The 71,799-nt window shown below is 43.6% G+C and overlaps 2 protein-coding genes across 4 annotated transcripts; both read right to left on the minus strand.

The window, feature by feature from the left end:
• Positions 1–12,158: 12,158 nt before the first annotated feature.
• LOC118627037 (leukocyte elastase inhibitor-like) lies at positions 12,159–54,456 on the minus strand. Of its 3 annotated transcripts, none has more exons than XM_036257177.1 (7): positions 54,389–54,456; positions 19,234–19,409; positions 17,150–17,287; positions 16,513–16,630; positions 15,456–15,598; positions 15,205–15,372; positions 12,159–13,455 (listed from the first exon to the last, which is right to left on the minus strand). In XM_036257177.1, exons 2-7 carry the CDS (start codon positions 19,399–19,401, stop codon positions 13,054–13,056), a joined length of 1,137 nt encoding a protein of 378 aa, XP_036113070.1. In that variant the 5' UTR covers positions 19,402–19,409; positions 54,389–54,456; the 3' UTR covers positions 12,159–13,053. The 3 variants fall into 3 exon arrangements, with proteins under 3 accessions (XP_036113070.1, XP_036113068.1, XP_036113069.1); XM_036257175.1 differs by lacking the exon at positions 54,389–54,456 and adding an exon at positions 20,526–20,598; XM_036257176.1 differs by lacking the exon at positions 54,389–54,456 and adding an exon at positions 19,897–19,970.
• On the minus strand, positions 51,814–60,105 carry LOC118627038 (leukocyte elastase inhibitor-like). The gene is made up of 7 exons (XM_036257178.1): positions 60,003–60,105; positions 58,718–58,893; positions 56,851–56,988; positions 55,944–56,061; positions 54,637–54,779; positions 54,389–54,553; positions 51,814–52,669 (listed from the first exon to the last, which is right to left on the minus strand). The coding sequence occupies exons 2-7, from the start codon at positions 58,883–58,885 to the stop codon at positions 52,268–52,270; spliced, it is 1,134 nt and encodes a 377-aa protein (XP_036113071.1). The 5' UTR covers positions 58,886–58,893; positions 60,003–60,105; the 3' UTR covers positions 51,814–52,267.
• Between the last annotated feature and the right edge of the window lie 11,694 nt (positions 60,106–71,799).

Genomic DNA, 71,799 nt, shown 5'->3' on the forward strand with positions numbered 1-71,799 from the left:
ACCAGGCTCCGTGGGATCCAAGTGAACACTGCAGGTGACCAGGCTCCTTGGGATCCATGTGAGCACTGCAGGGGGACCAGGCTCCTTGGGATCCATGTGAGCACTGCAGGGGACCAGGCTCCTTGGGATCCAAGTGAACACTGCAGGGGACCAGGCTCCTTGGGATCCATTTGAGCACTGCAGGGGGACCAGGCTCCTTGGGATCCATGTCAGCACTGCAGGGGACCAGGCTCCTTGGGATCCAAGTGAACACTGCAGGGGACCAGGCTCCTTGGGATCCATGTGAGCACTGCAGGGGGACCAGGCTCCGTGGGATCCAAGTGAACACTGCAGGTGACCAGGCTCCTTGGGATCCATGTGAGCACTGCAGGGGGACCAGGCTCCTTGGTATCCATGTGAGCACTGCAGGGGACCAGGCTCCTTGGGATCCAAGTGAACACTGCAGGGGACCAGGCTCCTTGGGATCCATGTGAGCACTGCAGTGGACCAGGCTCCTTGTGATCCATGTGAGCACTTCAGGGGGACCAGGCTCCATGGGATCCAAGTGAACAGTGCAGGGGACCAGGCTCCTTGGGATCCCAGTGAACACTGCAGGGGACCAGGCTCCTTGGGATCCATGTGAGCACTGCAGGGGACGAGGCTCCTCGGGATCCATGTGAGCACTGCAGGGGACCAGGCTCCTTGTGATCCATGTGAGCACTGCAGGGGGACCAGGCTCCGTGGGATCCAAGTGAACACTGCAGGGGACCAGGCTCCTTGTGATCCATGTGAGCACTGCAGGGGGACCAGGCTCCGTAGGATCTAAGTGAACACTGCAGTGGACCAGGCTCCTTGGGATCCATGTGAGCACTGCAGGGGGACCAGGCTCCGTGGGATCCAAGTGAACACTGCAGGGGACCAGGCTCCTTGTGATCCATGTGAGCACTGCAGGGGGACCAGGCTCCGTAGGATCTAAGTGAACACTGCAGTGGACCAGGCTCCTTGGGATCCATGTGAGCACTGCAGGGGACCAGGCTCCTTGTGATCCATGTGAGCACTGCAGGGGGACCAGGCTCCATGGGATCCAAGTGAACAGTGCAGTGGACCAGGCTCCTCGGGATCCATGTGAGCACTGCAGGGGGACCAGGCTCCATGGGATCCAAGTGAACAGTGCAGTGGACCAGGCTCCTCGGGATCCAAGTGAACACTGCAGGGGGACCAGGCTCCTCGGAATCCATGTGAGCACTGCAGGGGGACCAGGCTCCTCGGGATCCACGTGAGCACTGCAGGGGGACCAGGCTCCTCGGAATCCACGTGAGCACAGCAGGGGCACCAGGCTCCTCAGGATCCATGTGAGCACTGCAGGGGATCAGGCTCATTGGGATCCAAGTGAACACTGCAGGGGGACCAGGCTCCTGGGATCCATGTGAGCACTGCAGGGCACCAGGCTCCTCGGAATCCACGTGAGCACAGCAGGGGCACCAGGCTCCTCAGGATCCATGTGAGCACTGCAGGGGACCAGGCTCCTCGGGATCCATGTGAGCACTGCAGGGGGCCAGGCTCCTCGGGATCCATGTGAGCACTGCAGGGGCACCAGGCTCCTCGGGATCCATGTGAGCACTGCAGGGTACCAGGCTCCTCGGGATCCATGTGAGCCATCACAGGAGTCATGACATGAAGAGAGGTGCTCCCAGGCCCATTCAGACCGACACATGGAGCAAAGCTCCGAGCCAGGCCACACACAGTGCCCACGTCAGCCATGCCCAGAGTGTCCCAAGTAGAGATCCCACACAGGTCTTGACAGGTAAACAGCAAAGTGATCTGGGTCTAAGTCCTCAGGGGTGTTGAGTCCTTGATGCCAGGCACAGAAGCTATACAGGGTCTGGGTGACACTGGGTCCCACCTGGGGCCCTTCCTCTCCTGGCCCTGGAACGATGAGCTGAGTCATCACCAATCTGACAGAGCTGCGGATGCTCGCTGCTTGAAGGCCTTGGGTGCGGCCACCATGACTGTGAGCAGGTAGTGCTTCGGCCCTGCTCCGTGAAATGCTGCCATCTTGTCATCTGCCAACACCAGGGTCTCCACAAATCTACGCAGGGAAGCAACGTGCTTGGCTCTTCAGGGACTGGGCCTGGGGATCCCAGGAGGAGTCCTGATACTGCACATGGGGCCCTGGTTGCTGGTGGGACTCTTCCGGCATAAAATGTGAGCCCGGGGCCCCCTGCAGAGTTCGGGTGTCTCGCTCCAGGGGGTGAATGTGGAGTTTGGTTCCTAATACTGCAGCACCCCTAACAGGCCTCCCTCGTCCCAGTGCAGAGATGCCACCGACTCTGTATCTCCGGTGATGGTGCCAGTGAGGTGGGTGGCCAGCTCCGCCTCTCCCAGCAGCTCAGGCACCTCGCCCAGTTACTGCATTGTTAGCCGCTCGACCCGCACGCCCAGGTCTTGCTCCAGCTCTAGCAGCAGTGTCTCCCCAAAGGCAGACAAATGGAACCACAGCCTAGCAGGGATGTAAAAGGAACTTTGTGGGCCAGAAGGGAGTGGCAAGAAATATTAAGCCAAACCAGGCAGGATGCTGCCCTTGAGTGTCTGGGGAAACATGATCCCACCCCGGGCGAGGGGGTCGGCCAGCCTGCCACAACCAGGTCAGTTTGCTTTGAAAGGTAAGCTACTGCTCTCTGCCAAGGCCCAAGGCCCAAATTCCTGGTTAGGACTCCCAGGGCTATCCCGTTGTTTTCGTGCATGAGCCCGTTGACGTCCAGTGATATGTCCGGGAGTCCTAAGGCTGGTGCCTCCATGAGCTTCATAAATGCTTTCTCAATCAGCACCCCAGACAAGGGGCGCCTATTCTTCTTCTTTCAGGGCCTCATATCATGTTTTTGCCAGTTCTGAAGATTTGTGTACCCATATTCAACAGAACCCTGCTGCTCCCAGGAATTCTCGCATCTGTCGACAGGAAGTGGGGAAGAGAATGACGCAGACTGCCTGTTGCCTTTTGGCCCCTGGCGTTCATTTGCCTTGGCTGATCTTGAAACCTAAGTCTGGCCGGCAGTGCCTGGATGGAGGAGAAGTTCCCGGTTTTCCTCACTGGTGGCTGAGGCATTCATTTTTCCACCTCCTGCTTGCCCTCCACTAAGAATTGAGCCAACAGCTTGGGTATGTGCCCTGACTGGAAATCGAACTTCTTGATGCATGGGTCGATGCTCTTCCACTGAACCACACCAGCCAGGCTGAGGACAGGAGGGAGGTCAGCAGTAACAGGAGCAGACACACCAGCCCAGGAAAGGTCACAATGGGGAGAGCAGATGGGGTTGAGCTCCCCAAAGCCAGTTGTCCATCCAGCCCCTCTTGGGACGTGGGTCTGGCTGGGACATAGCAGGCTGTTGAAGCTGGAAGGGTCTGAGGCCATCTGGGTACCGTGTCCTTCACACCCTGGCTTTGTGGAAAGCTCCTCTCTGCAGCCTGGGACTCAGACTAGAGCCAGGGTCAGAGGGGCTGGGGACCTTCAAATGAGATATCAAAAATTTGCTTCTTGGCTTGGAAGAGGTGTCTAGTGGCCTGGCTCCTGCAAACCTCCTCTGCTGCGTCTTTGTCTCTCCCTGCCTCTGTCTCCTGCAGCTTCTCTGGCTCTCCCAGTTCGCCCCAAACTCTGGCTTCACCTTTGTGCCTTGGTCTGTCTCTCTCCTGACCTCTCCTGTGTCTCTGTGTTTGCGGGTCTCTCTGAGGGCTCCTCTTCCGGTAGGACCTCTCATGCCCAGGCTTCTGTGTCTAGATACCCATGGGAGCACTGCTACCTGGGCTTCCTAATCCTACAGTGATTCCCGAAAAATAACCTGTAATTGTTATAGATCTTCAAGATCATTTTTTCACAGTCCCTTAGTCCTTACAGATGGAGAGAAATTCACTTTCTCTGTTGCCTCTACTAACAATAGTGAACCAATGCAACAGTTTCAATGAAAGCTACTACCCAAGGAATGATGTCCACCAGTCTATCAATACTATGTCCATCATGCTATTGAGCCAGTAAGGATACAATTTCCTACCATTTATCTATACCATTATATGGATGATATTTTGTTAGCTGCCTCTACCTTAAAAGAATTGCATCAGGCCTATGTTATGCCTCAGAAGACTTTGAAAGAGGCAGGATTACAAATTGCTCCAGACAAGGTACAGCAATTAGAACCTTGGCAATACTTGGGGTGGATACTTGGGGCAAGAACTATTTGCCCCCAGAAACTTACCATTCCAGTACAGGTAACAACTTTAAATGAATTACAAATATTATTGGAGGCCATCATTTGCCTTTGACCTATGCTTGGTATCACTCTTCAGCAGTTAACTAATTTATTTAACACTCTCAGGGGGTGATCCAGCAGTAGATTCACCTAGAATTCACGAGAGGTGCAGCAGAAACTTAGAGAAGTAACCACTCAAATACAAACCCAACAAGCTCATCATCAGTTATAAAAGACCCTATTCAGCTATTTGTATATCCAACTGCACCATACCCTACAGCATTAATAGGACAACTAGCTCCTGAAGTGAAATATCTTTTTTTTTTTTTGGTATGTGCCCCTAGCCGGAACCAAACCCGGGACTCTGGTCTGCAGGCCGTCGCTCCAACCGCTGACCAAACTGGCCAGGGCTGAAGTAAAATGTCTTGAATGAATCTTTCTCCCAGCTACCCCATCTAAAACAATAACGTTATTTATCAAAAAATTGGCAAATCTAATAGCCAAAGGAAGAAAAAGAACACAAGAATTGGCAGGGTATGACCCTCATATTTTGCGTTTACCTCTTACTCAGGAACAAGTTATTATTTTGATTTCCCAGGCAATAGATTTTCAAGTAGCTCTAGCAGATTTCATTTGGGATATTTATTATTCTCTTCCAGCAAATAAATTCTTATATAATATTTTTTAATTACCCCTTAACATGGTGTGAAAGATCAGTAATACCCCATTACCTGGGGCTAGAACTGTATTCATTGATGAATCAGATAAGTCCCACAAAGCAGGTGTAGCCTGGAAAGAAAATGAGGAATGGAGCAATATTAACAGCCTTGAACCTGGGTCAAATAAGCGTGCTCAATTATGGGCTGCAATATTAGCTCTTCAACAATCTACAGAAGAGCCCTTAAATATAGTTAGTGATTCACAATATGTAATTAAAGTGTTACAAAGAATAGAGCAAGCCTTTATTAAGCCTTTAGCTGATCAGCATTTATTAACTTTATTCTTATATCTCCAAACTTTGGTAGACCAACAGAATCATCCTATTTTATAACCCATATTCGATCTCATTCCACATTCCCCGGACCTTTATCATGCGCAAATCAGCAGCAAATGTCATCATAGCAGCAACTCTTGCATTTCAGCAAACAGCTCACATGCCTTTTTCACCAGAATATTCGAGGACTCATGAAAACTTTTCATTTCACCCTTTCGTAAGCTCAAGATGTCATTAAAGCTTGCCCAGATTGCCAACTTTCAGGAGGGACTCCAACATCAGCAGGAGTCAGTCCTTGGGGTTTAACTCCTAATGCCTTATGGCACACAGATGTCACACATATTTCATCTTTCGGTCGTTTTCAGTGGGGACATGTTACCCAATGATCTGCATGCAACTGCTGCTACTGGGGGAAGAAGCCAAAGCCATTAAGTGTCACTGGCTGTCCTGTTTTGCACATATAAGGGTGCCACTAGAAATGAAAACAGATAATGGGCCAGCCTATGTATATCAAAGCATTAAAGTATTTCTCCGACAGTGGATCATTGGGCATAAAACTGACATTTCCTATAACCCTACCGGACAAGCTCACTGTTGAACACTCATGCTACTTTAAAATCACTAATTAAAAAACAAAAAAGGGGGGAATATGGGTGAACCCCCCATGAATCAACTTTCTCTGGCAATCAATAACCTTCATTTCTTGAATCAATATCGCTTTGGCACTACGGCTGTGGACCGACATTTTTAACATAAAGCATCTGCCACAGGGCCCAAGCCTTTGGTCCAGTACTGAGATCCACAGCCCACAGCAGGGGCCTGAATGGCAAAGTCCTGCAGGGTTGTTGGCATGGGGGTGAGGGTATGCTTGTGTTTTGTCTCCTACAGGTCCCCGTGGTTGGCAGCTTGGTGGATAAAACCTTACCATGCGTTGGAAGGACCGGTCCTCAACCCTGTGTCTCAGATGATGCAGCTGACCTTGGATGCCAACCGTAACACTCATGCTGTTCTCGGGGCCCCTCCCAAACCTTTCCTGGGGTTACCTGGGGAAGCCTTAAGGAGCTGCAGCAATGTTCTGAGGAAGTATTACCTAGAGTGGGGGCTCCTCCTACCCTAGAGAGTACTCTTTTGGCTTACTTGTCTGTAGTCTCTACACAGTCTGGGGTATTTTGTGCTGCTTGTTTATATTATTGAGCCCTATAGTAGCAGAACACTTATATTGGGCTCATACTATGGACCCCCCTTTATTCTGCCCTGTCACTTGGTAGGATTCAGAAGCCCCATTACCTAGCAATGGCACGCGCTGGACAGGAGAAACTTGGCTTCCCCCACATGGGCCCCTACAAGAGAATGAGGATTGGGTCCAGGCCAATGCCAGTGTTTCATTTTGATCAGAGCAGCCCTCCCATGTGTTTGTCCATCCATGAAACCCCTAGCTGTGTTCCCATACAATCACAGTGGCAATTGTACTATAAGCTGGCCGCATCAAGCCCGGCTGCCAACTTGACCTTTATCATGGACATTGGGTTATAGCACAGACTGTCTCTCATAATTCCAAACCCCTGTGTCTATCCTCACCTGCACTACTTCTCGAGGAACCAACCTTGAGTCCGTGGCTCCATATTCGAAGCCTTGCATCTTGAGAGAAGGACAGGCCACAGCTAGCCCTAATTTGAGCCTTATTATTGAGGACTGAGGTCCTCAAGGACATTTATCTAGCAATCATCATGAGTTAAACTTTTTTGCACCCTCCAGTACTTCTATTTCATGGACAAATGGAGGTCTCTTGGGACCTGTTTTCAAAGCTATCTATAAAAATTATTCTGTCCCCTGGCACACAGGAATATAAAACTGGGTTTGGTTTTATGAGGTATATATCTCATGTAAATTATACCCATGGTGGCAATTTTGCTATGACACTGACTACTAATTATACTGATTCTGTAATGATTTGCACCTCTCTCCCATATATGGCTTTAGCTGCCTCTTCTATAACTGGCTCTGAAAGTAATAATTGATTTAACATTTCTGTTAATCAACCTTATTATCCAAGCTGCATTACTAATGAAAGTATTACAACACTTAATATTGCTAGCATTATTTCTATGTGCCAAAGAGTGGAGGTATGGATACCAGTAAACCTTACTCGACAAAGGAAAGGTGAATGTGACTTAACACAATTAGTAAATCATTAGGACATTCTTCTAAAAAGAGGTTCATTGGGTGGCTCATGGAATTTATCATTTCAGCCATAGTCATTGCTGCTACTGCAACTATTTCAGTCACACCCTTGGCAGAATCAGTCCAAACGGCACATACAGTGGCTGAAGTGATGACTAATGTTACTAAAGATATGGTTTTCCAGACGGAGGTTGATCAAGGGATTCTAGCTTGATTAGACACCTTAGAAGCAGCTGTATTTTGCCTGGGAGAGCATGAGGAGGCTTGGCCACTCACTCTACATTACACTGTGATTGGGAGTTTAGTCATAGTATGTGTATAACTGTATTACCTTGGAATGCCACCTTCCACTATTAAACAATGGTGAAGCAATACCTGCAAGTAGCATTTGCTGGAAACCTTGGAGGGCAATTAACCAATCTAAAAAGGGCTCAGGAAACAGTTAGTAGATATACAACAGCTTGCTCAACAGAATGCTTTGAAGGCTATCTCAGCTAATGTCTAATGGCTCAACCCAAAGCATCAATTTGAGGGTTTCAATGTTAGAATTTGAATTTTTTCCACAATTGCTTGTTTTCTTGTTTGTGTTGGCCTCATGGTACTCTGAGGGCTCCCGTGAATGGTGTCCTCTATGCAGAAGACTGAAAAGTGAGTAATGACACTCTTGTCCACTGTAGCTGTGGCGTTTCCTTAGTGTCAAGAAATGAAAAATCGGGGAAATGTAGGGTTGAAGGTTTGGTGGTTGAACAAGATGTAATCGTGAGATATGTGTTCTCGAAGCCTGGCCGGCCAAAGACAAAAGTATGTGTGAGAAACACCAGGTTGGAAAACCGCCCACCAAGGGAGTAAATGTGTAGCCAGAAAAGTAAGAAAGCTGTGTCAGCAGAGATGCTATCTCAAGGACATGATTACCTAAAGCACAGTGTAACCAAGCGAACTGCTTTGCAAATAAACCAGGCTGCATCAGAGTTCAGGAGCATGTGCTCCCTTTCAGTGCTCCCCCTCACTCCAAGAGCATGTGCTTGTAGCTCAGTGCTTTGTGAGGACCCCAGGCATGCCGAGAGTAGGCAGGTAGCATACATTCTTATCTTCTCAAATTGCCAACTACTTTCTCCTGTAACTCTTTTCTGTGTTTGTTGTTTCATTTTAAGGGCTTAATATTGGGTACATACAAATTTAGAATTGTTATTATTATCCTAGTGAGCTAAATCTTTTTATTATTATGAAGTGTGTGCCCTTATCACTAGACAAGAAAAACCTACTTTGCATAATACTTATAGCTACATCTATTTTGATGATTACTGTTTGCATCATATATCTTTCCCATTCTTTTTCTTGCAATTTTTATTAATTTATTTTTGTTATAGATTCTTTTTCATTTTAATTCTATTTTTATGTTATTGATATATTTCCTGTAGACACCATATAGTATTTTTTTCAATGTAGCCTAACCATTTTTGTCTTTTAATGAGAATGTTTTGTCATTTTACATTTTAAATGATTACTTAAATATTTGGGGTTTAATGTGATACCTTGCTTTTTTTCATTTATGTTCTGTGTATCTTTTGCTCTTTTTTCTTTTCCCTTTTGGATTGGTTGTGTATTTCATGTTTTCTCTTTGGTTAATTTTGGAAGTTATGAACTGTTTTACTCTTCTTATTTGGGTTACCTTAGACAGTACAAAATGCATCCCTGACTTATCAAAATCTAATATTATTGTACAGATATGGGCCACCTACCTTCTGGATACATTTTGGAAAACACGTTGTTTGCGAGCTGTTGCAGGGCATTTGTGGTAGAGTGCACGTACACAGACCCAGAGAGTAAGGTCTCCTGTAGGCCTGGGCAATATGGTGCAGCTGTTGTTCCTAGGCTAAAATACTGTACAGCATGTCACTGTGAAAACCAATGTGAGAGCCAAGGCTGGCTTGACTCAGTAGTTAGAGCATTGACCCAAGGACCAAAGGCCTCGGTTTCGTTTTCAGTCAAGGGCATGTACCTGGGTTGCAGGTTCAATCCCCAGTCCTGGTGAGGATTGTGCCAGAAGCAACCCATTCTTGTGTGTGTCTCACATCTATCTTTTTCTCTCTTTCCCTCTCTCCCTAACACTCTATCTGAAAAACACTTAATGGAAAAATATCGAGTTAGGATTAAAAACAACAACAAAAATAAACATCTTGAGATTAAGTCCAGCACAAGAGAAAATGATGCAGGCAAGAGACAGTAATCCCAAGATGTATGAGGCTGCTGCCATTGTATTAGTCCATGTTTTACAGAACTGTTCTTTTATATAGAAAATTACCCTCTAAAATAATGATAAAATGTGTAATACAGTAACTGCATAATCCAGCAACATAGTTGTTTATTATCATTATCAAATGTTATGCACTATGCATAATTGTATGTACTTTTATATGACTGGCAGCACACTGGGTTTGTTCACACCAGCATCCCCACAGACACGTGAGTAATGCCTTGCGCTATAATGTTATGATGGCTAAAACCAGGCCATTGGGATTTTTCAGCTCATTATGATATTATGGGACCACCATGGTAGATGCCGTCTGTTGCTGACCAAAATGTCATTAAGCGGCTCATGACGGCAATTGTATTTTATTCTCTTTCCAAAAATTGCAAGGACTTTAAAAATTTTACCTCCATTTTTCTTCCACAACATCTATGCTGTCATGTCATTTGATTTTCTATATGTTTAAAATTCCATAGGCATTATTACTATAGCTTTAAATGGTCAATATTTATTTAAATTTCTATTGACATTTTTCTTGCTTTTGTTATTTTTTTACAACACTGATGTTCCTTTTGCATAAGTAATATTCTCTAGAATTTTTTAAAGGTCTACTGAAGGTGAAATATCTCTCAGTTTTTGTTTGTCTGAAGATCTCATGGGGAGTATTATTCCTGGGTATAGAATAATTCTGGGTTGAAGGGTTTTTGGGTAGTGTTTTCCTCAGCATGTTAAAGGAATCAGTCTATAATCTCTGGCTCTCATAACCGCTGCTACTAATAGCTGTTCCTCTGAGGATACTTTGTCTTTTTTCTTTGGTTGTTTTTATTTTATTTCTTCCATGATCATCTCTTCCGTCTTTGGACTTCTGCAGAGTCACTAGGATATGACTAGAGATAGATTTCTTTGTTGTATCCTACTTGGGAGTTGAGTAGGACTTCTAAAATTTGTGAATTGATGTTTATATGTTTAGAATAAACATTTTAAATGTTAGGTCTTTAAATATTATTCTGCACCATACTTTCTCGTGTCTTCTCTTTTCCTGTTAAGCATCTTTTTACTGACTATTTTGAGTTTCTTATCTTTCCTTTTATAATTTCCACTCTTTGTCTTTCTAGGCTATACTTATCATAGTTATCTTTCAGGAAGAAATCATAGATAATTTCTCCTGGTCCAACAATTCACGTCTTCTCTGTCTAATTTGTGGATTAATATTATCTGTTTAGTTTTTCATGTATTATTGTATGTTTGAGTTATAGGACTTCTATTTCATTTTTATTCAATTGTGCAGTGTCTCTTTTACATTATTTGAAACATTTAACCTTGTCATTTATCAACTTAATAATAGAAAACAGTGTTGTTTTATAATTTCTGTGTAATGATTTCGACATTTGGGGCCTCTGTACTTCTGTTTGCATCATCTCTTCTTTGTGCTGATTTTTGTTCATGTTGCCACAGCTCCTCACCAATCCAGTAATCCTTGATTATGTGCTGGATAGCGTATGTAAAAAGGTTATAATAAAAACAATTTGAGTTTTATGGGTACTCTTCCCCCAGAAATGATTTTTCTTTGTTTCTGCCATGTGCCTCTGGGTAGTAGCAAATCATAGTATATGCAATGTAATTTCAGGAACTGGAATAATTGGGACAGTCTAAGGACTTACATCAGGGCTGCATTCTAAGCCCTTTCACTCACACTTGTAGAGTTTAGCTCTTAAGGAGCCAAACGAAAGCACAAGAGTTATAATGGGGTCACCATTCCATGCAGGCCAAAACTCTGCCTGCCTGGCCTTGAACATCATCGAAATGCCTGCTTCATGTCTTATTTATCTCTTATGGATTGGAAAACGTTTCTGGGGCAATAGTGACCCCAATTTCCATTGTCACCAATTTATTCTAGATTGCTGAGTAATTCTTCATAATCACATAAGATCCCCCTTGCCTTTGGGGTAATGATTGATGGTGTTTTTTGTTGTTGTTTTTTGTTTTGTCGTGTTAAGAGATCTGAATTTTCTCCTTCACCATTATAGGAATTAGATACTCTCCACATAAAATATAAATGAGATTCTAGTTTCTGCTCTGTTATTCACTAGTTGCTTTAACCTTCAATTCTTTATTTGTAGTCCATGGGCCTGCTCCCTCATATATAAAAGGAAGGATTTGAGCAGAGTTGCTTGTGACCCTGCAATTCAGTTTCTACTTGATTAGTACAATTTACTCTAAATCACTGAGCAGATTTTAGGATAAGGAGCCCAAGTAGAAGAATTAGAAAATGCAGTGATTATTGCTTTTCCTACAGCTAAGAGAACCTGGAATATGTTTAGTGTTAGTAAGTATTTTAAGAAGAATTGGAAGGAAAGCTTCCCAGCTGTAGACTTGTTAACGTCTTTTTATGCCAAGGAGTCACCCACCACCGTCGTGGATGTCAGTAGAGTGAGGCCATGAATCCCATTACAGTCCTGTCTTTCCTGAGATGGGGTAGGAACAGGAAGACACTGACATCAGTCTGGCTAGCAGAATCTTAGGAAACTTTATTAGTCAGCCCATCAGCTTTGTGGAAGCTACAAAATTAGGATTTCAGGATCCATGCCAAGGAGTACATTGGATAAAGTTTTATAATAATCAAAGAGATCCCTGCCCCACATGCAATATTGCATAAAGCGGTTCCATTACTATAACCATATGTATCTGATGATGGGAGTTAACAAGCACAGTTAACAGGGAGATCTCTGCCCCTCTTTTTGCTTAACAGTCTCTCCTACTACATATTTCTTTTTGCAGTTCTTGGAATCTTTTGTGATAAGATGCCTACTTTTTGATGCCTTGTGATAACACACAAACTAAATATGAGGTAGGTTAAAGGAAAATAAAAAAGGGAAGATTAAAACCAAGTAGCTCTATAATGGCTGAAAAACAGAAGGGCTGTAATGGAATACTAATCCTGGGGAACAAAGGGTCCGATACACTGGCCAAGGCAAATATGTCTTCATAATCCAACCCTTAACAGTCTGCTCTCCAATATTTCAATTGAGTAAGTTTTTAAGTCTCCCTTAAACAATCAGAGCATCTCTGTTGTATGGCTTCCAGAAGTCTATCTGTGAAACAGATTACAGCTTTATAATTTTCCCCATGGCTATCAAGAGAGTATAGCAGTTCCACAGATTACTACATTGTGAAGAATCTCTACATTTGAGTGATGCGTTCAAAAACAATCACTAAAATTTTTCAGTATAAAAAAGGAAAAGAGATACCCATGCCAAAGATCATAGATGTAAACAGCCAACACAACTGACCTCACAAAGGAAATAAAATCTTTGTTTTGAGATGGTAGTTTTATTACTGAAGATACATAAAAATTATCACCATTGAAAGTGGGCGTAGTGAAGCCCTGAGCTTGGTCTTGTATTTCCAAGACTCTAAGGAGAAGCAAGTCTGCCTAAGAAGAGGATGTTAGTTGAGGGGTTGTGTCGTATGAAAAAAATGAATGGATGGTCAACCACAAATTGTTCCTCTGGCATAAGCATCTTGAAAGTCACAACGCCTGCTGTGGCGGCCGCCGCCTCTGTTCCCTCCTCATTCACTTCTACGAAAGACTTGTGGACAATTTGTGATACAAAAAGATCTCTGGCTCCTGACATGCCAGACAGATCAGCCTTGCTATTAAAGAGATCCTCTACACCCAGGCGGGCCAGGGGAGAGTTGAGGTTGTAGCTGTCTTCCAGCTTGAACCTGGGCAGGTGGACATTGACTTCAATGAGATGCAGATTCTCAGGTCTGGTCCACTCATGCAGTTTTTCCAAAGTCAGCTGTTCCTCAATCTGGAATGAGAATGGGCCAAAGAAGAGGGGAGAACAGTTTCATGTAAGGAAACAAACCTTTATTTATTCATTCATTCATTCATTCATTCATTCATTTAAATCCTCACTCGACGATATTTTTCTTCTGATACAGTGGGAGGGAGAGAGAGAGAGAACATCGACATGAGATGGACATGTCGACTGGTTGCCTCCCAGAGACCCTGACCACGGCCAGGGAATAAACACAGCTGAGGTATGTGCCCTTGACCAGAATCAAACCTGCGACTCTGGCGCGCAGGCAGATCCTCTACCACATAGCCAAACCATCCACTGCAACAAAGCATTATTTAAAAGAAGGGGCTCATAATATAAGTTGCTAATTATTTTCCTTCATGTTTTATGCCAAAAAAGATTCCATTTGGAGGATTTCTTTTTTTTTTTCCAGCAATTGGTGATAACAGAACAGAGCTGAGTTCCAAGCCATCAAGGGCCCAACAACAGGGACTTTGGACATTGGATCCATGACTGATCCATCCTTCCACCCACCCACCCATCCATCCAGGTCATCTGATACCCCTGCCACACTGGAATACCAAAACAGCCACAATGGATGTTATTACTTTAACTGCTTCACTGGTGGAAGGAAATTTTAAAACTTTTCTTCTATTTATTCCACTCTATTTATTCTCAACACTACTGATAACTGTGGTTATCTGTGAACCTCACAGTGCTGAAGAAATCTCCAATAGGTTTATCTCCTAGGTAAAAATAAAAAAGTGCTTAGTTCCTGATCTAAAATGGGGGAGGGTGTAATTATTGTACCTACTTATAGCATTGTTGAGAACATTAAATGAGTTAATGTATACAAAACAACTTGACACATCCTAAGAGCTATAAAAATGTCAGCTATTATCATTACTATTGTTACTACTACTGGACCAGAATGGAAACATTATTCCACTTGTTCTATTGATGCTGATTATCCCTTTCATGAGGCTAGAGGATTTCTTTCACAATAACAGAAGAGACATATAAGGAAATGCAATTAAATTAGGAACACACTGATTTTAATACATACTTCATACATGCAAACGACCAGTATTAGACCCCTTCCTGATAACAAGTGTGATTACGAAGACGGTAGAAAAAAGCACACAGAAGCCTAAAGACACTAAAGAAAAACTATAAGCTGCAGTTTTACCTAGTCCTAGCCAAGCAAGAAATGTCACCACCTTTAAATTAATTAAAATAGAAACATCATACCAAGTTTATATTGCAATATAGGCATAGCTATCAAGCTAATGAGAAACATGAGCCTTTTATACCATTGTATCTCTCAGAAAAGTAATTCATACTTTATATGAATAATGATGAAATTGAGCCATATGCAACAGCATTTCCTACAAGAGGAAACTATGTACTATGAATATTTAGGGTCTTTTTAATTTAAATTTTCAATGGACAAAACACTTCTAACTTTACTGCACTTTTCTCTAAAGTTCCCTTAAGTGAGTTTCCATGAGCTGCCACTGACCCATGTTCAATAATATAGATCGTTAGATGTCCCCACCACAGCTGTGCAGCGACAGGAGCTGAAAACCTAAACGTAGGGCTTCAGAGTAGCAAACATTGATGGAAGAAATCTCAAAGGGATGACAGTTTGGGAAGGAAAGTCCAGTAACATCATGACAAGGACCTACCACAGGACATACACACAGGCAGCATCGCTGTGTCAGAAGGAACACGAGGCCTGAGCCCAGGAGCCCTCACCTGCTTCAGACCCGTGGCCTCGTCCTCGATGTCATCTGGCAGCAGGATGACCATGCTGAGCTCCCCGCCTTGGTAAGGCAGTTCCAGCACACGGCACTTAAGCTCCTCGATGTAGCCATATGGAAATTTCTTCTTCTGATACATCATTTTCACTGTTTTTGTGTCTTTCTGGAAAATTGAGAAGACAAGTCACTCACATTATTATCTGCATTCTTTAGAGCAAAGAGTAATTTCATAATTGCGACCCTCACCTTATTCAATCTGAAGGGCGCATCGGTCGTGGCCTTTTCACTGAATTTCTCCTGCCAACTTCCTTTGAAATAGATGGCATTAACCAGCACCAGTTTAGTCATATCATCAACCACGCCTGCAGCCAGCAATTCTGGAATTTTCCCTGAAAGATAAAGCAAGCTCAAAAAAACAGCTCAATATCAGAATTCTATATTTCAGCTGACATTTGATCAGCACTAAAATGCAATTCAAATACATTTTTTTATTTAATTTTTGTTAACATGTTAAGTTAGGAATCCCTTCTAGGATGTTTCAACTTTAAATAAACCACTAAAGGGTTTCAGGTCTAAAAACAGGAAACTTCTTTGCAGTGTATGAGAAACAACAAGCCTACTTCAGTGAATGGCCATTCTTTTCAGGCACAGAAGTATTCCTTAGTGAAAAGGATTCCGGGCACTAGTAAATACATCACTTGTGCGAATCCTCCAGGTGGAAGCTACTCTCACAGAAGGTGTTAACACACACGCAGCGGGTAGGACCGTGACTCCACTGCAACACGAGTCCCCCTGTGCCCACAGCGGGCGTGAAGAGCCAGGCAGGGGAGGCGGGTCAGCTGGTCCTCGGCCCTTCCTTCAGTGGGGCAGAGAGAGCTGAGGGGACCGCGGGGCACGGCCAGTCCCCCCGCCGCCCTGAGCGCGTCCACAGGGTGTGTGCCGGGTATTCCTGCCACGGCACTTTGTGCCACAAGTGTGACAATATTCTTTTCCGTGATTGGGGCCAGGCCAGGTTTTCCTCAAAGCTTTATCCTTGTGACTCCACATTCAATGTTAGGATTAATCTTAAATTGTAGATTTGTGAACTTATGGGGAGAAAGTTCAGCTGCTTCAGCGAAACCGTGTGTAAGTTTCCACTTTGAGGAGTTTCCTCAGTGGACAGCTGTGTGGCGCTGGGCAGGGGCAGACTGACCCCAGGGCCAGGATGAGGCAGAGGAAAGGGCCGGGGGTCACCTGAAGGTGGGAAGGTGGAGGGAGGACAAGAAGGACCAGGTCAATGAGTGCGTGGGGCCCACTCTCTTACCGTCTGTCTGCCCTTTGACCCACTCGTTGATCACGCGTCTGGCACCTTCAGAGGCGCGCTGGAAGTCCACACTCGCCAGGTCAGCGCCGTACGCCGTCCGAGTTGCAGCTAAGAACTCCTGTTTGAAAAGCAAGGAACCAAATGTCACGGATAACTCCTGCTACATGCAGAAATGTTTCCAAAATCCTTAGAAGCAACAGAAATGGTGTTAAAGGCATAAATTTCAATGTAACAAAAAAGTTCTAACCCTTATACTTTTTGCATTACAGTAAAAAACATGTAACATTAAACTAACCATTGAACCACTTTTAAGGGTACAGTTCAGTAGTTTGGTGGTGTATAAAATTTACCTCTTCTTTTCTAACCTTTGACCAACATGTCCCTATATAAGTACATACTGATTATTCTTGGAACTGAATTATGAAATTCACTTTTGCTGGTCAAACAGTCAGGGTCAGTCTTTCCCTGTGAAGACTATAAAATGAAATCATATCAATTAATGGGGATACTCTCATGTTTTAATTCTATATCATTTTTCTGAATGTTTATAAAAATAAATCTGACTTCTGTGCCTTGGTGTGCTGAAAAGTGTCCTCATGGTCCAGTGAGGTTAAGAACATGAACGTGAAGTACTTACAGGGAGGAAATGGTAGCTTTTTTCTCCGTATAACCTGTTAGCAAGTTTCAGAACGTAGGGAGCTCCACGCTTGTTGATGTCCGCATTCAGACTCTGAAATCCTGAATGAATCTCCTTAACCCCATCAAAATGAAGAGTCTAAAACAAAGAAAACATTCGTGCTGTAACCACTTACTCTGAACCGGTGTCCTTGGCATTTGCTTCTATCAAATTAATGTGTTTTTGTTACTAATGATTGATAATACCCAGCCCTTTAAAGTAATTCCCAATACCTTATTACTTTTTCATTGGAGAAAAAAGAATAGCGAATGCAAAATTTATAACTTTCTAAGACATAAAAATTGCATTAGGAATGGTTTTGATATCACTTTTTGTTATATAGTAACGAGAGCATGAGTGGTTAATGAGGTAAATATTTAGAGATGTCTGTTTTATCCCCTAAAAAATGCTAATTCGTATGTTCATATGCAAATTCCATATCAAATACAGTATCACAGGAAGATCTCAGCTCAACAGAAGACATAAGAACCCTCACTATGCGGGAACACAGAGACACTACAACATGGGCGGTTTCAAACTCACACCAGGAGCACAGGTAACTCATTTAAAAATAACATCTATAAACTGCACATTTAGTAAAAGTTTATTTCCTATGTTACAAATCAAGCATCCCTTTATGGATTTATGATACCTGGGCTGGTTGTTTACTTCAGCACACAAAGAACACACCACACAATGCACAAAGTCCAGTCACTCACCGAGCTGTGTCATGTTTGCACAGTTGCTATGATTCATCTACTCTAATGGAAATATGGAGGGAACCCCTAAATCTATTCTTGCTGAGGTAATACAGTCCCTGGAACAACCAAATAATAAAAGGCTGATATTACCCTACAAAGAGCAACCAATTAATAACCAGGGGTTAAAAAAATGGGTGGATTTTGGAAAACTTAAAAATGCTTTTATGTCGGTAGTGATCAATATGGTTGGTTTTCAGAAATTACAGAAATAGAAGCTTTGCGGCTGGATCAGGTCGGTAAGTGGAAACCAGGGCTGGGCCTTCCCCAGTTACAGGCACCAGGTAATCTGACCGGTAGGTGAGAAGACCTTCACTTGTGGGACTTCTTTCCCCTGCTTCCGAGGAAAGCCCAGTTCCCCTCTCAGAATTAAACAAAGAACACAGCACAGAAGTGCCCTCCATGCCCATTAGGGCCAGGTGGAAGGCTGGGCATAGCTGCTTCTCCTGCTGTAAGGGTGACCTGCTACACCAACCGAGGCTTGGTTCTGTCCCTGCAGATGCTACACCTCACCTGTCTCCTCTCCGTGCAGGGCCCTGCTGCCCACACAGGCACTTGGTGCCAGCCCAGGGCTCGGCCTCAGGGTACAAATCACAAGGTCACCTCTTCCCTCAAGAAGGTGACACCACCAGCTTCTCCAGTGTGGTGCCTTCCCTACATGCCCTTTTGTGCGTAAAATATAGACAGGCATTATGTATGAATGGCGGGTCACATGCAAAGCAGAAACTGAACCGTCTTCATCCAGAAGGAGATGCTGCCAAAGGTTTGCCCACTGGAATAGAAACAGCACACGACAGGGGTTTGGGCAGCTTTCTTCACTGCTGTGTCCTCAGCCAAACTAAAAACTGTGCCTGGCACACAGCACATGCTCAGTAAAAACTCAGTCATGAATCAAAGCCTCCATAAAAAGGAACTGTTCACCAGGCTGGAGTGACTCAGTGGATGAGCATCATCCCATGGACTGAGAGGTCCCAGTTCGATTCCTGGTCAGGGCACATGCCTGGATGTGGGTTGGAACCCAGTAGGGGCCATGCAGGAGGCAGCAGATGGGTGTGTCTCTTTCTCATGGAAGTTTCTATCTCTCTCTCTTCCTCTCTCAAAAGTCAATAAAAACATATTTATACTTAAATAATGAATTGCTCTTGAGGCTTTTCTGAAAGTCTGGCCTCATAACGTATGGCTGTGGAACAAAGAATTCAGTTTTTAAAATACCCCATGAAAGCTCAAAGCACAACACTTTAGCGCAGACTCGCCGGGAACCAGACTACTTTGTTTGTTTCTGCTGACCTTGGACATCTGTGCGGCAGTAGCGCCTCTGGCCCCCAGAAAGACCATGGCCAGCGCGGATGAAATGCTGATGGGAGAGATGAAGGTGTTTCCAGTAGGGTTCTTCTCATTCAGGGTGCGGAAGAGGTCCAGTGCAAACCGGGTGTTTGCCACACTTAGCTGCTCCATGGTGAGGGCTGCAACGCAGAACAGAGGCCCATGTACCCCAGGAAATTAGGCAATGAAATTTCTCCATGTCTTCCTCACCCTGAAACACCCTGGAACTTGTAAGTTTTTTTCGAGAGGGCAAGAACACTGTCATGAGCACAAAGGTGGGAACTAGATGAACACGCCAAGAAGCCATCAGAGACCCAGGTGCAGGACCCAGGTATACTAACGGGCTCCGACCTGGCAGACATAGCAGCCAGGACTGGCCCTTTCCTACCAAGTTTGGGAACACACCTACTTCCCACCATTTACCTGAAACAAGAATGTTTGTATTAGAAAATCATAGCCACCACTATCCATTAAAGGAAATTCCAGTAAAGTAACATAATTATCTTCATTCTCAGGATTCGGTTGCTAACTTTTAGAGAGGCTAAGGATCCCAAGTGTCATATCTGGTGGAGGATAAGAGAGTATGAGAATTCAGCACAGGTCCCAGGGTCAGATGGTGCAGCCCACCTGGGGAAGGTGACAAGCATCCTCTGTGACACGCCCTGGGGGTGAGGGTGACCAGGCCTCCACCTCAGCTCAGCAGCCCCCTTAGGAATCCTGACTCCTCTCAGAGCCTTCGTTTCCCACATACTGGCCAGGAAGAACTACTTGTGCTGTTTGCTTCCCGTGTAATACATTGAATTATTACTGTTGTCCTCGGAAAGGAATCTCTAGGGTCCCTCCCTCCCTCCCTCTGCAGCAATGAGAAGCGATTCTTCTGGGGCTTCCTAGAATCTGTCACAAACAGCTGTGGGCGGAAGGGAGTTCCCAAAGGAAGGAAAATATTCCCATCTCAGGCTTCAGCTCTGGTTTCAGCCACAAAGCTCTCCCTTCCCTCCCTGGCAGGCTGGCAGTGGGGCAGGTGAACCGGGTCGCCCCGGGGGTGTGGCTCACGGCCTTGGGCTGGGGCCCCTGAGGCTCAGGTGGGCAGCGCAGGGCGCAGTCCCCGGGAACCGGCAGCTGCTGAGGTGACTCCGGGCCACGGAGGGCCAGGGAGGTGCAGGGCGGAGGAGGCTCTCAGATCCAGGCCCTGGGCCGCCCTCCCCTGCCGGCCCGCTCAGTCCCACTGTCCTAACGGGCCCCATGCCCGGCCTTACCCGCTGCTTGCTGCCTGGGCGGGAGCCTGAGTCTGGCACAGAGGGCAGAGCAAGCAGTGTCCTCAGGTAGTGGCGGAAGAGGAAGGCAGATGCCCTGGCCTTGGGAGATGCTGTGCATTGGTGGATGGGTGGGAAACGGGGCGGGCACACAATGGGCCCTCCCCCTAAGTAACTTCCCAGGCTCTGGGCATTGTCATGTAGAAGCCAGTTGAGGGTGGACTCCCTGCAGTGGCCCTCAGGAGATTTGCACCTTTTCAATCTAGGCAACCTGACATCTCTGGCAAGGACCTGATGGTCTAGTTCTTGCCTAAGAGTGAGTGACTTGAGAGAACATATTGCGTCACCTCTTATGGGGCAAACTAGCCCCTTCTGAATCTCATCTATATACTCCAAATTCTGGTTTTTGTTTGCCTGTGTGGTGGTGTGCTGGCATGTTTATAACCCCATAACTGATGATTGGGAGTCACTGTATGCCCTCTAGCTGAACCTGTTTAGTCAAAATAGCCTCAATAAATTGGAATACTCCCTGAACCAAAAAATTTTTGGGAGCCGTCTACGCATCTGACAGAGTCCACGGAGCCTGGAGGTCTTGAGTCAGAGACTCCACCTCCCCCACGACCTCAAGGAATTAGGCTTGCATTGTGTTTGTGCAGCTCGGGGCTAAGTGTGACCCAGTGTACCTTGAAATACCTAAAATAGCTGGGTGTTCTGGGTGTGCCTGGGTGTTCCTCACTGTTCCTGGGTGTGCCTGGGTATTTCTGAGTGTTCCTGGGTGCGCCTGGGTGTGCCTGGGTGAGCCTGGGTGTTCTTGTTATGCGTAAAGCAAACTAATTCTATGCAGCATTGCTGTGGCCCTGGGCATTATATCAAAAAGGTCCAAGTTTCTGTAGGTATAAAAGGCATATCGGGGCTGATTCTGAAGACCGTCTGTCACAGGGGTGTTCGGAATCAGATGCCGGCGGGCTAATGAATGGCTCTTATTTGGACTTCAATTCTCTAGTGGTCTTTCTTTAACGCTGTTGCACCACAGCATTTGGAGGCCCTAGGGCTGATCTTCGAGAATTCGGGATCAGTCACCTGGCTGGTTTTCTCTCTATTTGGCTTTAATTTGGCTCTGGTGGTCTCTCAGGTCTCTGGCACCATAACAGTGGGGCAGGCAGTGTGGGGACCTGGAGGATAAGAAACAGAATCAGGCTGTCAGCTGATGATCACCGGCATCAATACACACCAACAGGAATCCCTATTTCCGGTGTGGGGAAGCAGGAGATTTTGTTCAGTCAAACAATTCAGTTGTGATACAGCACAGGGTGAGAACAGCCCTGCTGTCAACAGCTCAGTAGTGTTACAGCTCACATATAAATCAGCTGTGCAAGGTGGTCCCCTCTGGCAGCCAGCGGGCTCTGCTCCGTTCTGCTCCAGTCCAGTGTCTTCTGTTTCTTCAGGAAACACAGGCTTGGTGCAAAGGGAAAGTGGCTCCCAGAGCCAGAAAGAACCTGCCTTATGTAGTGAGGAGTCACTACTGCTTATCTCTAATTGATCCATCCTCAGGCAGAGGAAGATCTACAACCTCACAGCTTGATTGCTCCAAAAATCACTGTGCTGATTAGTCAGAATGAAGCGGCTCTAATTGGTTAGTGAAAATGCTGATGAGGCCCTTGCCGGTTTGGCTCAGCGGTTAGAGCGTCGGCCTGCGGTCCTGAGAGACCCGGGTTCGGTTCCTGCTAAGGGCATGTACCTCGGTTGCAGTTTGTCCCCGGCCCTGGTCGGTTGTGCGGGTGGCAGCCACTCGATGTGTCCCTTTCACGTCGATGTTTCTCTCTCTCTCTCTGTTCCTCTCTCTCCCCACCCCACTCTACCTGAACAAAAAATGGAAAAATGTCCTCGGGTGATTGTCCTCGGGTGAGGATAAAAAAAAAAAAAATGCTGATGAGGCTATAGGTGCACAGCTCCAATTGCAAGGGGACAGCCTCAGTCCCACTGGTTGAAATGGGATTCCAGGAACTCCTCTGCAGGGGCTGGCTCAGCTGCAGGAACACGGTGCGGGCAGGCAGTCCAGTGTGGGAGGCAGTAGTGAGGCCCTCGTGTAAAAATGACTGCTAGGCCCTGGGAGCCCATTCTAGCAGGTCTTCTTTCCCAGGGTCCACACTGGGGAGCCAACAAAGTGGGAAAGGCTGTAGAATTGGAGGCCTGCCTTTGGGGACATTCTCTCAGTTGTTACCCCTTTTTGGGGTGCTGGTCTACGTCAACTGTCCTGCAGCTTCATTTCATTCCCTTAATGATCTGCTTTTGCTAAACTGAAGTTTTTAATTTTTACTTGGTTCTATTTACATCAAAAAAGTCCCAATGCCTAGGAATGGAGCTAACAGAAAAAAATGTGTGAGTGTGAACTGTTAAGAAATCATTCTCCCCACAAGTACTTAAAGATATATTCTTACATTATCTTCTAAAACCTTTGCTGTTTTGCCCTGGTCGGTTTGGCTCAGCGGTTGAAGCCTCGGCCTGCGGACCAGAGAGTCCTGGGTTTGGTTCCCCCCAGGGGCAGGTACCAAAAAAAAGAGTAAAACCTTTGTTGTTTTGCTTTGACAATACACCTTGCTCACAGGTTTAATGCAGAAGTCAACTTTAATATTGTTCTTTGTGGGTTTCCAAATGTTCCAGAACAATTTATTGAAAACTTCCTCCCTTCACTATCAACTTTGAAGTACCACATTTGTCAGAAATATGATGGCCATATGATTTATTATTTAATTAATTAAATTTTGAGAGTAAAAGAGGGCACTGCTGATAATTACAATAGAACAAGAGACATAAACAGGCTGTTTTGAACAAACTGGGATGATGATCACTCATCACAAAGCAGGGTTCATATTCCTGGGCTCTCTGTTTTGTTCCATTTATAACCATCTTTGCACCAAAACCAACTTTATCTTATTTCTGAAGCTTTAGAATAAATTATTATTCTGTTGAGTATGTCCTTTCATCTGGTTCTTCAAGATTGTTTTGGACATTCTTGGCCTTTTACCTTGTCGTATAAATATTAGAACCATTTGCGCCCTGGCCGGTTTGGCTCAGCGGTTAGAGCATTGGCCTGCGGTCTGGAGAGACCCGGGTTCGGTTCCCGCAAAGGGCACGTACCTTGGTTGCAGTTTGTCCCCGGCCCTGGTTGGGTCCTGTGGGTGGCAACCATTCGATGTGTCCCTTTCACGTCGATGTTTCTCTCTCTGTCTCTCCCTCCCACTCTATCTGAACAAACTATCAAAAAAAAAAAAAAAAATTAGAACCATTTGCCATGTTTAACCAAAATCAAAACAAAATGCCTCTTTTTTAAAAAAATTAAAACTTCATTAATTATGTGGATCAATTGACATATTTAAAATAATGACTCATGACCATGGCATAGCTCTCCATTTATTTAGAGCTTCTTTATTTTCTCTCAATTTCCTGTATAGAAATTCTTAACATCTTTCGTTGGATTTATGCCTAGGCATTTGAACATTTTTGACATCATTATAAATTTTTTAAAAACATTTTTAAAAACACTGTATCACATAGAAATACAAATTAGCTGTGTAAATTGCACACATAACCAGCAGCACTTTCTTAGTTCATTTTTAAATTCTAATAATTTAAACTTTAGATGAAAATACTCATCTGAAATATTATATGATTTTCTCTTACTTTCAAATGACTTTATATTTACATTTCTTGAGTTACTATATCAGGCAAGATCTTCATTAAATTTAGAATAAAGTGACGGCAGCTGTAGGGTTTGGGGTCTGATGAATGAACAAAACATAACCTTGAGATATGCATTCTTGAAGCCTGACCAGCCAAAGACAAAACTGTGTGTAAGAAACATCGGGTTGGAAAGCCGCCCACCAAGGGAGTGAATGTGTAGCCAGAACAGTAAGAAAGCTGTGTCAGCAGAGATGCTATCTCAAGGACTTGATTACCTAACGCACACCATAACCAAAGGAACTGCTTTGCAAATGAATCGGGCTGCATCCAGAGATCAGGAGCATATGCTCCCTTTCAGTGCTCCCCCTCACTCCAAGCCATGTCTCCCTGTAGTTCATTGCATTGCAATGACCCAGCATGCTGAGATTCAGCAGGTGGCACACAATGTCAGGCACAAATACACACACTAAAGTGACTGAAATACCCAGGGACATTTTTCTATGTGACCAGTAAGGTAATGGTATGCAAAAGGGAATTAGAAAGGGAACTAGAGATCCCGATCAAAAGTAAAACTTTGCTGGGGTTATCTCATCTTAAGTCAGCGACACCCAGCTTGGGATAGCTGCCAGCATACCTAGTGACCATGAGGGGATTTCCAGTAAGACAGCTACGGTCGGGACTTTCTAAAGGTCAGCAACTTTCCCTGCAAGTCTTATGCCAGCTGCTGAAACCAGCTCAATGCTCCATATCGAGCAACAGCTCTTGCAGCTTTGGGGAGAAGTGCAAGAGCACTGCCCATGGCTCCCTAGGAGGGTACATTTGATTCTGACAGGTGGTTCAAAGTGGGAGAAACATTTAGGGTGTGCTAAGATTTGGGGCACAATCTCTCCACCTCCACTCTTCTCTTATGGGGACTGGTATAACAGCATTGCAGCCGTTAACTAAGGAAATCAGTTCTAGCAGTGTGGTGGCTCCAATTTCCCCTTTGGCGGAGACTTAGAATCAACTGCCCCCCCCCCCATTGTCATCAAAGGAGGAAGACTTGCCTTGGCCTCCTCCACCTTTTGTGGAAGATCCCTCAGCATCTGAATGCGCAGCTATGGAGGGCTGCTGTAGAGAAGCTGGGAAAGCTGGAGATTATCGGGAAGGAAGGAAAGAAAGAGAGAGAGAGAGAGAGAGAGAGAGAGAGAAAGGAAAGAAAGAAAGAAAGAAAGAAAGAAAGAAAGAAAGAAAGAAAGAAAGAAAGAAAGAAAGAAAGAAAGAAAGAAAGAAAGAAAGAAAGAAGAAAGACAAAAGAGTAACTTTGTCTTAAAGGAAAACTGTCTGGTTATGGTAGAATATGAAAGAAAGTAGTACAAACTAAGCTTGAGGGTGTGTAGTAAGTTGTAGAAAGCTCGGGGAAGTGAACTTTATCTGCCTTGGTTTACAATGCCTGCAAATACTGGGTTTAAAGAGACAATGAAATAAGCTGAAATTTTGACCATATTAGATCAACTTTAATGAATTTATTCACAAGAGGGGAAAAAGACTGATTAATCTTTTACTGTAAAATGTTCCTGTTCAAATAAGTTCCTACTGGAATTTACAGACCCTTACCCAAGGGAAAAATGGGTTTAGTGATGGACGATCCAGTTCAGCAATGAAAGGAATAGAAGTGATGCCAGGGGTAACTGACTCAGATTATGAAGGAGAGGTTAAGTGTTGCTTAAGGCAGTAGGCTTTCATGTATTAACGCCTGAGCCCAAATAGCTCAACTCCTTTTGTTACCATACTGCGTCCCTGCATCCACCTGCACAGAAGGAAGAAATGCCGGGTTTGGGAGCCCTGGTCAGTGTGATGTTTTCTGGATGGCTGCTATTAACCCAGGGAAGTCCTTGCTCTGTGTGAAATACAAGGGCAACTGTTTTCAGGATTAGTAGATACAGGGGCAGACATTTCTATTATAACAGCGAGGAAGTGGTCTGAGAAATGGCCTAAAGCCCCAGTACCCCTGTTAGTGACAGGAGAGGGAGGAACTCAAGCCCCTCAAGAAAGTACTCACTCCCTTTCCTGGATAGGTCCAGGTGGACAAAAAGGATGGATTCAACCTTATGTCATGGAATCTCTCCTACATTTGTGGGGATGGATCTCCTCTCTCAATGGGGAATGATTATTCAAACTCAGCCTTTAGGCTAGGGGTCACTGGTAAAATTCCCATCCTCTCATAGGCCTGGAAAACAACAGAGCCAGTATGGGTTGACCAGTGGCCCTTAAAAGGGGAAAAATTAGTAAAAGAACAATTGGAAGCAGGTCATATAGAACCTTCAATTGTTGTAGCAGAAATTCGGTCGTTGGGAAGAGACAGGCTGCACACACTGGGAGGGTTAGAAAAGGGCTGTTTAATGCACACCGGTGCTGTCCCAGCAAAGTCACCTCCAAAGGCTGAGCCCTGAGCCTGGGTTCCAGCCACCTTTCCTATATGATGAGCCTCCAAGCATTTGGGGGGTTTCAAGTTCTGCTATACTTTAGGGGGTTGGCGGATGTATGAGAATTACAAAAGCCAGGGCCGTGCCTTCTCATCCTTCCTCTTGATTCCCAAGCTGCTCCCAGCAGACTTAGAGAATATCTTGGACAGGGAGTTCCCTTAGTGCCACATGAGGAAGAGGGGCGAAGACACTTCTGACTGCTTTGTGCTGAAATAGGGGCATTGAAGGGGAGGGATGCAGCTACTAGGGTTCTTCAAGGTCCAGAGGAGAGTAGTTGGGGGTCCTTATTTGAAGCATCAGTTGAGCTTTATAGTTTCTAAGCGAGAAGAAATGAAATGGGTTAGCATGTTGAGAATACAAGGACCAAACAGTAGCGCTATAAAAAGCATTAAGAGAGGACCAGCTAATGGGAGTATCCAAGTGCTCAGTTCCATATGTTACTCCAGGAACTCCAAGAGTCTGATAATTCTCTTTGTTTGTGATTTGTTCTTTTAACTTCTGGGCCATGTCTCTAACTATTCTGGATTCACATAAAAGCAACATTCCTCTTTTAAGAAGAGGCATATTCCTTCGTTTTTAGCAAACAGTAGGTCTAACCTACTTTTTGTAATACTACTGCTGCCAAGGAATCTACTTGATCCTGTAAGGTTACTAAGGGTACAGAGTCCAGTGCTGGGATCAGTCCAGCAGGTGATGACCCTTGATTCTACTGACAGAGTCCTCAGGCACTCGCTGTAGACTGATCAGCAGGTTTCTCTGTCCTCTTAAGGGTGACCTGCAGAGGAATGTTCTGGCTGGTGGTCACTCTCCAGGCAGGCTGGTTGCTATGTGGCAGGTGAGCTGCCTTCACCACTTCATGAGTGGTAGATCCAGGTATTCAGACCTGCAACCTTAGAGCTGTGGGAGTGGTTAGTATAACTAAATAGGTCCCTTTACAGGTTGCTTGGAGGAGTTTCTTTCTCAGTCTTTTATCCAGACTTGTCCCCTGGGGCTGTACAGTTACTCCCAGGGAAATGGATATTCTATCAGTTACCCACTTCTATACCTCAAGAATGGTTTCTTGACATAGTTTTGCCATAGTCTGCTTAAGAGTCTGATTCATGCAATTTATTTCCCTGAGCTCTAGGGCTTGTAGGCCTTGTGCAAATTTCATTCAACGCCTAGAGTTTTAGCGCCCTGCTGTACTGTTTCTGCTACAAAGGCTGGGCCATGCCTGATCCTAATGTCAATGGCATTCCGTACCTCAGGATGATGTCTCTCAGTAGAGCTTTGCTTACTTCTCTTGCCTTTTCCATACAGGTGGGGTAAGCTTCAACCAGCTCGAGAAAGTACAGGTGAAAACCAGGAGATATTTATTTCCTCTACTGGGTTCGATTTCTGAGAAGTCTCCCTCTAGATCTTGAAATGGTGCTTGGCCATGTGCTGGATCCCGGTGGAGCCTGTGGGGACTTGTCTGGCATTGTTTTGAGCACTGAGGAGTCAGCACTGGGGACCAAGGCACAAAGGGATGAAAGTCAAGCAATCAGGTAGTACTGGCTTAATAAGGCTTCTAGGAAAGTTTTTTTCCCCAGATGGGTGAGTTCACATTGTTGGAGGACTAACCGTTGGGCTCACTGTTCTGGCGCGTTTATTCTGTGGTCTGGGCGTATTCACCATCCTTCCTTCATTATATTTCCTCCGTCCTGTTGTGTCCATTCTTCTTCCTGGGCCATGTGCAGTCCCAGGAGAAGAACTGCACACCGCCCTCACGACTCCGAGAGCAGTCGCCCCAGGATCCCCAAGGACCCCAGCACCAGCCCGTGGGATCTTAAAGTCTTGGAGCTGGTCCACATGGAGGCAGCGGCCACCCATGCAGGCCTGTGAATGCCCACACGGGGTGTCATCGGCCCATGGTGAATGCTTAGTCTGGCACATGGCATGACCATTGAGATGCCCAGAGCACCAGAGGGCAGCACAGGACAGAGGCAGCTGTGGACAGTAGTGTGAGTCAGGCCCAAAGGTCAGCTGGCACTGGTTGTTGCATCATAATCTTTGCCAGGGAAAGTCATGGCAGGTGCAGGGGAACCCCTGTCTTGTCTAAGACACCGTGCCCATGACCATTGTCAGGAAGTCCGGAGATGAAGCGGCACTGCAGGGGGACCAGGCTCCTCGGGATCCACGTGAGCACTGCAGGGGACCAGGCTCCTCGGGATCCAAGTGAACACTGCAGGGGACCAGGCTCCTTGGGATCCATGTGAGCACTGCAGGGGACCAGGCTCCTTGGGATCCATGTGAGCACTGCAGGGGGACCAGGCTCCTTGGGATCCACATGAGCACTGCAGGGGACCAGGCTCCTCAGGATCCATGTGAGCACTGCAGGAGACCAGGCTCCTTGGGATCCATGTGAGCACTGCAGGGGGACCAGGCTCCTTGGGATCCATGTGAGCACTGCAGGGGGACCAGGCTCCTCGGGATCCACGTGAGCACTGCAGGGGACCAGGCTCCTCGGGATCCATGTGAGCACTGCAGGGGACCAGGCTCCTCGGGATCCATGTGAGCACTGCAGGGGACCAGGCTCCTCGGGATCCATGTGAGCCATCACAAGAGCCATACATGAGGAGAGGTGCTCCCAGGCCCATTCAGACCGACACATGGAGCACAGCTCCGAGCCAGGCCACACAGTGCCCACGTCAGCCATGCCCAGAGTGTCCCAAGTAGAGATCCCACACAGGTGCTGACAGGTAAACAGCAAAGTGATCTGGGTCCAAGTCCTCAGGGGTGTTGAGTCCTCGATGCCAGGCACAGAAGCTATACAGGGTCTGGGTGACACTGGGTCCCACCTGGGGCCCTTCCTCTCCTGGCCCTAGAACGATGAGCTGAGTCATCACCAATCTGACAGAGCTGCGGATGCTCGATGCTTGAAGGCCTTGGCTGCGGCCACCATGACTGTGAGCAGGTAGTGCTTCCGCCCTGCTCCGTGAAATGCTGCCATCTTGTCCTCTGCCAACACCAGGGTCTCCACAAATCTACGCAGGGAAGCAACGTGCTTGGCTCTTCGGGGACTGGGCCTGGGGATCCCAGGAGGAGTCCTGATACTGCACATGGGGCCCTGGTTGCTGGTGGGACTCTTCAGGCATAAAATGTGAGCCCGGGGCCCCCTGCAGAGTTCGGGTGTCTCGCTCCAGGGGGTGAATGTGGAGTTTGGTTCCTAATACTGCAGCACCCCTAACAGGCCTCCCTCGTCCCAGTGCAGAGATGCCACCGACTCTGTATCTGCGGTGATGGTGCCAGTGAGGTGGGTGGCCAGCTCCGCCTCTCCCAGCAGCTCAGGCACCTCGCCCAGTTACTGCATTGTTAGCCGCTCGACCCGCACGCCCAGGTCTTGCTCCAGCTCTAGCAGCAGTGTCTCCCCAAAGGCAGACAAACGGAACCACAGCCTAGCAGGGATGTAAAAGAAACTTTGCGGGCTAGAAGGGAGTGGCAAGAAATATCAAGCCAAACCAGGCAGGATGCTGCCCTTGAGTGTCTGGGGAAACATGATCCCACCCCGGGGGAGGGGGTCGGCCAGCCTGCCACAACCAGGTCAGTTTGCTTTGAAAGGTAAGCTACTGCTCTCTGCCAAGGCCCAAATTCCTGGGTTAGGACTCCCAGGGCTATCCCGTTGTTTTCGTGCATGAGCCGGTTGACGTCCAGTGATATGTCCGGGAGTCCTAAGGCTGGCGCCTCCATGAGCTTCATAAATGCTTTCTCAATCAGCACCCCAGACAAGGGGCGCCTATTCTTCTTCTTTCAGGGCCTCATATCATGTTTTTGCCAGTTCTGAAGTTTGTGTACCCATATTCAACAGAACCCTGCTGCTCCCAGGAATTCTCGCATCTGTCGACAGAAGTGGGGAAGAGAATGACGCAGACTGCCTGTTGCCTTTTGGCCCCTGGCGTTCATTTGCCTTGGCTGATCTTGAAACCTAAGTCTGGCTGGCAGTGCCTGGATGGAGGAGAAGTTCCCAGTTTTCCTCACTGGTGGCTGAGGCATTCATTTTTCCACCTTCTGCATACCCACCTCTGGGGATTGGCCCCACAACTTGGGCATTGGTGCTGACCGGGAATCGAACTTCTTGGTGCATGGATCGATGCTCTTCCACTGACCCACACCAGCCAGGCTGAGGACAGGAGGGAGGCCAGCAGTAACAGGAACAGACACACCAGCCCAGGAAAGGTCACAGTAGGGAGCAGATGGGGTTGGGCTCCCCACAGCCAGATGTCCATCCAGCCCCTCTTGGGATGTGGGTCCGGCAGGGACATGGCAGGGTGCTGAAGCTGGAAGGGTCTGAGGCTGTCTGGGCAGTACGTTCTTCACACCCTGGTTTTGAGGAATGCTCCTCTCTGCAGGGGCTCGGACTAGTGCCAGGGTCAGAGGCAGAGTTTCAGAGGAACTGGGGACCTTCAGATGAGTGGAGAAACTTGCTTCTTGGCTTAAGAGAGGCCTGGTGGCCTGGCTCCCGCAAACCCTCCTGTCCTGTGTCTTTGTCTCTCCCTGCCTCTGTCTTCCCCAGCTCCTCTGTCCTCTCCTGGTTCACCCCAAACAGTAGCTTAGCCTCTGTGCTTTTGTCTGTCTCTCTCCTGCCCTCTCCCGTGTCTCTGTGTTTGTGGGTCTTTCTGAGGGTTTCACATCCGATAAGGACCCTTGTGCCCAGGCTTCTATGTTTAGATGTCCAGCTGGTGCCTGGGTCTGGAGCCACTTTCTGGCTCCTGTGACATTCCACTACAGTGGACCCAGGTGGGGCGATGAGTCAGGAAGACTGCTCCCCCCTCTTGTCGGGTCCCATCAAGGCTCATTGTCTGTGGACTCCTTGTCTCCTGCAGTGGGAATTGCATTGCTGCTGGGGGGTTGGGTTCTTGGGTCGCTGACCTGAGACATCTTCCCACTGGCTCTGGTGACCCTGGATCCAGCGACACTGTGGCAGGTTGTGGGTGTGACATGGATGGAGGTCAACTGGTGGGCAGGTGAGGTTCCCCATCCTCAGGTAGCAGGGCGTATGGTGGTGGCAGTGGAGGGGCTGCTTCTAAATCCCCTTGTAATGTAGGAGGCCACTTAGTTCACCATGAAGTCTTCCTGTCACCTTGTGCCACGAGGACCTAATGCTGTCCAACTATTAACACAGAATCAGACCCAAGGAGGCCTCATTTGGGCTATTTCCAACCACTGGTCCGGATGGCACGAGGCTCCGGTGACTACCCTATACATGGCCTGGACGATGAAAACATCGAGGTTGCCTTCAGAGGGCTATTCCACACCAAACCTCGCCCAGATTGTCAAGTTCTAATTCACAGAGGGTGTGCAATTTTTGGGGGTCAATTTGACCTCATAATCTACTGAGAACCCTTTGTTAAGATTCTTTATCATACATTCCAGAACTGTGGATTTAGAGCAACTTCCCCCCTTTATGATATCTAAGATGGTTAAACAAACCTCCCAGTGAACCCCAGTGAACGGTGTCACAAAACATCAGGAGGAAACTCTCGTTTCATCCGCCTGGCCACTCCCCTCTCAGGAATTTAGGTGCCTCTTGGCTTTGGCAGGTCAGTATAATTTCCTGACTTGGATCCAGTTCACTGGTGGAGATAAATGTGCCCGTGAACCTGATACTGCCCTCAGCCATCTGAGGTCGCCGCAGATGCGCAGGTTGGGACTCATGCAGGCTCTGTAACAGGCGTTGTGGAGCACAGGCACTCACACAAAATCACACAGAACTTAAACTTTCCACCCAGGAATTCCCTACCTTTGCAGCATTATGCTGCTTGGGAGGTGATCAAGCTCCGCTTCCGCCTTAGAGGTGGGCCTAACTTGGTCCTGGTTCCCCGGAGACACTTACCAATCCGATGTCCTGGCAGGCTTTTCGATCCTCCCTGGAGTCTGTCGGGGCGCAGCAGTGGCTGACTTCTGCCAGGCCCGGTGAGGGTCAGGGTCCAGTGAAATCACCAGTGGCACGACTTCCTTTCCACCGTGGGGGCCCAACATTAGTGACTCCTTCCTGCCGGCTTCAAACAACTGTGGCTCAGGGGCCAGCTGGATTGTTGGCAGGAAGAGGCAGACTGCATGCACTCAGGGGATTAGAAAAGAACTGTTTGATGCGCACTGGTGCTGTCCCAGTGGAGTCACCTCCAAAGGCTGAGCCCTGAGCTTGGGTTCCAGTTGCCTTTTATGATGATGAGCCTCTGGGCATTGGGGGGTTTCAAGTTCTGCTATATTTATTTTAGGCAGTTAGTGGATATATGAGAATTACAAAAGGTAGGGGTGGGGTCTCTGCACTGCCTAAGGGGCTGCACCTGGCTTGCCTTCTCACAATTAATCCCTGGAACACCCCCATTTTTGTTATTCCTTAAAAATGTGTAGTTGGAGGTTACTGCATAATTTGAAGGCAATCGATGCTACTATGGAACCCGTGGGAGCACTACTACCTGGGCTCCCTAACCCTACAATGATTCCTGAAAAATGGTCGGTAAATGTTATAGATCTTCAAGATTTTTTCCCCCACAATCCTGTTAGGCCTTACAGATGGAGAGAAATTCACTTTCTTTGTTGCCTCCATTAACAATAGTGAATGAATGCAACAGTTTCAATGGAAGGTACTTCCCAAGGAATGACGAATAGTCCACCAGTTTGTCAATACTATGTCCATCATGCTATTGAGCCAGTAAGGATACAATTACCTACCATTTATCTATACCATTATATGGATGATATTTTGTTAGCTGCCTCTACCCCAAAAGAAATAAATCAGGCCTATGTTATGCTTCAGGAGACTTTGAAAGAGGCAGGATTACAAATTGCTCCAGACAAGGTACAGCAATTAGAACCTTGGCAATACTTGGGGTGGATACTTGGGGCAAGAACTATTTGCCCCCAGAAACTTACCATTCCAGTACCGGTAACAACTTTAAATGAATTATAAAAATTATTGGGGGCCATCAGCTGGCTCTGACCTATGCTTGGTATCACTGCTCAGCAGGTAACTCATTTATTTAACACTCAAGGGAAATCCAGCACTGCATTCACCTAGAATTCTATCAGGAAAGGTGCAGCAGAAACTTAGAGAAAGAACCACTCAAATACAAACCCGACAAGCTCATCATGGGTCATTAAAAGACCATATTCAGCTATTTGTATGTCTGACTGCACCATATCCTACAGCATTAATAGGACAACTAACTCCTGAAGTGAAATATCTTGACTGGATCTGTCTCCCAGCTACCTCATCTGAAACAATAACTCCATTTATTGAACAATTGGCAAAAATAATAGCCAAAGGTAAAAAAAGAACAAAAGAATTGATAGGGTATGACCCTCATATTCTGCATTTACCTTGTACTCAGGAACAAGTTATTATTTTGATTTTCTAGGCAATAGATTTTCAAGTAGCTCTAGCAGATTTCATTGGGGAAATTAATTAGTCTCTTCTGGCAAATAAATTCTTATAAAATATTTTTTCAATTATGCCTTAACATGGTGTGAAAAATCAGGAATGCCCCATTACCTGGGGCTAAACTGTATTCATTGATGGATCAGGTAAGTCTCACAAAGCAGGTGTAGCCTGGAAAGAAAATGAGGAATGAAGGAAAATTAACAGCCTTGAGCTTGGGTCAACTCAGTGTGCTGAATTAGGGGCTGCAATATTTGCTCTTCAACAATTTACAGAAGAGCCTTTAAATATAGTTAGTGATTTGCAATATATAAAGTGTTACGAAGAATGCAAGATTTTATTAAGCCTTTAGCTGATCAGCATCTATTAGCCTTATTCTTATATCTCAAAATTTTGACAGACCAACAGAATCATCCTATTTTTATAACCCATATTCGATCTCATTCGACACTCTCTAGACCTTTATCATGAGCAAATCAGCAGGCAGATGTCATCATAGGAGCAACTCTTGCATTTCAGCAAACAGAGTTCACATGCCTTTTTTCACCAGAATATTCGAGGACTCATGAAAACTTTTCATTTCACCCTTTCGTAAGCTCAAGATGTCATTAAAGCTTGCCCAGATTGCCAACTTTCGGGAGGGACTCCAACATCAGCAGGAGTCAGTCCTTGGGGTTTAACTCCTAATGCCTAATGGCACACAGATGTCACACATATTTCATCTCTCGGTCGTTTTCAGTGGGTACATGTTACCACTGATACCCATTCCAATGTTCTGCATGCAACTGCTGCTACCGGGGGAAGAAGCCAAAGCCATTAAGTGTCACTGGCTGTCCTGTTTTGCACATATAAGGGTGCCACTAGAAATGAAAACAGTTAATGGGCCAGCCTATGTATATCAAAGCATTAAAGTATTTCTCCAACAGTGGATCATTGAGCATAAAACTGACATCTCCTATAACCCTACCGGACAAGCTCATTGTTGAACACTCGTGCTACTTTAAAATCACTAATTAAAAAACAAAAAAAGGGCAATATGGGTGAACCCCCTATGAATCAACTTTCTCTGGCAATCTATACCCTTAATTTCTTGAATCAATGTCGCTATGGCACTACAGCTGTGGACCGACATTTTTAACAGAAGGCATCTGCCACAGGGCCCAAGCCTTTGGTCCAGTACTGAGATCCCCAGCAGGGGCCTGAATGGCAAAGTCCTGGAGGGTGGTTGGCACGGGGGCGAGGGTATGCTTGTGTTTTGTCTCCTACAGGTCCCAGTGGTTGGAAGCTCAGTGGATAAGACCTTACCATGCGTTGGAAGGACCGGTCCTCAACCCTGTGTCTCAGATGATGCAGCTGACCTTGGACGCCAACCGTAACACTCATGCTGTTCTCGGGGCCCCTCCCAAACCTTTCCTGGGGTTATCTGGGGAAGCCTTAAGGAGCTGCAGCAATGTTCTGAGGAAGTATTAGCTAGAGTGGGGGCTCCTCCTACCCTAGAGAATACTTTTTTGGCTTACTTGTCTGTAGTCTCTACACAGTCTGGGGTATTTTGTGCTGCTTGTTTATATTATTGAGTCCTATCGCAGCAGAACAACACTTACATTGGGCTCATACTATGGACCCCCCTTTATTCTGCCCTGTCACTTGGTGGGATTCAGAAGCCCCATTACCTAGCAATGACACTTGCTGGACAGGAGGAACTTGGCTTCCCCGACATGGGCCCCTACAAGAGAATGAGGATTGGGTCCAGGCCAATGCCAGTGTTTCATTTTGATCAGAGCAGCCCCCCATTTGTTTGTCCATCCATGAAACCCCTGGCTGTGTTCCCATACAATCACAGTGGCAACTGTACTATAAGCTGGCCGCATCGAGCCCGGCTGCCAACATGACCTTTATCATGGACATTGGGTTATAGCACAGACTGTCTCTCATAATTCCAAACCCCTGTGTCTATCCTCACCTGCACTACTTCTCGAGGAACCAACCTTGAGTCCATGGCTCCATATTCGAAGCCTTGCATCTTGATAGAAGGACAGGCCACAGCTAGCCCTAATTTAAGCCTTATTATTGAGGACTGAGGTCCTCAAGGACATTTGTCTAGCAATCATCATGAGTTAAACTTTTTTGCACCCTCCAGTACTTCTATTTCATGGACAAATGGAGGTCTCTTGGGACTTTGTTTCAAGGCTATCTATATAAATCATCCTGGCCCCTAGAACACAGGAATATAAGACTGGGTTTGCCTTTCTTTATGAGGTATATATCTCATGTAAATTATACCCATGGTGGCAATTTTGCTATGACACTGACTACTAATTATACTGATTCTGTAATGATTTGTACCTCTCTCCCATATATGGTTTTAGCTGCCTCTTCTATAATTGGCTCTGAAAGTAATAATTGACTTAACATTTCTGTTAATCAACCTTATTATCCAAGCTGCATTACTAATGAAAGTACTACAACACTTAATATTGCTAGCATTATTTCCATGTGCCAAAGAGTGGAGGTATGGATACCAGTAAACCTTACTCGACAAAGGAAAGGTGATTGTGGCTTAACACAATTAGTAAATCATTAGGACATTCTTCTACAAAGAGGTTCATTGGGTGGCTCATAGCATGTATCATTTCAGCCATAGTCATTGCTGCTACTGCAACTATTTCAGTCACACCCTTGGCAGAATCGGTCCAAACGGCACATACAGTGGCTGAAGTGATGACTAATGTTACTAAAGTTATGGTTTCCCAGACAGAGATTGATCAAGGAAATCTATCTCAATTAGATGCCTTAGAAGCAGCTATATTTTGGCTGGGAGAGCAGGAGGAGGCTTGGCCACTCATACTACATTACACTGTGATTGGGAGTTTAGTCATAGTATGTATATAACTGTATTACCTTGGAATGCCACCTCCTACAGTTAAACAATGATCAAGCAACACCTACAAGGAGCATTTGCTGGCAACCTTGGAGGGCAAAGAACTAATCTAAAAAGGGCTCTGGAAACACATTAGATATTCAACAGCTTGCTCAACAGAATGCTTTGAAGGCTATCTCAGATAATTCCAATGGCTCAATCCAAAGCATTGGTTTGAGGGTTTCAATCTTAGAATCTGGTTTTGGTTTTTTTCACCACTATTGCTTGTTTTTTTGCTTGTGTTGACCTCATAATACTGCGAGGGCTCTGGCGAATGGTGTCCTCTAAGCAGAAGACTGGAAAGTGAGTGATGACACTCTTGTCCACTGCAGCTGTGACGTTTCCTCAGTTACAAGAAATCAAAAAAAGGGGGAAATGTGGGGTTGGAGGTTTGGTGGATGAACAAGATGTAAACTTGAGATATGCATTCTCAAAACCTGGCTAGCCAAGGACAAAAGTATGTGTGAGAAACATCAGGTTGGAAAACCTCCCACCAAGGAAGTGAATGTGTAGCCAGAACAGTAAGAAAGCTGTGTCAGCAGAGATGCTATGTCAAGGACATGATTACCTAAAGCACAGTGTAACCAAGGGAACCGCTTTGCAAATAAACCAGGCTGCATCCAAAGATCAGAAGCATTTGCTTCCTGGCAATGCTCCCCCTCACTCCAAGCAGCACGTGCATTTAGTTCATTAGGCAGGCCCCGACAGGGCAGGTAGCATACATCCTTATCTTTTCAAATTGGCAACTAGTTGTTCCTTTAACTCCATTCCATTTTTGTTTTATTTTGAGGGCTTAATATTGGGTGCATACAAATTTACAATTGTTGACTTCCGGTCAAGATGGATGCATAGGTAAACGCCTCCTCCCACAACCACATCAAAATCACAATGAAACTACAACACAACCATCATTCATAACTGCCCGAAATCAGGCTGAGTTAAACTACAAAATTAAAGCAGCCACCACATCAAGACTGGTAGGAGGGGAAGAGGCGGACGGGCTCGTCCCATACCCTACGTGTGGCAGATAAAAATCAGGAGGGACACCTCGACTGGAAAGGTCCTCCCTGGGGAGTGGGGGATCCCCATTCCACACCAGACACCCAGCTCAGGGTCCCAGTTCCAGGAAAAAAAGTCCCCATAAGGGCCTGCACACAGACTTCCTTGGACCTGCTCCCTCTGAGCTCAGAGGGGAGGCTGCTTGAGGGGCACCAGAGAACAGGGTAGAACTGAGCTTTCTGGCCTTGGGACAAGGACTAGTGGGGCATCTTTCTCCTGGACAGAGGTGCTGGCAGAGGCTGATGTTCCTTTAATGAACCCTTCCCTGGGGCAGCAGGCAGCAGCCATATTTGGGACTCTAGCAACCTGGTTCACACAATTTGCCCCACCCTGGTGATTCCCTGAGGCCCTGCCCCATGCAACTTTCAAGTCCACCCAAGCTGTTTCCAGTGGCTTTACCATAGAATTGGCCTGTTTTGGATCCTGCTTCAGAGTTTCCTAAAATCTCTCAAACAAACAGCATCTGGTCTCAGTGAGCCCCATACCTCTCTCTCATTAAGTGGCCCCAGGCCTGGCAATAGGAGCAACCAGCCTTGGTTCACAACTTGGCTTTTCCTGGGCATCTGCAAGCCCAGCACAAGAAACATCCATCTGCAGATTACTTGGTAGCTTATGCAGTGTGGCCCTGGACAGAACACAGGCAGTGGCTGACCTTGCTCCAGAGCCAGCACACCCAGTGGACAGCTTCAGACCACATCAAAACACCACCACCGAACCACCTCCATAAGTGACACACTCAATGAGCAAACTCAGTGGGTACCAGAGCCCTGATGAAGTAAGTCTTGCTCTGTGTGGTGGGCCCCTACATAGCTGATCCTCCAAGGTAGTCAGAGGCCAATGGTCAGTGGGCACAGCCAGTCCTTGCAGCTGATCAGCCTGACTAAATTCTTCCCATTTACATGTCAACAGCAATCAAGACTCAAATACAACAAGAGGCTTTGCAGTCCATACTAGGGGTGCACCTCAAGGGCCCAGCTGTGGTGATTATAGAGGCTGTGCCACTGGATCCTACAGGACACCTACAATAGTAGGCCACCCTAAGAAGCCTAGTAGACATAGCAACTCTGCCTAATACATAGATACAATCACAGGGAAGCAGCCAAAATAAGGAAACAAAGAAACATGTCCCAAATGAAAGAACAGAACAAAACTCCAGGAAAAGAACTAAACAAAATGGAGATAAGCACTCAATCAGATGCAGAGTTCAAAACATGGGCTATAAGGATGCTCAAGGAACTTGGTGAGACATTCAAGGGACTTAGTGAGACCTTCAAGGAAATTAAGGAGACTTCCGAGGAACTTAGTGAGAACATCAACAACATAAAAAAGAACCAGTCAGAAATTAAGGATGCACTAACTGAAATAAATTTACAGAATAATTTACAGGGAATCAATAGTAGAGTAGGTAAAGCCAAGAAGCAAACCATCAATTTGGAATATAAGGAAGCAGAAAACACCCAAGAAGAAGAGCAAAAAGAAAAAATAATTTAAAAAAATAAGGATAGTCGTAAGGAGCCTCTGGGACACTTTAAGTGTGCCAACATTCGCATCATAGAGGTGCCTGAAGAAGAAGAGAGAGAGCAAGAAATTGAAAACCTATTTGAAACAATAATGACAGAAAACTTCCCTAACTTGGTGAAGGAAACAGACATACAAGTTCAGGAAGCACAGAGAGTCCCAAACAAGTTGAACCCAAAGAGGTCCACACCAAGCATATCATCATCAAAATGCCAAAGGTAAAATACAAAGAGAGAATCTTGAAAGCAGCTAGAGAAAAGCAGTCTGATACCTACAAAAAAGCTCCCATAAGACTGTCAGCTGATTTCTCAAAAGAAACTTTGCAGGCCAGAAAGAAGTGGCAAGCGATATTCAAGATGATGAAAAACAATAACCTACATCCAAGATTACTCTATTCTGCAAAACTATCATTTAGAATTGATGGACATATCAAGAGTTTCCCAGACAAGAAAAAGCTACAGGAATTTATCACCACCAAACCAGTGTTACATGAAATGTTGAAGGGTCTTCTTGAAGGCAAAGAAGACCAAAAATATAAACAATAAAATGGCAATTAGTACATATCTATCAACAATTAAATCTACAAACAAAATGAGCAAGCAGAACAGAAACAGACTCAGATACAGAGAACTTTTTGTTGCTTGCCAGATGGGTGGGGGCTGGGGGAATGGGTAAAAAGATGAAGGAATTAAGAAATACAAATTGGTTGTTAAACTGTTGAACGTCAAAGGGAAGGGGGGAGGGGTGGGGGAGATAAACCAAAGAACTTCTATGCATATATGCATCACCAATGGACACTGACAACAGTGTGGGGAAGGCAGGAGGGGGGCAGGATTGGGGAGGAGGGGGTCAATGGGGAAAAAGGTGAGAAACATCTGTAATACGTTCAACAATAAAGATGAGTTAAGAAAAAAACCCTCAAATTTACAATTGTTATATTTTCCTAGTGAGCTAAATCTTTTTATTATTATAAAGCGTATTCCTTTATCGCTAGACAAGAAAAACCTACTTTACCTAATATTTATAGCTACATCTACTTTGATGATCACTGTTTGCATCATATATCTTTTCCATTCTTTTTTTTTTTTTTGCAATTATTATTAATTGATCTTTGTTACAGATTTTTTTCCCACTTAAATTCTATTTTTATGTTATAGATATATTTTGTGTAGACACCATATAGTATTTTTTTTTTCAATGTAGCCTAACCATTCTTGTCTTTTAACTGAAATATTTAGTCATTTTACATCTTAAATGATTACTTAAATATTTGGGGTTTAATATGATACCTTGCTTTTTGTCATTTATGTTCTGTGTATCTTTTGCTCTTTTTTCTTTCCCCTTTTAGGAATTGGTTCTGTATTTTATGTTTTCTTTTTGGTTAATTTTGGAAATTATAAACCCTTTTACTATTCATATTTGGTTACCTTAGACAGTACAAAATGCATCCCTGACTTATCAAAATCTAATATTATTGTACAGATATGGGCCACCTATTTTCTGGATACATTTCAGGAAACATGTTGTTAAGTGAGCTTGTTGCAGGGCAAACATGGTTGAGTGCACATATGCAGACCTAGAGAGTACGGTCTCCTGTAGGCCTGGGCAATATGGTGCAGCCTGTTGTTCCTAGGACAAACCCTGTACAGCATGTCACTGTGAAAACCAACATGAGAGCTGTAGCTGGTTTGACTCAGCGGGTAGAGCATTGGACCGAGGATCAAAGGGTCTTGGGTTTGATTCCAGTCAAGAGCACATACCTGAGTTACAGATTCAATCCCCAGCCCTGGTCAGGGTCATGCGGGAGGCAACCCATTCATGTGTCTGTTTCACATCTATGTTTTTCTCTCTTTCTCTCTGTACCTCCCTCCCTAACACTCTATTAAGAAAAATAATGGGAAGAGCGGTGGGAAGCCAGAGCCCGAGAGGGACTGGTGCAATTCAGCTGCCCACTCGTGGGACCTGCGGGGTTCTGGGGCACCAGAGAAGCCTGTGCAACTCAGCAGCTCACAAGAGTGGTGGGAAGCCGAAACCTGAGAGGGACTGGTGTGATCCAGCTGCCCACCCGCGGGACCTACAGGGTATGGGGCACCAGAGAGACCTGTGTGACCCAGCAGGGACTGTGTGATCCAGTTACCCATGAGACCTGTGAAGTGCTGAAACACCAGAGAGGCCTGTATGACTCAGGAGGGACTGGGCCATCCAGTTACTCACAGGACCTGCGGGGTGCTGAAGTACCAGAGAGGCCTGTGCAACCCAGCAGCCAACAAGAGTTATGGGAAGCCAGAGCCCAAGAGGGACTGGTGCAATCCAGCTGCCTGCCTGCGGGACCTGCAGGGTGCAGGGGCACCAGAGATGCCTGTATGACCCAGCTGCGCACAACATAGGCGTAGAGGATGTGCAAATGGCCATGGAGTGAATGGAAGCTACACAGACGATCTCCCAGGACCAAACGGGAATTACATCTAAAATAAAGAAAAATCTTTGGAAAAAAGCAACAGAAAAGCAGCAGGACAGGACCATATGACCAGGGGCTCTGGTAGGATCTGCATAGACATGTAATCCAGCTGCTGGGAGCCCATGGACAGCAGCAGTCTTAGCTGTGAGCAGCGCCCTTGGGGAATAAAGACCAAACCTGATCCACAGCGCAGAGAGCCAGGACACAGAGCTAAAATAGCCACAGCCAGTCATCTGGGGGCTATGGTAGAGTGAGGGCAGACTGGGCTGGAACTCTGTGGGGACACCTGAGATTTGGAGGGCACTCAAAATTTTGCTGAGTTGTGGCCACAAAAGACAGTGGCCAGTGTGCTCCTTCCCAGAGCTGTGGGGAAAAGCAGCAGCCCCTCCCTCAAAGATTCAGCCTTTTCCAGGTGAGGCAAAGAAATGCAAATTGAGGCTTATTAATAACCAGCCTCTATCCCACCCTCTGGAAGTCCTCTTATGCAGAACACCAGAGCTACATTTCAAGGCCCTGAGTAACTGAGACTACTAGCTTCCAGGCAAAAAGCTAGAGGATAACTGAACCTTTCCTGGGCTTGCAAATCTACCCAGGAAAGTAAGATTGACAGTGGTGATTAACGGGGGCCCACCAAGGCTCATCCAAACCCAGGAGAGGGAACCACAAACAACAGAACACCAACACCCTCAGGGAAAATTTGGCAGGCTCCAAAACCCTCTGAGATAGCCAAAATGATGAAACAAAGAAACAACTCCCAAATGAAAGAACAAGAGAACTCTATTGAATATGAGATAAATGAAATGCAGTTAAGCAAATTATCAGAGGTAGAGTTCAGAGCCGTGATCTTGAGGAAGTTCAACAGCATGAGTAAGGATATCGGCACCATGAGTAAAGATAGAGAAACATTGAAAACCAACCAAGTGGAAATGAAGAATGACATAGCAGAAATAAAGAACACACTGGAAGGACTAACCAGCAGAGTAGAGGAAGCTGAAGACCAGATCAGTGAATTAGAAGACAGGGTAGAAAAAATTAACCAATCAGAAAACCAAAAATAAAAAACAATTAAAAAAACAGGAAGATAGCTTAAGAGAACTGTGGGATATAGGAAACGTAGTAACATTCACATCATAGGAGTCTCCAAAGAGGAAGAAAATAGGCAAGGATTAGAGAATATATTTAAAGAAATAGTGACAGAAAACTTTCCTAACTTGGTGAAGGAAGTAGGCATTCAAGTTCAAGAAGCACAGAGAGCCCTAAGTAAGAACCCAAACAGGCCCACACCAAGACACATAGTAATTAAAATGCCAAAAATTAAAGACAAAGAGAGAATCCTAAAAGCAGCAAGAGATAAGCAACAGGTTACCTACAAAGAAACCCCAATAAGGCTATCAGCTTACTTTTCAAAGGAAACACTACAGACCAGAAGGGAATGGCACGAAGTAATCAAGGTCGTGGAAAACAAGGATCTGAATACAAGACTACTCAGTCCAGCAAGGCTATCATTCAAAATAGAAGGTCAAATAAAAAGCTTTCCAGACCCAAAAAAAAAAAAAAAAAAAGGCTGAGAGAATATATTAATACCAAACCAGCACTGCAAAATATGCTAAAAGGACTGCTGTAATTAGTAGAAAAAATAGGAAGAAAAATATAACCACACTAACCAAAAATGGCAATAAATAACTACATCTAAGTTATCACCTTAGACGTGAATAATTTAAATGCTTCAATAAAAACACACAGAGTAGCTGACTGGATTAGAGAGCATGACTCACATATATGTTGTGTATAAGAGACCCACCTTACAACAAAAGACTCACATAGGTTGAAAGTGAAGAGATGGAAAAAAACCTGTCAAGCAAATAAAAATGAAAAAAAAGCTGGGGTAGCAATACTCATATCTAATAAATTAGATTTCACAATGAAGGCCATAACTAGAGACAAAGGCCACTACATAATATTGAAAGGATCTATCCAACAGGAAGATATAACCATGGTAAATATATAAGCACCCAATATAGGAGCACTAACATATATTAAAAATCTTCTGGAGGACTTCAAAGGAAAAATCAACAACAATACAATTATAGCAGGGGACTTCAACACCCTGCTGATATCATTCGATAGATCTTCTAGACAAAAAATTAACAAGGAAACACAAAATCTAAATGAAGCGCTAGATCAAATGGATTTCATAGATATCTACAGAGAATTACACCCCAAAACAGCAGAATTCACATTCTTCTCAAGTACACATGGGACATTCTCAAAGATAGACCACATGTTAGGACACAAACTAAGTCTCTACAAGTTCAAAAGATTGAAATCATATCAAGCATCTTCTCAGATCACAATGGCATGAAACTAGAAATCAATTGCAACAAGATCATGCAAAGACATTGGAAAACATGGAGGCCAAATAGCATGTTATTAAACAATGAATGGGTTACCATAGAGAACAAGGAAGAAATTAAAAACTTCCTGGAATCAACGAAAATAAACACACCACAATACAAAATCTATGAGATGCAGCGAAAGCAGTTCTCAGAGGGAAGTCCATAGCACTACAGGCCTACCTCAAGAAACAAGAAAAATTTCTCATTGACTGTCTAATCTCACATCTTAAAGAACGAGAAAGCAAACAAAAATATAAACAAACAAACAAACAAAAACCCAGAACAAGAGAAGGAAGAAAATAGTAAAGATCAGAGCAGAAATAAATGACATGGAAACCAAAAAAACAATTCAAAGGATCAATGAAACAAAGAGCTGGTTGTTTGAAAAGATAAACAAGATTGATGGACCCTTAGCTAGACTCACCAAGAAACAGAGAGAACTCAAATACACAAAACCAGAAATGGAAGAAGAAAAATAATAACTGACACCACAGAAATACAAAGGATTGTTAACAAATATTATAAACACTTATACAGCAACAGATTTGACATGAAAATGGAAAAATGTCTAAGCAAAATGGAAAAATGTCTAGAAACATGTAGTCTCCCAAAACTGAACCGGGAAAAGATAGAAAACTTGAACAGACCAACAGCAACAAAAGAAATTGAAGATGTAATCAAGGCTCTCCCAGCAAACAAAAGCCCAGGCCCGGACGGCTTCACGGGGGAATTTTACCAAACATTTAAAGAACTAACACCCATTCTCCTCAAACTATTTCAAAAAATTCAAGAAGAAGGAAGACTTTCAAACTCGTTTTATGAGGCCAGCATAATTCTAATTCCCAAACCAGAAAATGACACTACAAAGAAAAAAAAACTACAGGCCAAAATGCCTGATGAACATAGATGCCAAAATCCTGAACAAACTACTAACAATTGGATCCAGCAATACATCAAAAAAATTATCCACCATGACCAAGTGGGATTCATCCCAGGGATGCAATGCTGGTACAATATTCACAAATCAATAAATGTGATACACCACATAAGCAAAATAAAAGATAAAAATTATATGATCATATTAATAGACACTGAAAAAGCATTCAGCAAAATCCAACACCCATTTCTGATAAAATGCTCAACAATTTGGGAATAGAGGGATCATATCTCGACATAATAAAGGCCATATATGAAAGACCTACAGCCAACATCATACTCAATGGGCAGAAAATAAAAGCATTTTCTTTAGAACAGGAACAAAACAAGGATGTCCACTTTCACCACTCTTATTTAACATAGTACTGGAAGTCTTAGCCACAGCAATCAGACATGAAGAAAAGATGGAAGGGATCCAAATTAGAAAAGAGGAAGTGAAACTGTCATTATTTGCAGGTGGCATAATATTATACATAGAAAACCCCAAAGACTCCATCAAAAATTTACTAGAGTTAAAAAATGAATTTGGCAATGTAGCAGGATACAAAGTTAACATCAAGAAATCGACGGCATTCTTATACACCAATGATGAACTCCCAGAAAGAGAAACTAAAAAAAAAAAAAAAAAAAAAAAATCCCATTTACCATTGTAGCAAAAAATTAAGATACCTAGGAATAAACTTAACCAAAGAAATAAAGGACCTATTTGCAGAAAACTACAGGTCATTGAAAAAAGAAATAGAGGAAGGTATTAAAAAGTGGAAGCACATACCTTGTTCATGAATTGGAAGAATCAACATCATTAAAATGTCCATACTACCCAAAGCAATTTATAGATTCAATGCAATCTCCATCAAATACCAATGACATACTTCACGGAACTAGAACAAATACTTCAAAAGTTCATATGGAACCAAAAAAGACCTCAAATAGCCGCAGCCATCTTGAAAAAGAAGAACAAACGTGGAGGGATCACATTACCAGATTTCAGGTTATACTTTAAAGTCACTGTAATCAAAACAGCCTGGTACTTGCACAAGAACAGGCAGATAGATCAATGGAACGGAATAAAGAACCCAGAAATGGACCCAAGGCAATACGCTCAATTAATATTTGACAAAGGTGGCAAAAGCATACAGTGGAGTAAGGACAGCCTCTTTAATAAATGGTGCTGGGAAAATTGGACAGCTACATGCAAAAAAATGAAACTAGACCATCAACTTACACCTTACACAAGAACAAACTCAAAATGGATAAAAGACTTAAATGTGACACATGAATCCATAAAAATCCTAGAAGGAAATGTAGGCAAAAAAATTTCGGACATCATACACAACAGAATTTTCACTGATTCATCACCTAAGGCAACAGAAACAAAGGAGAAAATGCACACATGGGACTACATCAAACTCAAAAACTTCTGCACAGAAAAAAAAAAAAACCCACCACCAAAGGCAACCCACTGTATGGGAGAACATCATTGCCAATGATACATCAGATAAGGGGTTAATTTCCAAAATATATAGAGTACTCATACAACTCAACAAACGGAAGACAAAGAACCCAATTAAAAAATGGGCAGAGGAGCTGAATAGACACCTCTCCAAACAGGACATACAAATGGCCAAGAGACATATGAAGAAATGCTCAACAGCACTAATAATCAGAGAGATGCAAATTAAAACAACAATGAGGTATCACCTCACACCTGTCAGAATGGCCGCCATCAACAAATTATCAAACAACAAGTGTTAGCAAGGGTGTGGAGAAAAGGGGACTCTAGTACACTGCTGGTGGGAATGCAGACTGGTGCAGCCACTATGGAAAACAATATGGTGTTACCTCAAAAATTTAAAAATTGAACTTCCATTTGACTCAGTGATCCCACTTTTAGGAATATACCCTAAGAAGCCTGAAACACCAATCAGAAAAAATATATGTACCCCCATGTTTGTAGCAGCACTATTTACAATAGCTAAGACCTGGAAACAGCGCAAGTGTCCATCAGTAGACGAATGGATAAAAAAGCAGTGGTACATATACACAATGGAGTACTATGCAGCTGTAAGAAAGAAGATCTCTTGTTTTTTGAGACGACATGGAGGGACCTGGAAAGTGTCATCCTAAGCGAAACAAGCCAAACAGAGAAAGACAAGTATCATATGATCTCACTTATTTGTGGAATATAATGAATATAACAGTCTGAGGAATGGGGTAGTCCCAGAGACGTGGAAGTGGGGCACAGACTGACAATCCCCAGAGAAGGAAGTGGTGCGGGAGAGATAAACCACAGAATTTATATGCATGTATGCATGAACAATGGACATGGACAACAAAGCTGGGGACAGGGCAGGGAGACAGGGAGGTGTCAATGGGGGAAAAAGGAGAAACATATGTAACAAAAATTAATTAATTTAAAAAAAAAAAGAAATTAAGTCCAGCACAAGAGAAAATGATGCAGTCAAGAAAGAGTAATCCCAAAATGTATGAGGCTGCTGCCATTGTATCAATTCCATGCTGTTTTACAGGACTGTTCTTTTATATAGAAAATTACCCTCTAAAATAATGATAAAATTTATAATACATAACTGCACAAACCAGCAGCATAGTTGTTTATTATCATTATCAAGTGTTATGCACTATTGTCTGTGTTATACTTTTTATTTTACCTTTTTTTTTTTTTTTTGGTACGTGTCCCTAGCAGGAACCAAACCCGGGACTCTCTGGTCCACAGGCCGACGCTCCAACCGCTGAGCCAAACAGGCCAGGACGTATGTATCATACTTTTACATGACTGGCAGCACACTGGGTATGTTCACACCAGCATCCCCACAGACATGTGAGTAATGCCTTGCGCTATGATGTTATGGTGGCTACAACATCACTAGGTCATTGGGATTTTTCAGCTCCATTATGATCTGATGGGACCACCATGGTAGATGGCATCTGTTGTTGACCAAAAAGTCATTAAGCAGCTCATGATGCTAATTGTATTTATTGTCTTTCCAGAAAATACAAGGACCTTAGAAATTTTTCCTCCATTTTTATTCCCCAACATCTATGCTATCATGTCATTTAATTTTCTATATATTTGAAATTCTGCAGACATTATTACTATTGCTTTAAATGGTCAATATTTATTTAAATTTTTATTGATATTTTTTCTTACTTTTGTAATTTTCTTACAGCACTGGTGTTATTTTTGCAGAAGAAATATTCTTGAATTATTTTTAAGTCTGCAGAAGGTGAAATATTTCTCAGTTTTTGTTTGTCTGATGATCTCATGAGGAATATTATTCCTGGGTATAGAATAATTCTGGGTTGGCAGGGTTTTGGGGTGTTGTTTTCTTCAGCATGTTAAAGGAATCAGTCTATCATCTCTGGCTCTCATAATCGCTGTTGATTTATGAGTTTTCTTGCTAACAGCTGCTCCTCTGACAGTATTTTGTCTTTTATCTTTGCTTGTTTTTATCATATTTCTTCTATGATAATCTCTTACAGTCTTTGAACTTCTGCAGGTTCACTAGAATGTGACTAGATTTCTTTGCTGTATCCTCCTTGGGACTTGAGTAGGGCTTTTAAAATCTGTGAATTGTGTTTATATGAGTTTTTGAATGTTAGGTCTTTAAATGTTATTCTGCATCATACTGTCTCTTGTCTTCTCTTTTTCTGTTTAGCATCTTCTTACTATTTTGAATTTCTTATCCTTCGTTTTAAATGTTCACTCTTTTGTCTTTCTAGGCTTTACTTATTATAGTTGTCTTTCAGTAAGAAATTATGGATAATTTCTTCTGGTTTGACAATTTATATTTTTTCTGTGTCTAATTTGTGGATAAGGCTTATCTATTTAGTTTTTCATGTATTGTATTTTTGAGTTATAGGACTTCTATTTCATTTCTTTCAAATATGCCGTGTCTTTTTTAAATTACCTGCTGAAATGTTTAACCTTGTCTTTTATCAACTTAATAATTGAAAAGTGTTGTTTTATAATTTCTGTGTAATGATATCAATATTTGGGGCCCGTGTACTTCTGTTTGCATTATCTCTTCTTTGTGCTAATTTTTGTTCACGTTATCACAGCTTCTCACCCACCTAGTAATCTTCGATTATGTGCTGGACATAGTTTTTATAAAGTTGACTATAGTCCTGGCTGGTGTGGTTCATTGGTTAGAGTGTCCACCCCCAGACCAGCGAGTCATGGGTTCACTTCCTGTCAAGGGCATGTACCTAGGTTGCGGTTCATCCACGACACTGATCAGGGTTGTGCGTGAGGCAACCACTCGATCACATTGATGTTTCTCTCTCTCCCTCTCTTTCCCTGCCTCTCACTCTATCTGGAGTATGTGGAGATAAATGAAAAAATATCTTTGGGTGAAGATTTAAAAAAAAGCTGACTATAAAAATAATTGGAGGTTTATGGGTAATCTTCCCCCAGAGATGATTTTTGTTTTCTTCTGCCATGTGCCTCTGGGTAGCAGCAAACCAGAGTAGATGCAATGCAAGTCCAGGGATTGAAATTTGGGACATACATCAGGGCTGCATTCTGAGGTCTTTCACTCACACTTGTAGACTGTAGCTCTCAGGGGGACAAACAAAAGTGCAGGAGTGATTCTAGGCCCACCACTCCGGGCAGGCCAAAACTCTGCCTCCCTGGTCTTGAACATCATCAATATCCCTGCTTCAAGTTTTATTTACCTCTTTTGGATTGGGAAAAGCCCCTGGGGCAAAAGTGACCCCAATTTCCATAGTCACCAGTTTATCCTGGATTGCTGAGTAATTCTTTTTTTTTTTTATCCTCACCCGAGGACATTTTCCCATTTTTTTGTTCAGGTAGAGTGGGAGGGAGAGAGAGGAACAGAGAGAGAGAGAGAAACATCGACGTGAAAGGGACACATCGAGTGGCTGCCACCCGCACGACCGACCAGGGCCGGGGACAAACTGCAACCGAGGTACGCGCCCTTAGCGGGAACCGAACCCGGGTCTCTCAGGACTGCAGGTCGACGCTCTAACCGCTGAGCCAAACCAGCCAGGGCTCTGAGTAATTCTTTATAATCATGTCAGCTCCCCCTTGCCTTTGGGCTGATGCTTGTCTGGTTTGGTTTTTTTGTTAAGAGATCTGAATTCCCTACTTCACCATTGTAGGAATGATAGTCTCCACATAAAATGAATTGGATTGTAGTTTCTGCTTTATTATTTACTAGGTTTTAACCTTCATTCTTTATTTGTAGTCCATGGGCCTGTTCCCTCATATATAAAAGGAAGGATTGTGAAGAGTTGCTTGTGACCGTACGATTCAGTTTCTACTTGATTAGCACCATTTACTCTAGATCCCAGAGCAGATTTTAGGATAAGGAGCCCAAGTGAAAGAATTACAGAATGCAGTGATTATTGCTTTTGCTATTTTTTCTACAGCTAAGAGAACCTGGGATATGTTTGGTACTAGTAAGTATTTTAAGAAGACGTGGGAGGAAAGCTTCCCAGCTGTAAACTTGTTAACGTCTTTTCATGCCAAGGAGTCACCCACCACCGTCGTGGATGTCAGTAGAGTCAGGCCATGAATCCCACTACAGTCCTGTCTTTCCTGAGATGGGGTAGGAACAAGAAGACACTGACATCAGTCTGGCTAGCAGAATCTTAGGAAACTTTATTAGCCCATTTAAGTTGACTATAGTCCTGGCTGGTGTGGTTCAGTGGTTAGAGTGTCCACCCCCAGACCAGTGAGTCATGGGTTCACTTCCTGTCAAGGGCATGTACCTAGGTTGCTACAAACCTACAAAATTAGCATTTCAGAACCATGCCAAGGAGTACATTGGACAAAGGTTTATAATAATCTAAGAGCTCCCTCCCCCACATCCAACTTTGCATATAGCTGTCCCATTGCTATAACAATATGTATCTGATGATGGGAGTCACTGTATCAGAAAACACACAAGCAGCCGCGTAACAGTGCGATCTCTTCCCCACCCCCTTTTGCTTAACAGTCTCTCTTACTGCATAGTTCTTTTTGTAGTTTCTTGAAATATTTTATGATATGACACCTACTTCTCAATGCCTTGTGATCACACACAAACTACATATGAGGTAGGTTAAAGGAAGATAAAAAAGGGAAGATTAGAACTAAGTAGCTCTATAATGGTTTAAAAACAGAAGGGCTGTAATGGAATACTAATCCTGGAGAACAAAGGGTCAGAAACACTGGCCAAGGCAAATATGTCTTCATAATCCAACCCTTAATAGTCTGCTCTCCTATATTTCTTTCTTTTTTTTTTATCCTCTTCTGAGGACATTTTTGCATTCATCTTCAGATAGAGTGAGAGGGAGAAAGGAAGGAAGAGGGAGAGAGAAACATTGATGTGAGAGAGACACATCGACTGGTTGCCACCCACACGACCCCAACCGGGGCCAGGGACAAACTGCAACCAAGCTTCCGGGCCCTTAGCGGAAACCAAACCCGGGACTCTCAGGTCTGCAGGCCCACACTCTAACCACTGAGCCAAACTGGCCAAAGCTGCTCTCCTATATTTCAGTTGAGTAAGTTTTTAAGTCTCCCTTCAACAGTCAGAGCATCTCTGTAGTATGGCTTCCAGAAGTCTGTCTGTGAAACAGATTACAGCTTTATAATTTTTCCCATGTCTATCAAGAGAGTATAGCAGTTCCACAGATTACTACATTGTGAAGAATCTCTACATTTGAGTGATGCATTCAAAAACAATCACTGAAAATTTCAATATAAAAAAGGAAAATTGATACTCATTCTAAAATTCTTGGGTGTAAACAGCCAACAAAGTTGACCTTACAAAGGAAATGAAAGATTTGTTTTGAGATGATAGTTTTATATCTAAAGATATATAAAAACTATCACCATTGAAAGTAGGGGTAATGAAGCCCTGAGCTTGGTCTTGTATTTCCACAGACTCTAAGGGGAAGAAAGTCTGCCTAAGAAGAGAATGTTAGTTGAGGGGTTGTGTCGAATGAAAAAAATGAACGGATGGTCAACTACAAAATTTTTCACTGGCTTAGGCATGCAGTTGGCCACAACGCCTGCTGTGGCAGCCGCTGCCTCTGTTCCCTCCTCATTCACTTCTACAAAAGACTTGTGGACAATTTGTGATACAAAAAGATCTCTGGCTCCTGACATGCCAGACAGATCAGCCTTGCTATTAAAGAGATCCTCTACACCCAGGCGGGCCAGGGGAGAGTTGAGGTTGTAGCTGTCTTCCAGCTTGAACCTGGGCAGGTGGACATTGACTTCAGTGAGATGCAGATTCTCAGGTCTGGTCCACTCATGCAGTTTTTCCAAAGTCAGCTGTTCCTCAATCTGGAATGAGAATGGGCCAAGGAAGAGGAGAGAACAGTTTCATGTAAGTAAGGTAACAAAGCATTATTTAAAAGAAGAGACTCATAATATCAGTTGCTAATCAGTTTCCTTCTTATTTTGTGCCAAATGAGATTCTATCTGGAGGATTTCATTTCTTTTCAGCAATTGGTGATAACAGAACAGAGCTGTGTTCCAAGCCATCAAGGTCCCAAGCTACAGGGACTTTGGACATTGGCTCCATCAGTGATCCATCCTTCCACCCACCCACCCATCCATCCAGGCCGTTGAAACCCTTGCCACACTGGAGTACCAGAACAGCCACAACAGATGTTATTACTTTAACTGCTTCATTGGTGGAAGAAAATTTTAAAACTTTTCTTCTATTTATTCCACTCTATTTATTCTGAACCCTACTGATAACCGTGGTTATCTGTGAACCTCACAGTGCTGAAGAAATCTCTAATAGTTTAACTCCTAGGTAAAAATAGAAAAGGGCTTAGTTCCTCATCTAAAATTGGGTCATGGGAATAATAGTACCTACCTTACAGCATTGTTGAGAACATTAAATGAGTTAATGTATACAAAGCACTTGGCACATACTAAGTGCCACAAAAATGTCAGCTATTATCATTACTAGTGTTACTACAACTATTGGACCAGAATTGAATCATCATTCCACTTGTTCTACTGATGTTGATTATTCCTTTCATGGGGCTAGAATTTCTTTTTATAATGAGAGAAGAGACATATTTGGAAATTTAATTAAAATAATAAACACACTGATTTTAATATATACTTTATACATGCAAATGGCCAATATTGGATCTCTTCTAAGTAACAAGTGTGACTAGGGAGAACATAGAGAAAAGCCACACCGCAGCCTAGAGACACTAAAGGAAAACGATAATCTTCAAGTTTTGCCTGGTCCTAGCCTAGCAGGAAATGTCATCACCTTTCACGTAAATAAAATAGAAATGACATAAGAAGTTTATTTTACAAAACAGGCTTAGCTTTCAAGCTCATGAGTTACATGAGTCTTTTCTACCATGTATCTCTTAGAAATGTAACCCATAATCTATATGAATTACAATAAGAATGACCAGTGTAACACAGGATTTCACACAACATGAAACTATATACTATGAATGTTTTGGGGTTTTATTGGTTGTTGTTTTTTTCCTTTGTTGATTAGAGAGACAGTAATGGAGGGGGAAAGAGGGATAGAAACATCGATGAGAGAGAATATCAATTGGCCACCTCCTGCGTGCCCCACACTAGGGATTTGACCCACAACCTGGGCATATGCCCTGATCAGGAATGGAATCTGCAGCCTCTTGGGTCAATGCTCAACCACTGAACCTTGCTGGCCGGGCTAATGTTTTGGGTTTTTTAATTTAAAATTTTTTGAACAAAACACTTCTAATTTTCCTGCACTTTCCTATAAAGATTTTTTAAGGGAGTTTCCATGAGATGCCATTGACTGATGTTCAATAATATAGATCATTAGATGTCCCCACCACAACTGTGTACTGACAGGAGCTGAAAACCTAAACGTAGGGCTTCAGAGTAGCAAACATTGATGGAAGAAATCTCAAAGGGATGACACAGTTTGGGAAGGAAAGTCCAGTAACATCATGACAAAGACCTACCACAGGACATACACACAGGCAGCATCGCTGTGTCAGAAGGAACACGAGGCATGAGCCCAGGAGCCCTCACCTTCAGACCCATGGCCTCGTCCTCGATGTCATCTGGCAGCAGGATGACCATGCTGAGCTCCCCGCCTTGGTAAGGCAGCTCCAGCACACGGCACTTAAGCTCCTGGATGTAGCCATATGGAAATTCCTTCTTCTGATACATCATTTTCACTGTTTTTGTGTCTTTCTGGAAAGTTGAGAAGACAAGTCACTCACATTATTATCTGCATTCTTTAGAGCAAAGAGTAATTTCATAATTGCGACCCTCACCTTATTCAATCTGAAGGGCGCATCGGTCGTGGCCTTTTCACTGAATTTCTCCTGCCAACTTCCTTTGAAATAGATGGCATTAACCAGCACCAGTTTAGTCGTATCATCAACCACGCCTGCAGCCAGCAATTCAGGAATTTTCCCTGAAAGATAAAGCAAGCTCAAAAAAACAGCTCAATATCAGAATTCTATATTTCAGCTGACATTTGATCCGCACTAAAATGCAATTCAAATACATTTTTTTTATTTAATTTCCATTAACATGTTAAGTTAGGAAATCCCTTCTAGGATGTTTCAACTTTAAATAAACTACCAAAGGGTTTAAGGGCTAAAACAGGAAACTTCTTGCCCTGGCCAGTTTGGCTCAGCAGGTAGAGCGTCGGCCTGCGGTCCGGAGAGACCCAGGTTCGGTTCCCGCTAAGGGCACGTACTTTGGTTGCAGTTTGTCCCCGGCCCTGGTTGGTCGTGCGGGTGGCAGCCACTCGATGTGTCCCTTCACGTCGATGTTTCTCTCTCTCTCTCCCTCCCACTCTATCTGTACAAAAAATGGAAAAATATCCTCGGGTGAGGATAAAAAAAAAAACAGGAAACTTCTTTGCAGTGTGTGAGAAACAACAAGCCTACTTCAGTGAAAGGCCATTCTTTTCAGGCACAGAAGTATTCCTTAGTGAAAAGGATTCCGGGCACTAGTAAATACATCACTTGTGCGAATCCTCCAGGTGGAAGCTACTCTCACAGAAGGTGTTAACACACACGCAGCAGGTAGGACCGTGACTCCACTGCAACACGAGTCCCCCTGTGCCCACAGCGGGCGTGAAGAGCCGGGCAGGGGAGGCGGGTCAGCTGGTCCTCGGCCCTTCCTTCAGTGGGGCAGAGAGAGCTGAGGGGACCGCGGGGCACGGCCAGTCCCCCCGCCGCCCTGAGCGCGTCCACAGGGTGTGTGCCGGGTATTCCTGCCACGGCACTTTGTGCCACAAGTGTGACAATATTCTTTTCCGTGATTGGGGCCAGGCCGGGTTTTCCTCAAAGCTTTATCCTTGTGACTCCACATTCAATGTTAGGTTTAATCTTAAATTGTAGATTTGTGAACTTATGAGGAGAAAGTTCAGCTGCTTCAGCGAAACCGTGTTTCAGTTTCCACTTTGAGGAGTTTCCTCAGTGGACAGCTGTGTGGCGCTGGGCAGGGGCAGACTGACCCCAGGGCCAGGATGAGGCAGAGCAAAGGGCCGGGGGTCACCTGAAGGTGGGAAGGTGGAGGGAGGACAAGAAGGACCAGGTCAATGAGTGCGTGGGGCCCACTCTCTTACCTTCTGTCTGCCCTTTGACCCACTCGTTGATCACGCGTCTGGCTCCTTCAGAGGTGCGCTGGAAGTCCACACTCGCCAGGTCAGCGCCGTACGCCGTCCGAGTTGCAGCTAAGAACTCCTGTTTGAAAAGCAAGGAACCAAATGTCACGGATAACTCCTGCTACATGCAGAAATGTTTCCAAAATCCTTAAAAGCAACAGAAATGGCCCTGGCCGGTTTGGCTCAGCGGTTAGAGCGTCGGCCTGCGGTCCCGAGAGACCCGGGTTCGGTTCCCGCTAGGGGCATGTACCTCGGTTGCGGTTTGTCCCCGGCTCTGGTCAGTCGTGCGGGTGGCAGCCACTCGATGTGTCCCTTCACGTCGATGTTTCTCTCTCTCTCTGTTCCTCTCTCCCCCTCCTACTCTACCTGAACAAAAAATGGAAAAATGTCCTCGGGTGAGGATAAAAAAAAAAAAAAAAAAAAAGCAACAGAAATGGTGTTAAAGGCATAAATTTCAATGTAACAAAAAAGTTCTAACCCTTATACTTTTTGCATTACAGTAAAAAACATGTAACATTAAACTAACCATTGAACCACTTTTAAGGGTACAGTTCAGTAGTTTGGTGGTGTATAAAATTTACCTTTTCTTTTCTAACCTTTGACCAACATGTCCCTATATAAGTATATACTGATTATTCTTGGAACTGAATTATGAAATTCACTTTTGCTGGTCAAACAGTCAGGGTCAGTCTTTCCCTGTGAAGACTATAAAATGAAATTATATCAATTAATGGGGATACTCTCATGTTTTAATTCTATATCATTTTTCTGAATGTTTATAAAAATAAATCTGACTTCTGTGCCTTGGTGTGCTGAAAAGTGTCCTCATGGTCCAGTGAGGTTAAGAACATGAACGTGAAGTACTTACAGGGAGGAAATTGTAGCTTTTTTCTCCGTATAACCTGTTAGCAAGTTTCAGAACGTAGGGAGCTCCACGCTTGTTGATGTCCGCATTCAGACTCTGAAATCTTGAATGAATCTCCTTAACCGCATCAAAATGAAGAGTCTAAAACAAAGAAAACATTCGTGCTGTAACCACTTACTTTGAACCGGTCTCCTTGGCATTGTATCTATCAAACTAAATTAATGTGTTTTTGTTATTAATGATTGATAATTCCCATCCGTTTTATGTAATTCCCAGTACTTTATTACCTTTTCATTGGAGAAAAAAGAAAAGAGAATCCAAAGTGTATAGCTTTCTGAGACATAATATTTGCATTACAAGCGATTTTGATATCTCTTTTTGTTATATAGTTATATAAACATGAGTAGCTAATGAGCTAAATATTTACAGATGTCTGTTTTTTTCCCCTAAAGAAATGGTCATTTGTATGTTCATATGTAAATTTTGTATCAATTATAGTTCACAGGAATTTCTCAGATAAACAGAAGAATTAAGGACCTTAACTATGCGGGAACACAGAGATACTATAACGTGAGCGGTTTCAAATTCACACTATCAGCACCTGTGCCTTATTTAAAAATAAGATCTATAAATTTCACATTCGGTAAAAGTTTATTTTCCTTATTACAAATCAAGCATCCCTTTATGGATTTATGATACCTGGGCTGGTTGTTTACTTCAGCACACAAAGAACACACCACACAATGCACAAAGTCCAGTCACTCACCGAGCTGTGTCATGTTTGCACAGTTGCTATGATTCATCTACTCTAATGGAAATATGGAGGGAACCCCTAAATCTATTCTTGCTGAGGTAATACAGTCCCTGGAACAACCTCATAATAAAAGGCTGATATTACCCTACAAGGAGCAACCAATTAATAACCAGGGGTTAAAAAAATGGATGGATTTTGGAAAACTTAAAAATGCTTTCATGTCGGTAGTGATCAAAATGGTTGGTTTTCAGAAATTACAGAAATAGATGCTTTGTGGCTGGATCAGGTCGATAAGTGGAAACCAGGGCTGGGCCTTCCCCAGTTACAGGCACCAGGTAATCTGACTGGTAGGTGAGAAGACCTTCACTTTTGGGACTTCTTTCCCCTGCTTCCGAGGAAAGCCCAGTTCCCCTCTCAGAATTAAACAAAGAACACAGCACAGAAGTGCCCTCCATGCCCATTAGGGCCAGGTGGAAGGCTGGGCATAGCTTCTGCTCCTGCTGTAAGAGTGACCTGCCACACCAACCGAGGCTTGGTTCTGTCCCTGCAGATGCCACACCTCACCTGTCTCCTCTCCGTGCAGGGCCCTGCTGCCCACACAGGCACGTGGTGCCAGCCCAGGGCTCGGCCTCAGGGTACAAATCACAGGGTCACCTGTTCCCTCAAGAAGGTGACACTGCCAGCTTCTCCACTGTAAAAGTTTTCTGCCTGTACTTTGTGCTTAAAGGAACATTATATGACCGGAATTATTTATGAGTGGCGGGTCACATGCAAAGCAGAAACTGAACCGTCTTCATCCAGGAGGAGATGCTGTCAAAGGTTTGCCCACTGGAATAGAAACAGCACACGACAGGGGTTTGGGCAGCTTTCGTCACTGCTGTGTCCTCAGCCAAACTAAAAACTGTGCCCGGCACACAGCATATGCTCAATAAAAACTCAGTCATGAATGAAAGCCTCCATAAAAAGGAATTGTTCATGAGGCTTTTCTGAAAGTCTGGCCTCATAACATATGGCTGTGGGACACAGAATACGGTTTTTTAAATATCCTGTGAAAGCTCAAAGCACAACACTTTAGTGCAGACTCGCCGGGAACCAGACTACTTTGTTTCTGCTGACCTTGGACATCTGTGCGGCAGTAGCGCCTCTGGCCCCCAGAAAGACCATGGCCAGTGCGGATGAAATGCTGATGGGAGAGATGAAGATGTTTCCAGTAGGGTTCTTCTCATTCAGGGTGCGGAAGAGGTCCAGTGCAAACCGGGTGTTTGCCACACATAGCTGCTCCATGGTGAGGGCTGCAACGCAGAACAGAGGCCCATGCACCCCAGGAAATTAGGAAATGAAATTTCTCCATGTCTTTCTTATCCTGGAACTTGCATTTTCTTTTCTCATGAGCACAAAGGTGGGAACTAGATGAACACACCAAGGAGCCATCAGAAACCCAGGTGCAGGACCCAGGTATACTAACAGGGTCCGACCTGGCAGACATAGCAGCCAGGACTGGCCCTTTCCTACCAAGTTTAGGAACACACCTACTTCCCACCATTTACCTGAAATAAAAATGTTTCTATTAGAAAACCATTGCTACCTACTACTCATTAAAGCAAATTCCAGCAATGTGATTTAATTATCTCCATTTTCAAGATTCAGTTGCTATGTTTAGAAAGGTTAAGGGTACAAAGTCTCATTTCTGGAACTGGAAAGGAGAGTTTGAAAAGCCAGCACAGGTCCCAGGGTCAGATGGTGCAGCCCACCTGGAGAAGGTGACAAGCATCCTCTGTGACACGCCCTGGGGGTGAGGGTGACCAGGCCTCCACCTCAGCTCAGCAGCCCCCTTAGGAATCCTGACTCCTCTCAGAGCCTTCGTTTCCCACATACTGGCCAGGAAGAACTACTTGTGCTGTTTGCTTCTCATGTAATACATTGAATTATTACTGTTGTCCTCGGAAAGTAATCTCTAGGGTCCCTCCCTCCCTCCCTCCCTCTGCAGCAATGAGAAGCAATTCTTCTGGGGCTTCCTAGAATCTGTCACAAACAGCTGTGGGCAGAAGGGAGTTCCCGAAGGAAGGAAAACATTCCCATCTCAGGCTTCAGCTCTGGTTTCAGCCACAAAGCTCTCCCTTCCCTCCCTGGCAGGCTGGCAGTCCTGGGGCCCCGGTCGTGGGGCAGGTGAACCGGGTCGCCCCGGGGGTGTGGCTCACGGCCTTGGGCTGCGGCCCCTGAGGCTCAGGTGGGCAGCGCAGGGCACAGTCCCCGGGAACCGGCAGCTGCTGAGGTGACTCCGGGCCAAGGAGGGCCAGGGAGGTGCAGGGAGGAGGAGGCTCTCAGATCCAGGCCCTGGGCCGCCCTCCCCTGCCGGCCCGCTCAGTCCCACTTTCCTAGCGGGCCCCATGCCCGGCCTTACCCGCTGCTTGCTGCCTGGGCGGGAGCCTGAGTCTGGCACAGAGGGCAGAGCAAGGAATGTCCTATATAGTGGAGGAAGTGGAGGGCAGCTGCCCTGGCATCAGCGGGCGGGGGAAGGCAAAGGGGCGGGAGGGTCAGAAAAAGGGGCGGGGGGAAGGTATTTAGAGAAAAAAGGGGCGGGCACACAATGGACCCTCCCCCTAAGTAACGTCCTAGGCTCTGGGCATTGTCATGTAGAAGCCAGTTGAGGGTGGACTCCCTGCAGTGGCCCTCAGGAGATTTGCACCTTTTTGAATCTAGGCAACCTGACATCTCAGGCAAGGACCTGATGGCCTCGTTCTTGCCTAGCTGTGCATGACTTGAGGTGACATAATGTGTCACCTGTTATGGGGCAAACTGCCCCTTCTGAATCTTATCTAAATACTCCAAATTCTGGGTTTCTGGGATGGGGTGGGGAAAGAGCTTGTGGATAAGAAAACAGAATCAGTCTGTCAGCTGATGATCACCGGCATCAATACAACACCGACAGGAATCCCTATTTCCGGTGTGGGGAAGCAGGAGATTTTGTTCAGTCAAACAATTCAGTTGTGATACAGCACAGGGTGAGAACAGCCCTGCTGTCAACAGCTCAGTAGTGTTACAGCTCACATATAAATCAGCTGTGCAAGGTGGTCCCCTCTGGCAGCCAGCGGGCTCTGCTCCGTTCTGCTCCAGTCCAGTGTCTTCTGTTTCTTCAGGAAACACAGGCTTGCTGCAAAGGGAAAGTGGCTCCCAGAGCCAGAAAGAACCTGCCTTATGTAGTGAGGAGTCACTACTGCTTATCTCTAATTGATCCATCCTCAGGCAGAGGAAGATCTACAACCTTACAGCTTGACTGCTCCAAAAATCACTGTGCTGATTGGTCAGAATGGAGCGGCTCTGATTGGTTAGTGAAAATGCAGATGCAGTTATAGGTGCACAGCTCCAATTGCATGGGGACAGCCTCAGTCCCACTGGTTGAAATGGGATTCCAGGAACTCCTCTGCAGGGGCTGGCTCAGCTGCAGGAACACAGTGCAGGTAGGCAGTCCAGTGTGAGAGGCAAGAGATCAGTGCAGGCTTCTTTCTCCCTGAAGGGCAGTTTGTGTGAGAGGCCCTTGTGGAAAAATGACTGCTAGGCTCTAAGTATTTTGTTGTTTGTTCTCAGTTTAAAATTTGAGACCAGTCAGCCACTGGGAGCCCATTTTTTACATTTATTTATTTATTTATTCATTCATTTATTTATTTATTTTTAGTACATGCCCCTAGCAGGAACCGATTCCAGGACTCTCTAGTCCATAGGTGGATGCTCCAACCCTGGAGTCAAATTGGCCAGGGCTGGAGCCCATTTTAGCGGGTATCTTCTTTCTCGGGGTACACACTTGGAAGCCAACAAAGTGGCAAAGGCTATAGAATTGCAGGCCTGCCTTTGGAGACATTCTCTCAGATGTTACCCCCCTTTGGGCTGCTGGCCTACATCAACTGTACTGAGTCTGCCTTTTTATTCCCTTAATGTTCTGTTTTTGCATAATTGAAATTCTTTTTATTTTTATTTTTTAAGATATTGTTTTTAGAGAGAGAGGAAGAGAGAGAGAGATAGAAACATCGATGAGAAAGAACATTGATTGGCTGCCTCTTGCATGTTCCCCACTGGGGATTTGGCCCACAACCTGGGCAGGTGCCCTGACCGGGAATCAAACCACCGACTTCTTGGTACATGGGTCAACATTCAAGCACTGAGTCACACTGGCCAGGCAGTAGTGAAGTTCTTAATTTTTATTCACTTGGTTCATTTTCCATGAAAAAAGTCCCAATGCCTAGGAATACATCTAACAAAAAATTGTATGTGAGAGTGTGTGTTTGTGTAGTAACTGTTAAGAAATCACTCCCTCCCCAAGTACATGAAGATATATTCTTATATTATCTTCTAAAACCTTTATTGTTTTGCTTTCACAATACACCTTGTTTATTGTTGAAAGGATTGCAGATGTCACTTTTTTCCCCAACTGACACCAACCTCATTGCTTCACCCCCTATCTTTTTCATTTGATGCTAATTTCTTTTCCTGTGCGAATGTGTTTTAGTTAGATGTAGTCCCATTTGTTACTTTTTTCTTTTTCTCTTGATATATGCAATGTATCAGTGAAAATTCTGCTATGTCTGATACCTGAGATTTTGCTACCTATATTTTCTTCTAGGATTTTTATGGTTTCATGAGTTATATTTAAGTCTTTACCATTTTCAGTTTATTCTTGTCTATGATGTAAATTGGTGGTCTAGTTTCAATTTTGCATGTCCAATTTTTCTGACATTATTTATTGAAGAAACTGTCATACTCCATTATATGCTCTTGCCTCCTTTGTTGAATGTTAATTGTGCAAAGTAGCTTTGGTCAATTTCTTGTGTTTTGTTCTCTCTCATTGATCTATATGCCTGTTCACGTGCCAGTACTAGGAGGTTTTAATTACAGTGGCTTTGTAGTATAGTTTAATATCTAGCATTGTTGATGGATTCCAAAATGGTGGCAGAGTGAATGGAAGCTGCACAGACCATCTCCCAAGATGAAACTGGACTTACAACTAAAATGAAGACAACTCATTGGGGAAAACCAACAAAAAAGCAGCTGGAGAGGACGTGTATAACCAGGGACAGAAAGATGACACTAAATTGAGCTTAGTCGGTATTGCAAAGGCATGAGAGGACAGTCTGAGAGCCCATGAATAGCAGCTATTTCGGTTGAGAGCAGCTTCCCTTAGGGTTAAAATCCCAAGCCAGCTCCACAGCACAGAGGGCCGGGACAGAGCACTAAATTAGCTACAGCCACTCACCTTGGGCTTCAGTAGACAGAAGGCAGATAGGACTAAAACTTGTGGAGAGACTTGGGAGCTTGGCGAGCTGAGAGGGCACAGGGAGGTTTGTGCTGAATCACTCCTTTACAGGACTGTAGCTGCTCAACCAGCCCCTTCCCAGAGCCCCAGGGAGAAGCAACAGCCCCTCACTCAGGAATTTAATACCACGTGGCCAGGCCAGAGAAATGCAAATTGAGGCTCATTAACATTGAGTCTGATAGCAAGCAAGTGTTCTCCCACTGGAAATTCTCTTATACCTGAGGAATTTTTTGTTCACCTGAGGGCTACAAATCGAGGCTCATCAAGTAACTGAGACTAATAGCCTCCAGGCAAAAAGCTAGAGGACTACTGAACCTTTCCTGGGCTTACAAATCTACCCAGGAAAGTAAGACTTGACAGTGGTATTTAACGTGGGTCCTCTCACACTCATCCAAATGCAGTAGAGGGAGCTTCAACCAGAGGAACACCGACACCCACAGTGAAAATTTGGCAGGATCCAAAACCCACTGAGGCAGCCAAAATGGCGAAACAAAGAAACAAATCCCAAATATAAGAACTAGAGAACTCTACTGACAAAGAGATAAATGAAATTCAGTTAAGCAAATTATCAGAGGTAGAGTTCAGATGCTGATAATAAGGAAGTTCAACAGTACGAGTAAAGATATAGAAATATTGAAAATTACCCAATTGGAAATGAAAACCCATCAAGCAGAAATGAAGAATGACATAGCAGTAATAAAAACACATTGGAAAGAATAACCAGCAGAGTAGAGGAAGCTAAAAATTGGATCTGTGAATTAGAAGGCAGGGTACAAAAAAAATCACCCAATCAGAGAACCAAAAAGAAACAACAATTAAATAACAGGAAGACAGCTTAAGAGAACTGTGGAACAACATGAAACATTAAAACATCCACATCATAGAAGTTTCAGAAGGAGAAAAAAATGAGCAAGGGTTACAGAATATATTTGAAGAAATAGTGACAGAAAACTTCCCTAGCTTGATGAAGGAAAAGGGCATACAAGTTCAAAAAAAGCACAGAGAGCCCGAAGTAAAAAGAACCCAAAGAAGCCCACACCAAGACACATAATACTTAAAATGCCAATGACAAAGAGAAAATCCTTAAGGCAGCAAGAGAAAAGCAACAGGTTACCTACAAAGGAACCCCCATAAGGCTATCAGCTGACTTCTCAACAAAAACACTACAGGCTGGAAGGGAATGGCATGAAGTAATAAAGATAATGAAAAACAATGATCTGAACCCAAGACTACTCTATCCAGCAAGGCTATCATTCAAAATAGAAGGTGAAATAAAGAGTTTCCCAGACAAAAACAGGCTAAGGGAATATATTAGCACCAAACCAGTAATACAAAAAATGTTAAAATGACTGCTGTAAATAGTAGAAGAACTAAGACAAAAAATATAACCACAAGAAATAAAAATGGCAGTAAACAGGTACATATCAATAATAACCTTAAATGTAAATGAATTTAACACATTCAAACTATGTGAGTCTTTTGTTGTGGAGTGGGTCTCTTGTAATCAACTTATATATGAGTCATGCTTTCTTATTCAATCAGCCAATTTGTGTCTTTTGATTGAATCCAATCAGCCAATTTGTGTCTTTTGATTGAATCCAATCAAAAGACACAAATTGGCAGATTGAATAAGAAAGCATGACTCATATATAAGTTGATTACAAGAGACCCACTCCACAACAAAAGACTCACATAGTTTGAATGTGAAGAGTTGAAAAAAAAATCTTCCAAGCAAATGGAAAGGAAAAAAGAGTTGGGGTAGCAATACTCATATCCATTAAAATATACTTCAAAATGTAGGCCATAACTAGAGACAAAAGGCCACTACATAACATTGACAGGATCTATCCAACAAGAAAATATCTTTGGTAAATGTATATGAACCCAATATAGGAGCATCAAAATATATTTTAAAAATTCTGGAGGAATTCAAAGGAGAAACTGACAGCAATACAATCATCGCAGGTGACTTCAACGCCCCATTGACATCACTAGATAGATTGTGTGGAAAAAAATTAGCAAGGAAACAAAGAGGCTAAATGATGTACTAGATCAAATGAATTTAATAGATATCTGCAGAGTTATACCCCAAACCTTCAAAATTCACATTCTTCTCAACTGCAAATGGGACATTCTCAAAGATAGACCACATGTTAAGACACAAATTAAGTGTCTACAAGTTCAAGAAGATTGAAATAATTTCAAGCATGAAACTAGAAATCATATACAACAAAAACATTCAAACACATGGAGGCTAAATAGCATTTTATTAAACAATGAATGGGTTACCAAGGAGATCAAGAAAGAAATTTAAAAATTTCTGGAAACCAATGAAAATAAACACCCAACAACACAAAATCTATGGGACACAGCAAAAGCAGTCTTGAGAGGGAAGTTCATAGCACTAAAGGTCTATATCAAAAAACAAAAAAAAAAATTTTCTAAGTGACTATATAAATTTACACCTTAAAGAACTAGAAAGCAAACAAAAAGAAGAACCCAGAGCAAGTAGAAGGAAAGAAATAGAAAAGATCAGAGCAGAATAAATGACATAGAGACCAAAAAAATTTTTCAAGAATCAATGAAACAAAGACCTGGTTCTTCGAACACATAAACAAGATTGATGGAGCCTTAGCCAGACTCAACAAAAAAAAAAAAGAGAGAAGACCCAAACAAAAAAAAATTAGAAATAAAAGAGAAGAAATAACTACTGACACCATAGAAATACAAAGGATCATTAACAAACACAATGAACAATTATATGCCAACAAATTGGACAATCTGGGTGAAAGGGGCAGATTTCTAGAAACACATAGTCTCCCAAAATTGAACCAGGAAAAACCAGAAAACTTGAACGGACCAATAGTAACTAAGGAAATTGAAGAGGTAATCAAGAATCTCCCAGCAAACAAAAGCCCAGGCCTGGACAGCTTCACGGGGGAGTTCCACCAAACATTCAAGAAGAACTAACACACAACCATTTTCCTCAAACTATTCCAAAAATTCAAGAAAAAAAAAGACTTTTACGAGGCCAGCATAATCCCAATTCTAAAACCAGATGAAGACACAACAAAAAAATAGAACTACAGGCCATTATCCCTGATGAACACAGATGCCAAAATCCTTAACAAAATATTAGCACATCAGATCCAGCAATACATTAAAAAATTTATTCATCATGACCAAGTGGGATTCATCCAAGGGATGTAAGGCTGGTACAATATTCACAAATCAATAAATGTGATACACCACATAAACAAAATGAAAGATAAAAATCATATGATCATATCAATAGATAGTGAAAAAGCATTCAACAAAATCGAGCATCCATTTCTGATAAAAATGCTCAGCAATGTGGGAATCAAGAGATCATATCTCGACATAATAAAGGCCATATATAAAAGACACCCAACATCATACTAAATGGGCAAAAACTAAAAGCACTTCCCTAAAGAACAGGAACAAGGCAAGGATGCCCACTTTCGCCACTCTTATTTCACATAGTACTGGAAGACTTAGCCACATCAATCAGAGAGGAAGAAAAAATAAAAGGGATCCAAATTGGAAAGGAGGAAGTAAAAATGTCATTATTTGCAGATGACATGATACTATACGTAGAAAACCCCAAAGACTTCATAAAAAATCTACTAGACTTAATAAATGAATTTGGCAAAGTAGCAGGATACAAAATTGACATCAAGAAAATGAGAGCATTCGTTTTTGTTTTTTTGTTGTTGTTTTTTTTAATTTTTTATTTTTTTTTGTTACAGATATTTCACCTTTTTTACCACATTGGCACCCCCCTCCCTACCCCACCCCCGCCCCGTCCCCGGCTTAGTTGTCCATGTCCATTGGTCATGCATACATGCATATAAGTTCTGTGGTTTATCTCTTCCCACCCCCCAACCCCTCTTCTGAGGGATGTCAGTCTGTGCCCTACTTCCATGTTTCTGGGTCTACCGTATTCCTCAGATTGTTATGTTCATTATATTCCATATATAAGTGAGATCATGTGGTATTTGTCTTTTTCTGCTTTGCTTATTTCACTTAGGATAATCCTTTCCAGGTCCCTCCATGTCGTCTCAAAGGATAAGAGATCTTTCTTTCTTACCGCTGCATAGTACTCCATTGTGTATATGTACCACTGCTTTTTTATCCATTCGTCTACAGATGGACACTTGGGCTGTTTCCAGATCTTAGCTATTGTAAATAGTGCTGCTATGAACATGGGGGTCCATATATTCTTTCTGATTGGTGTTTCAGGCTTCTTAGGGTATATTCCTAGAAGTGGGATCACTGGGTCAAATGGAAGTTCAATTTTCAATTTTTTGAGGTAACACCATATTGTTTTCCGTAGTGGCTGCACCAGTCTGCATTCCCACCAGCAGTGTATTAGAGTCCCCTTTTTTCCACACCCTCGCCAACACTTGTTGTTTGATGATTTGTTGATGGCGGCCAATCTGACAGGTGTGAGGTGATACCTCATTGTTGTTTTAATTTGCATCTCTCTGATGATTAGTGATGTTGAGCATTTCTTCATGTCTCTTGGCCATCTGTATGTCCTGTTTGGAGAGGTGTCTATTCAGCTCCTCTGCCCATTTTTTAATTGGGTTCTTTGTCTTCCTTTCGTGGAGTTGTATGAGCACTCTATATATATTGGAAATTAACCCCTTATCTGATACATCATTGGCAATGATGTTCTCCCATACAGTGGGTTGCCTTTCAATTTTGATGATTGTTTCTTTTGCTGTGCAGAAGCTTTTGAGTTTGATGTAGTCCCATGTGTTCATTTTTTCCTTTGTTTCTGTGGCCTTAGGTGATGTATCAGTGAAAATTCTGCTCCGTATGATGTCCGAAATTTTGTTGCCTACATTTTCTTCTAGAATTTTTATGGATTCACGGGTCACATTTAAGTCTTTTATCCATTTTGAGTTTATTCTTGTGTAGGGTGTAAGTTGATGGTCTAGTTTCATTTTTTTGCATGTAGCTGTCCAATTTTCCCAACACCATTTATTAAAGAGGCTGTCGTTACTCCACTGTATGCTGTTGCCACCTTTGTCAGATATTAGTTGAGCGTATTGCCTTGGGTCAATTTCTGGGTTTTCAGTTCTGTTCCACTGGTCTATATGCCTGTTTTTGTGCCAATACCAGGCTGTTTTGGTTACCGTCGCTTTGTAGTATAACCTGATATCTGGTATTGTGATCCCACCTACTTTGCCCTTCTTTTTCAAGATTGCTGTGGCCATTCGGGGTCTTTTTTGGTTCCATAAGAACTTTTGAAGTATTTGTTCTAGTTCTATGAAATATGTCGTTGGTATTTTGATGGGGATTGCATTGAATCTATAGATTGCTTTGGGTAGGATGGACATTTTAATGATGTTAATTCTTCCAATCCATGAACAGGGTATGTGCTTCCACTTTTTTATATCTTCCTCTATTTCTTTTTTCAATGACCTGTAGTTTTCTGCAAATAGGTCCTTTACTTCTTTGGTTAAGTTTATTCCTAGGTATCGTAATTTTTTTGGCACGATGGTAAATGGAATTTTTTTTTTCAGTTTCTCTTTCTGTGAGTTCATCATTGGTGTACAAGAATGCCGTCGATTTCTTGACGTTAATTTTGTATCCTGCTACTTTGCCAAATTCATTTATTAAGTCTAGTAGATTTTTGATGGATTCTTTAGGGTTTTCTATGTACAATATCATGTCATCTGCAAATAATGACAGTTTCATTTCCTCCTTGCCAATTTGAATCCCTTTTATTTTTTCTTCATGTCTGATTGCTGTTGCTAAGACTTCCAGTACAATGTTAAATAAGAGTGGCGAAAGTGGACATCCCTGTATTGTTCCTGTTCTTAATGGAAATGTTTTTAGTTTCTGTCCATTGAGTATGATGTTGGCTGTAGGTCTTTCATATATGGCCTTTATGATGTCGAGGTATGATCCCTCTATTCCCACATTGCTAAGCATTTTTATCAGAAATGGATGCTGGATTTTGTCAAAGGCTTTTTCAGCATCTATTGATATGATCATGTGGTTTTTATTCTTTATCTTATTTATGTGGTGTATCACATTTATTGATTTGCGAATATTGTACCAGCCTTGCATCCCTGGAATAAATCCCACTTGGTCATGGTGAATAATTTTTTTTATGTATTTCTGGATCCGACTTGCTAATATTTTGTTCAGGATTTTGGCGTCTATGTTCATCAGGGATATTGGCCTGTAGTTTTCTTTCTTCGTAGTGTCTTTTTCTGGTTTTGGAATTAGAATTATGCTGGCTTCATAGAACGTGTTTGGAAGTCTTCCTTCTTCTTGAATTTTTTGAAATTGTTTGAGGAGAATGGGTGTTATTTCTTTTTTGAATGTTCGGTGTTGGTTGTTACTTCTCCTCTTTCATTTCTGATTTTGTGTATTTGGGTTCTCTCTCTTTGTTTCTTGGTGAGTCTAGCTAAGGGTCCATCAATCTTGTTTATCTTTTCAAAAAACCAGCTCTTTGTTTCATTGATCCTTTGAATTGTTTTTTTGGTCTCTATGTCATTTATTTCTGCTCAGATCTTTACTATTTCCTACCTTCTACTTGCTCTGAGGTTTTATTTTTATTTGCTTTCTAATTCTTTAAGTTGTAAGGTTAGACACTCAATTAGAAATTTTTCTTGTTTTTTGAGGTAGGCCTGTAGTGCTATGAACTTCCCTCTCAGAACTGCTTTCCCTGCATCCCATAGATTTTGTGTTGTGTGTTCATTTTCACTGGTATCCAGGAAGTTTTTAATTTCTTCCTTGATCTCCTCGGTGACCCATTCATTGTTTAATAACATGCTACTTAGCCTCCATGTGTTGAAATGTTTTGCATGTTCTTGTTGCAATTGATTTCTAGTTTCATGCCATTGTGATCTTAGAAGATGCTTGATATGATTTCAATCTTCTTGAACTTGTAGAGATTTAGTTTGTGTTTATCATGTGGTCTATCTTTGAGAATGTCCCATGTGCACTTGAGAAGAATGTGTATTCTGTAGTTTTGGGGTGTAATTCTCTGTAGATATCTATTAAATCCATTTGGTCTAGTGCTTCATTTAGAGTCTCTGTTTCCTTGCTAATTTTTTGCCTAGAGGATCTATCCAGTGGTGTCAAGAGGGTGTTGAAGTCCCCTGCTATGATTGTATTGTTGTCGAATTCTCCTTGGAAGTCCTCCAGAAGATTTTTAATATATTTTGTTGCTCCTGTATTGGGTGCATATATGTTTATCAACGTTATATCTTCCTGTTGGATAGATCCTTTCAATATTATGTAGTGGCCTTCTTTGTCTCTAGTTATGGTCTTCATTTTGAAATCTATTTTATCAGATATGAGAATTGCTACCCCAGCTTTTTTTTGCTTTCCATTTGCTTGGAAAAAATTTTTCCATCCCTTCACTTTCAACCTATATGAGTCTTTTGTTGTGAGGTGGGTCTCTTGTAAACAACATATAGATGAGTCATGTTTTCTTATCCAATCAGCTACTCTGTGTCTTTTTATGGGAGCATTCAATCCATTTACATTTAAAGTGATTATTGATATGTACTTATTTATTGCCATTTTTGTTTAGTATGGTTCTATTTTTCTTCCCATTTCTACTGCTAATTACAGCAGTCCTTTTAACATTTCTTCCAGTGCTGGTTTGGTGCTAATGTATTCCCTTAGCCTTTTTTTTTGTCTGGGAAGCTCTTTATTTGACCTTCTATTTTGAATGATAGCCTTGCTGGGTAGAGTAGTCTTGGATTCAGATTTTTGTTTTTCATGACTTTGATTACTTCCTGCCATTCCCTTCTGGCCTATAGAGTTTCTTGTGAGAAGTCAGCTGAGAGCCTTATGGGGTTTCCTTTGTAGGTAACCTGTTGCTTATCTCTTGCTGCTTTTAGGATTCTCTCTTTGTCTTTAATTTTTGGCATTTTAGTTACTATGTGTCTTGGTGTGGGCCTGTTTGTGTTCTTCTTACTTGGGGCTCTCTGTGCTTCTTGGAGTTGAATGCCTTCTTCCATCAGCAAATTAGGGAAGTTTTCTGTCACTATTTTTTTGAATATATTCTCTATCCTTTGCTCATTTTCTTCTTCTTCGGGGACTCCAATGATGCAAATATCATTACGTTTCCAGTTGTCCCACAGTTCTCTTAAGCTGTCTTCCTGTTTTTTAATTGTTTTTTCCTTTTGTTTTTCTGATTGGTTTATTTTTTCTACCCTGTCTTCTAATTCACTGATCCGGTCCTCAGCTTCCTCTACTCTGCTTTTTAAACATTCCAATGTGTTTTTCATTTCTGATATGTCATTTTTTATCTCTTCTTGATGGTTTTTAATTTCCAATTGGCTTATTTTCAGTGTCTCTATGTCCTTACTCATGCTGTTCAGCTTCCTCAAGATCATGGCTCTGAATTCTATCTCTGTTAACATGCCTATTTGCTCCACATTAATCTCATCTTCGGTGGAGGTCTCTTGCTCTTTCATTTGGCTTCTGTTTCTGTGTTTCACCATTGTGGCTATCACTGTGGGCTTTGGAGCCTTGTCAAGTGTTCTGCTGTTTGTGGCTCCCACTCCTGTGTTTAGATGAGCAAGGGAGGACCCACGTTAAACACCACTGTCAAGTCTTACTTTCCTGGTTAAAGTTGCTAGCCCAGGAAAGGTACTGTTATCCTCCAGCTTTTTGCCTGGAAGCTAGCAGTTGAGGTTACTCAATGAGTTTTGGGTTGTCAGTTGATTGAAAAACTCCCTCAGGTGCTCAGAACACAGGGGATTTCACGAGTGTGGGGCAGATGCTGGTTGTTAATGAGCCTCAATTAGCACTTTAATGGCCCACAGGGTGGGGTTGGATCTCCGAGGGAGGTGCTGCCGCCTCTCCCCAGAGCCCTGGGCAGGAGCAATATGGC

Source organism: Molossus molossus, unplaced genomic scaffold (assembly GCF_014108415.1).
Source record: "Molossus molossus isolate mMolMol1 unplaced genomic scaffold, mMolMol1.p scaffold_m16_p_12, whole genome shotgun sequence".
NCBI lineage: Eukaryota > Metazoa > Chordata > Mammalia > Chiroptera > Molossidae > Molossus > Molossus molossus.

Bases quoted from the DNA above. Each gene is read 5' to 3' on its own strand.
- LOC118627037 (XM_036257177.1), bottom strand. From the start codon at position 19,401: ATGGAGCAGCTAAGTGTGGCAAACACCCGGTTTGCACTGGACCTCTTC. The intron at 16,631-17,149 runs GTAAGTACTTCA...CTTTTCAAACAG, and splicing joins AAAGCTACCATTTCCTCCCT to GAGTTCTTAGCTGCAACTCG. The intron at 15,373-15,455 runs GTGAGGGTCGCA...TCAATTTTCCAG, and splicing joins CGCCCTTCAGATTGAATAAG to AAAGACACAAAAACAGTGAA.
- LOC118627038 (XM_036257178.1), bottom strand. From the start codon at position 58,885: ATGGAGCAGCTATGTGTGGCAAACACCCGGTTTGCACTGGACCTCTTC. The intron at 56,062-56,850 runs GTAAGTACTTCA...CTTTTCAAACAG, and splicing joins AAAGCTACAATTTCCTCCCT to GAGTTCTTAGCTGCAACTCG. The intron at 54,554-54,636 runs GTGAGGGTCGCA...TCAACTTTCCAG, and splicing joins CGCCCTTCAGATTGAATAAG to AAAGACACAAAAACAGTGAA.